Source organism: Lepidochelys kempii, chromosome 5, assembly GCF_965140285.1.
Source record: "Lepidochelys kempii isolate rLepKem1 chromosome 5, rLepKem1.hap1, whole genome shotgun sequence".
In the NCBI taxonomy this organism is placed as follows: domain Eukaryota; kingdom Metazoa; phylum Chordata; order Testudines; family Cheloniidae; genus Lepidochelys; species Lepidochelys kempii.
The window spans coordinates 108226266-108298354 of record NC_136384.1 but is presented as its reverse complement, the minus strand read 5'-3'; the positions used below and the strand labels follow the sequence as shown (position 1 = coordinate 108298354).

Sequence of the window (72089 nt, the reverse complement as noted above, 5' to 3'; positions counted from 1 at the left end):
CATCAATCTCTCCTGTTGAGTGTGTTCTACTGTGCATAAATAATGAAAATAATCATTGGGCCAGAGAGAGAGAACAAGAATGACTGTAGCTTCTTGCTTAGGGCACACAGCTAGAAGTGGCAAATCCTAGTTTGAATCCCTTCTCCCCTATGATTTGGACTGGGGACCTGAACCATGATCTTTCACATTCCAGGCAAGTATTTTAACTACAAGGCTAAAATTTTGAGGACATCCCCCCTGCCCCCAGCTTCTTGCTAAAACAGCATAGGCACCTAATTCCAAGAGAACGATTTCAGATGAGAATCCCACACACAGGGAGGAACCTCCATCCATCCCAGACTTAGACACTCATCCAGTTAGAAATGGAAACTGCTTTATGGCAAGGCAGAATGATGGTACAGCCTCCAGATTAAGTAAGGGAAGAGAGGATTAAATTCTTAGCAATGAGTGAACTGGGCCTGAGAAGCAAATTGATGGTCTCTATTTTTCACCTCAACAATAGAATTGCACAAAACATTGTCGAGTTTTGTGGTGAAACTATGCTTGATGACCCAAGGCCAACATACCTGTCATTCTTGACTTCACATTGACCTTTTGTGACCACCTCAAGAAAGTAGCCTCTAAAGTGAAGACTCATGTCAACATTGTTCAATAGTTAGTGGGAATAAGTTGGGGATCAACTGTCCCGGTGCTACGACCATCTGCCTTGGCCCTGGTGTACTCAGTTACAGAGTACTGTGCACAAGTGTGGACAAGAAGCTCCCATAGCCAGCACATGGGTAGGCAGCTGAATCAGACCATATGAATCATCATGGGAACTTTAAAATCAGTACCTCTATAGTGTCTTTCTGTATTAGTAAACATCGAACCTTCAGCAATCCATCAAGATATAGCCACAGCACGAGAACTTAAATGCACCAAGGACTAACCAGAACATTCCATCTGGAAGGTTATGGACCACATACCCCAACAATACCTGACATTGAGAAAACCACTATGGACCACACGTGACCACCCCACGTCCCTGGATCTGGCCAGGGAATGGCAAAGTGTCTGGATCTCATCTACCGTTCCAAACAAGCACATTCTTTCTGACCCAACAAGCCACTCTCCTGGTTTCGACCTCCCACACAGACCTTGGGCCACACTGGAAGATGTGGCTACTTGACGCACAAGTGGAAAATCAAAGAATCCCCTTTGTGCAACTGTGGTGAGAACAGCCAAACCATCAAACATGATAACTCAGTGCCCCAAGTATGGATTCAAAGATGAATTGGATGATATCCACAACATCACAGAGGAGGCCTGGAAATGGCTTATAGACCTACAACTGCATCTCTAGAATGTTGACATACACACAAGACAGGGAGACCTATCTCCATGGGAGGAGTGAGGCGTAGCACACATCCCTTAGCTTGACACCTGCCATTGGCCAGTTTAGGTGAGGAGCAACCTAATGTGCTGTCCTTTGTGAATCCATCTCATAGGTGCCTATCTCTCCTCCTTCAATGGGTAGGGAGCCCAGGTACTGAACTCAGGTTTTGTGAATCCTGGTGATTTTCTAGGTACCTAAAATATTGTCGTGGTGATACTGAGTATTGCCACTCCTAAGTTCCTTTGTGAATCTAGTGCTATATGCCTTTAGCCTCTGTTTAAGGGCTGGATGGAAATGCCTTGCTAGGACTGTCTCTGGGAATGCAATATGTGTATTTAGGAGTGGGTAGCAAACTAGTTAAATTCACTCTGGAGTAAGAGATGAAGAGAGACGGCATGGGAAGTGAGATCATTAATGCACAGAATGATCACAATAATAGCACATACAGCTGTGCCAGTCTAGAGTAGTGTATGATTCCATTTATTGCATGATTCATAATGAACACATGATTTACTAGTAAAGTCATTCAAGTTTCTTCTGGTCAAGCTTGGCTGGACAGAGGACACAATTGGCTTACAAAGCCAGAAAGTCTTGATTCACTACTCACTGGCACCATAAAAGGCAGTCAGCATGCCTGAAAATGTTGCATCACGTGAAAGTGAGGAACGCGAAAGGGTATATTTTTAGTTACAGTTACAGCACAGGAATCAAACTGCACATTCTCATTTTTTTGCTATCCCAGCCGTGTGGGTGTGATGCTTATTTCACGCTAGTATCACATTCAGAAAAATGCTAAGGAAGAGGATACATTCTGCTGAAAGATAGCCCTAGCTCCACAATACATCAAAGTGCTTGTAGTCGTCAACACTGAAGAATATTAGGATCAATGTGTTTTAGATTTCAAAATAAAACCCAGTTTGGCTACATTGCTATTTGTAGTTATCTTCAAGGCATGTCATTTGCTGTTCTCAAAAAGATAGCCCAGAGTTAGTTGATGGTTCCCTTTACATGTAGTAGTTATTGAGGGCCAAGTCCTCTGGTTTATGCAAAGACCATGGAAAGTTCTGAGTATAGCAGAACAGTCATGACTCCTCTTTGCATGGAAGGTCAGGGTTCAGAGAAGTTGTACATGGGGGCTCTGGACTAGGTGCCACAGGCCAAGCTTTGGCAGTAGTATGGGAGGTATGAGCTAGCAGAGGGGAATGGCATGGCAAATGGGATCAATAATTTCATGGAACTACCTGGTGGCGATAGAGAGATGTGGGGATGGTAATGAGCGGGACACAGAGACCACATAAGACTCAAACTACAGTGTCTCCTCTGCCATGCTGCAGCCTGCGGCCGGGGCAGGCTTTGCCCCCTACCATCCATGACAAAGCACCCATGTTGCAAAATGCAGTTTTACTTGGTCTTTGCTTTGGGGACAGTATTTGTCCCTTAACAATGCAGAGCTGTTTAGACTTATCAAAATCCGTATGTTTGTGCGTTGAGCCAATCGTGTCTTGTTATAGGTTTTAATGGGGAAATAATTTATACAGTTATCTTTGTTCCTTTTAGATTTAATTTCAGGAACCTGAACACAACTACACAGGCAAGAAACATCTTTGAAGATCTGACCTGAAAAAGAGTAGCATTTATCTCCTTATACATCTATGTTACACCATAATTCCACAGGGCAAAGCTTAAAGAATGCTTTCATATTAACTAACAGCAGAGCTTAAAACACTTCAGAAGGTAGTTGTATATCCTTTTTCAAACGTCTTCCTAAATCTAAAAATAACCCCCATATTTTATTCACTTGCATTATAAATGCAAATGAATGAAGGGAGCTGCTGTTTTTTCTTTATGAGAGTGGGTCAGGTTCATCCTTGGTTAACTCCAGTGAATTCAGCCACCAGAGAGCAACATAGCTACATACACTAGAGCAGGTGTGGTGCTCGGTCCAGTCAAGGGCAGAAATACACATATGAGCAATGACCAGTACATTGCAATAGTCTTTTGAGAAGCAGGATTTCATTCAAAGATTTGTGTTACAGGTTTTCCCTACATTAACAGCAGCATGTTATGTGGACAGTACAACCAAGGATTTTCAATTTGCTAGCAGGAAAAGAGTTTTGTTTTCAAACATGGGAAAGCAATGCTCGCACCTAACATAGGCTACTAGTTCTTAAACCAGCCCTGAAGAGTGTGCTGATAATAAACTTGTATGAAAGTCAAAGACACAGGTGGGCATCATTGGCACTGTCCTTTACTGAGTGTAGGACAGACTAACACCACCAGCAGGCTCTCCAAAATTCAAGGCACAAAACTTCTGGGATCCCCTGACAGGGAGAATACATTCACGGCTACAACTCTTGAGAGGATATAGTGCTTCTCTCCATGGACCTCCATTTCTGCTGCCTGGGGGAGGAAAGGGAAGTGTCTGTATGTGTGGAGGTCATGATGTTGCTCTGCTTTTTGTCCTGCTGTTGAAAGGTTTGACTTGCTCTTACAGAAAGTGGTGCCTTGCAACCCTCTCACCTCTTTCCCCTTGCCCACCAGCTAAATCTTCAATAGCTTTTGTTCATTCAGCAAAGGGTACAAAGTAGAATGTTTACTCACTACAGTAGCAGAATTGCACAGGCAGGCCTAACCATGTCACAGTTGAGGTATACACACATCCCACCTCTTTACTGATGTAAAGTGTTGACATCTATCTTGTGGTACTGTGAGAGTGGTGTTGAAGGCTGTTCCTATTCATTATGGAAGCTGAACTGTGTTATCAGAGCTGCCAGGTGTGGAAGGCTCATTTATTAAGGACAGCTTTGATATTTTTGAAAGGAATACAAAAAGAAAATGTTTAATTATTGCCAGAAATGCCTCCCCTCCCCAGCATAATTATTTTTAGTGCTGAGAAGAACGGAAATACCTTCGCATTTTAAATATCTCTACGTCCTTCAGGCCATTAAAATGGATTTTAATTAGAAAATATTACAGATGGAACAAGACTGTGGAATGGATCATCCTTTAAAAAAACAAACTACAACCCCAAAAACAAATGCATGCACTAACAAATTTATAAGCCAGGGTGCAGGAGAATCACTAGGCACTCCAGTAGGTTTTCTCACTAATTGAGGAAAGTACAGCATTTGAATTTGGCAGAGGTAATGTGTGTTTTTAGCCTAGTTGCACAACATTTTACAAAGCAGTAAAGTTAGATTAGTATGGATAAATAAAATAAGGGCACAATCCAGAGCCCATAAAAGTCAATAGAAATATGCTCAATAACAAAGGATGCTCAATTTGGTCCTAAATGTGGATCTAATTCTGAATATTATTACTCTGTAAACACAAATAGCAAAAACAATATCACTGTTTGGACACCTCCCATGAAACTAATGCCTGTCAGCCACAGGCTACACTAAGGGCTGTAGCTTCTGAGGAATAATGTTAAGCTAGGGTTTGGCCCTAATCCTCAAGCCTCCCTGGGTGGTCCCAACCCTAACCACCTCAATCCTAATCTTTGCCCAAGGCCCTCTGCAAACATCACCCCAAATTGTAGCCTGGGGCCTTCTGCTGGTGCAAACCCTACCCCTGGGTAAGAAAGCTAAAGTTATACCTATATTGAAAAAAGGGCATATCACCTCGCTAATGTCAGGCCTGTCAGCCTGACATCGATCCTGAGCAAAATAATGGAACAGCTGGTACAGGACTTGACTAATAAAGAATTAAAGGAGGATAATGTAAATGATACCTATCAACATGTGTTTATGGAAACTAGAGCCTGTCAAAGGATCTTTTTGTTGATATTCCAAATTTGATAAAGGCAATAGTGTTGATTAAAACAAGAGAAAAGATATTATCAATCACCAAATAACAGGAATTTTAAAGGAGGTATCATCTGAACCTAAACTTTTTGACAATATCCCCCTACTTGAGAACCCCAGAGAAGTCCCTCTATGGATTCTGGAAGGCATTTGACTTGGTTCCACTCAACCGTTTGATTAAAAGTATACAAAATTAACATGGCATACCTTAAATGGATTAAAAATTAGTTGGCTAACTGACAAAAATGTAATTATAAATTGGGAACAGTCACTGAAATGCAATAGCTCTAATTGGGTCCCGCAGGGTTTGGTTCTGGCTCGGTTATTGAACATTTTTATCAATGAGCTGGAATAAAACAAAATCACTATTGATAAAGTTCACAGATGACAAAGATTGGGATAGTGTAAATAATGAAGAGGACAGGCTACTGATACAGAGCGATCTGGATCACTCAATAAGTTGGATGCAAACAAAAAATACGTGGTTTTAATACTGCTAAATGTAAATATATATACCTAGGGAAAAATGTAGACCACAGTTACAGGACGGGATACTTTATCCTGGGAAAGTGATTCGCAAAAAGACTTGTGGTCATGGTGGATAAACAGCTGAACATGAACTCCCCAGTGCAATGCTGTGGCCAAAAGGGCTAATGCTATCACTGGATATATATAGAGGAATATCAAATAGGAGTAGAGAAATTATATTACCTCTGCATTTGGAAATTGTTCTCTTTAACCTCTGAGGATAGGACAAGAAGCAATGGGCTTAAATTGCGGCAAGGAAGGTGTAGGCTGGATATTAGGAAAAGCTTCCTAACTGTCAAGGGAGTTAAGCACAGGAACAGAATCCCTAAGGAAGATGTGGAATCTCAGTCACTGGTGTTTTTTAAGAACTGGTTAGACAAACACCTGCCAAGAATGGTCTAGTCATTATTTAGTCCTGCTTTGAGTGCAGGAGACTGGACTAATGACCTATTGAGGTCCCTACCAGTCCTATACTTCTATGATAATGTGTTACATACCTCAGGCACATGTGTAACCCATTATCCAGTATATGTCCCTTTTGACCAGTATAGTCCTGTTCTTTCAGATGTTTTTAGTGTCCTGGGAACTTCCTTCAAAACACCTGGAAAAAAATCTGTTTTTCATGTCATTATTCAAAACTTTTTTTTTTGTTGGTAGTAACTACAAATGGTTCTGTGGAAGGAAGGACTAGCACACACCCTTATAGCGGAGTATGGCATAGCAGGCTCTTTTACTCTAGTACCCCCAGCTCTCAGTTACTCTTGTCCTGCAGTGCGGTGCCTCTTTATGCCTGTCAGCCCGCCGGCCAGGTCATGTTTTAGTTCTACCTCTTCCAGGGTAAGAATTACAACCAAAAATCCCTATTCTTACATTCAGTCTTTGGCCATCAACTCTGGGTTCTGTGGTCCTTACACTCCTTTGCTCTTGGCTTTCAGTTATCCCTGTCCCCTTCTGAGAAGCCTCACACGACCTTCCTCGGTACCTAGTAGTGGAACTCCAGCCCTCTCACTGCACTAGGTTCCACTCCAGTCCAGGGGTACAGTAACCGACAGCCAAGGTCTCCTCCCTCAGACGCCTGGCTGCCAGCTCCCTAGACTTCTTCCTACTAGAGCCTTTTTTCAAACCTCACCCACCCCACACATTTTCCCAGGTTCCTGTAATAAGCAACACTACACAGAGCTTCTCCCTAGAGCTCCACTGCCTGCTTTCGGATGTTCAGTCATCATAACTCTCTCTATACTAACTCCTACCAGTTCCTTCACTCCCTACTACTAAGAGAGTAACTAATAAATTTTTCCTTCTCTCCCTAGAGCTCTCTCTGCTCCACACTTCCTGCACCATCTATTCATCTCCATCTGCACTTAATATTTAATTAGGCCTGGATCACCCTCCAGGTGCAACAGTTATTGGACTCTCAAGGACCAGACCACATTAACCCTGTCAGAGCCAGGAGGGGGTGCAGACCTCATCACAGTTTGTTTAAAATGTACTGCTACACTGAATAGAATCTGTTCTGTATTAACCAGGAACAAATAGTGCTGATGCTGCAGTGGAATGAATATATTTCGTGTGATGAACCATGTTTGGAGCGACGAGAAACAAGGAATGAGTGTAGACTCTATCAAAGCTGTTCTTTTGCTCAAGGTGAACATAACTGTACTTAGTGTTTCATGAGAATTTCATTCAGGGCAATAAATTATTGGGAAAAAGCCCCCACTCAGACTGACTCTGTTCTGTTGAGTCAGAACCTAGCAACAATGACTTTTTTAAAAACATGCACCCTTGTCTGTCCTATGACTATTTTGTGGCTCTTAAGAAAGTGACACTGTATTTGAAAATATGTTCATCTTAGAAGGACAAAATCTTCCTCTCAAAAAAAGGTGAAGGTTCAGAAGCAGATTTAATGTGGATTCAAAATATATTAACTTACGCATAGAGACTCATTCAAATATCTGCATCTGTGGAGGGAAAGATGCTCAGTACAGTAGCTCCTCCTTCTGCCTCCCCCTAGTTCCACTCCCCCCCAAATGCATCCCTACAATGAATCCATAGAGGGACTTCTATAGGGTTCTCAAGAAGGGGGATGCTGTCAAAAAGTTTAGGTTCAGATGATGCCTCCTTTAAAACTCCTGTTATTTGGTGATAATATCTTTTCTCTTGTTTTCTTGGCCATGCTACCTGTACCTGGGAAATTAAGACAGCAACAAAGCAATAACATATCTTTACATAGGACCTGAAGTATTTGTGCTCTGCTTCTGTGGAGGCAGCACAAATTAGTTGAGAAAACAAATCTCTTAATGTTTGCCAGTGTTTCCCCTGCTTAACTCCCCTGACAGTCAGGAAAATATGGCTGCAGAAAAAAAATTGTAAGCCTAAAAGGGGGTTTCAAACACTGGCATTTACAAAATGCAATAAGTACATAAAATAAATACACACAACAAGTGTTGTAAAATAGTATAATCCTGTGCATTGGGTGCTTGTTCAGATTGAGGAGTAATGCTCTGAAATATTGCCATCATGTGGCAGTTGGGGTTATGACACCTATCTGAACAGGCATCAGAATAATAAAGGACTTGAGTCTTCATGGTCCATTGGTATCACAAGGAGTTAAGGGCACTCAGACCCTCTCATGAGAGCTCAGTCCCTTACAGAATGAAGGCCCAAAAGCAGATGCAGACTTAGAATGATGTGGATGTCATCTTGAGTTCTCTGGACTTTCTTCAGCAGTTATAGATCAAAGAGGACTCACATCACCTTGCCCTCTTGTTTTCATAGCTTTTCCTTGAGATTTTAGAAAAGGGAGGGAAGAGGTCATTAAATCTTCCCTCTGCGTGTGAGCATTTATTTTATATTTGAAAACCTTTCAGAAAAACAGCAATATTCTTTCTCTGCAGGCGGGGATGCTGTCAAGACATTGAATGTATAGGGCTCGGACAATTAAAGCAGGTTTGCCATGGTAGGGATATCTTGGAGAGAAACTCTTTTATGAAATACTACCTCCTAAAAGAAACAAAACAAATGAATATTGAGATATGGAGGAGTGGGTAGTTTGAATCAGAGAGCCAGCAAAACATGGAATTGCGTAAGGGCCACATTACAGCTGGGTAACATCTGGTATTTCCCAAATTTTCTGCAAAAGAAAAAAAAATAATTTGGAGGTTTCCATCTTTCCCATTTTTGCTTCGCTTCCCCCTTTTCCTTTTCTAACCTCCACTAACAAAAATTAAGTTTTAATTTTTTAATGCAAATTAGAAAAATTCTGTGAAATGAAAATTTTCATGGAAAATGTTTGTTATGATGAAAGACCATTTTTGTCAGAAAAAAAGTTTTATAAAAACTTTCCACAAAGTATAGGTGAAATTCACCCATGCGGAGGGCATGCATGAAGCCCTTGCACTCAATATGTAAGGCCTTTTCAAATTATTTTTGAGTACTCAAGTGGAGATAAGTCTTTGTGCTTTCCTTCTGCATAGGGGTGAATTTTCCCCTGAGTGAAGAACTAGTAATAATTAACTTAATGATTTTACCTCCTTTTCTGGATTGTAGGGGATCTGTAAGCATATCCTTATTTCTCAGAATTTATTTATTATTCAAATTTATTTGGCTAATATTCTTTATCAGAGTTTTCAGTGTGTAGACTGGTCACATGTATTTTAAATTCAAGCAGTGTTTCATGCTTCTGGTTGATCAGATCAGTTACGTGGCATTGCTCCTATGTTCCCTTATCTGGCAAGATTATGGCCAGGTGCTACATGCATACTTAAACGTGTCTTCTCTTCTTACACCCCTATGGAGGGCTCCAGCCAAGACTCCATAAAAGTCATTGCACTCCCCCAAAGACAGCTTGTGGTTGTGCCCTCACACCTGCTACTCTTTCCGAAAGGGTTTGGGAAGAAGTTGTACCATGGTCCTATCTCCTCTCACCACTGGCTAGCACAGCTTACTGGCCTCAGAAAGGACCATGTGCTTTGCTTTCTTAAGTAGTATCTGTGGTCCACAGGAGCTCTGGGATGCAGAATGTAGCCAGGAAAGCACAGCTCAGCCCATAGAAACCGGACTTCCTTGTAGTCATTCCATATAGCCAGTGGTGTAACTGAGAACAAATTTTGGACCTACCTTTACATATGTTCATAAGTGACTTCACTCCTTAACATTCATTTTAATTCAGTCTCAACTTTCATGACTGATATGACATGGGCTTAAACCTTCTACTACTGCACTGGCATCTAGAGAGTAAAAGCCACAGTGAACATTTATACCTACTGATTTCCTCTCTATTTTTTCATAGTGGTTCTCAGTCATTAACATTTTCTTCCAGAAGGACATCTTAATGTCCATGAAAATGTAAATGAATAAAGCTAAGAAAGCAAATAAATCCCCATGAAAGTAAATATTTGTAGAACGAGTTAAAGAGATAGCTCTGCAACACTCATTGGATTGATGATAAGATGTGTGAATAAAAATCTTTATTCAGAAAATATGAATGAATCAAACATGGTTAAGTCTGTTTTCTGAATTTCTTCTTGTAATTTTAGCCTGCAGTTAGCATCTACTCTACAGATGATCGTATCCACAGCGGCAACGGCTGGGGCTGGAGTCTCTCGCTCTTCCCCTCAATTAAATCCAATTAATCCATGCTAAGGAGTGAGACGGGATGCTAGTTTCGTAAATCGTGAAGGTCCCCCTTCTTCGGCAGCAAGGCGAGCACCGCTCGCCTGCACGACAGAGGGAGGACCCCGCTCTGCAAGGACTCAGCCCAGACAGTGACTAGGTCTGGGCCGAGGATGTCCCAGAACGCGCAGTAAAACTCCACGGTCAGCCCGTCCATGCCTGGAGATTTATTGGTGGGCATGCGACGGAGGGCTTCCGAGAACTCGGCCAGGTGAGAGGCAGCTCTAGTCGGTCTCGGTCGCCCACGCTGACCGTGGGGAGTTCCTCCCAGAGCACCTCACAAGCGTCAGGATCGGTTGGGTCCGGGGAGAAAGCCTTGTGTAGAAGTCACGGGCCCTCCCACACATCTCCTCCGGATCCGTGAGGGGGGTGCTGTCTTCCACAAGAAGGCAGGTGACGTGTTTCTTGGCCCCCCTCGTTTTCTCCAGGGCATAGAAGAAGCGGGAGCCGCGGTCCATCTCCCGAAGGAGGCAGATGCGGGACCGAACGAAGGCACCTCGGGCCTGGTGGTCCTCGAGGGCCCGGAGCTCCTCCCACTTCTCCCGGCACACTCCTCAGAGGGACAGGTCCTCGGGGTTGGCGGCCAGGCACCTCTCCATCTCTAAGACCTCCCGTTCCAACTGCTCTTTCGCTGCATTTCTCCGTCGGCTGGTGCCCCGAGTGTAGTCACGGCAGAAGAGCTTGGCGCGCACCTTCCTGAGATCTCACCATCGCCGCACCGAGGGAAAGGCACGCCACTGCTCTCGCCAGGCCAGCCAAAACTCCCGGAAGGACGTCAGAAAGCTCTCGTCCTCCAACAGGCTGTTGTTAAAGTGCCAATAGGCCGGCCCCGGCCCCGGCTCTCTGCACGGAGGGAGACCGTTATGGTGACTAAATGATGGTCGGAGAATGGGGCCGGCCGAATGGCGGAGGAGTGGGCCTGTGAAAAATGGAAACGGGATAAGTAAATACGGTCCAACCGAGAGTGGTGTGACCGATGGGCCTCCACCCAGACAAAAGTGAACGTGGAATCTGGGTGATGGTCATGCCAGACGTCCACTAGGGAGTGATGTTCGACTATTCCTCGGAGAATGTTCACGGCGGCCGGGCCCGGCTCGGCCCCTGAGCGGTCCTGTTCTTCGAGGGTGGTGTTAAAGTTCCCTCCCAGGACCAGGCACTCATGCGAATCTAGGGTGCCGAGAACGTCAGACACCCGCTGATAGAATTGTGGCAGCTTTGGGCTCGTTTGCAGGGCATAGATGTTAACAAGGTTGACCACGAGCCCCTCCATATGGACTCGAAGGTGCAGCAGGTGGCCTGGCACGGCCTCAGTGACCCCTAGCACCTCGGGCCATAGGTTGGGGGAGAACAGGGTCGCCACTCCAGCTTGCCAAGTCGTGAAGTGGCTAAAGTATACCCCGTCCCCCCACTCCAGCCGCCACCTGTCCTTGGCGGTCGGGACCATATGGGTCTCCTGCAGGAAAACTACAGAGTACCTCCCTTCCCGAAGGTAAGAGAGCACCTGGGACCTGCGGAGAGCCATCCTACAGCCCCTGGTATTCAGGGTTGCAATAATAAGAGGCGTCATGCGGAGGGCTGGGGAGGTGGGGGTTTCTTGTTGGTGGGGGTGTTCGTGGCCCCCAGCGGGTTGCGCAGCAACCCGTGACCCATCCCGTGGATGAGTAGATCATTTTGGAAGCCGCAGGCCCGCTCGTAGGCCGCAGCACCGCGCTTTCCTTGCCCCCTGCCCTCCTGTATAAGGGCCCTTGTGGCCTGGAGGATTTGGTCAAAGTCCCCCCATAGCTGAAGAGCCAGCTGTACCCTATTGCGGGTGCCATGGGTATGTTCTAGGAACTTCCGTAGTGCATGCCGCAGCTCATGGGGGGGTGGGGTTATGATTTCCGGGGTATTCCCTGGTGGGGCACTTAATGCAGCCTCGTGATCCGCTAAGGCGGGTAGACAGGGTGCGGACCACCGACGGGGCGTCTGACAGGCTGGGGTTATTAAATCCATTTCACGCCTTGGGGTGGAAGAGGATGGCAGGGAAAAAATTGCAACTCCTAATGGGTCGCGACTAGAAAGTGAAAAGACTGCTCCCTGGGGGGAATCTGCAAAAGGCGGGAAAGAAATAACCCCAGGGGCGGCATTAGCATTGCAGGAGGAGGGGAATTGGGCAGGGACAGGGGTGGGGGCGGGGGCAGAGGTAAGGCTCTGGACTTCATGAGGCGAGCAGCTAAAAGAAGGTGCCTCCTGAGCAGAGTCGAGGGTTAAGGGGTAAGGGAGGGGGCTCCCAGTGACGCTAGGCGCTGGCTCCGTGGTGGTCTTGGTGGCCATGGCATCAGGTGGTGGACCACCTTCTGTGGTGTGCTCGCCCGGGAAGGCAATTAGCGGGAGGGAGCATGGGGAAAGGGCATGGGGTGAGGCTACGCAGATCGAGGCCAGCCAGCAGTAGATCATCTTCTCCCTGGGTGACCGGGGTCAAATCTAGGGCCTCAATCTATGCATACACGGAGGAGAGGCCAAATCCTGCTATGCCGGGGGACTCTCCTCTAGGGCCCACCTCAATGGTCGCCTCGGGGTTCGCGGGGGGTTCGGGTGGTATCTGGGCAGAAGGGGCGTCCTCAGGAGTCTCGGAGGGGAGGGTCTCCCATGGAGGGGGGATTCTGCCCTCCAATGCCAGTCCATCTTCCCCTCCCGACACCAGCGGATGGATCTCACTCATGGCCGTAGCGGAAGGCTCGATATCAGTGCCTCCCTTCCTAGTCTTCCGGGGGACTTCCGCATCGGATGGTTGCAGCGGAACTCGAGTCTTCCGCTTGCCTCGCTTCCCCTGGACTAGGGTCCAGCCATCCATAGCGTCGTCTGGGGGTTGGTTAGCAGGGGTCGTGTCGGGAGGCGGAGGCGATGGTTCAGAGGTTCGGGGGGGTAACGGTAAGGCAGCATGAGGGGCGGGGGGTTCTCCTTGGGGCGGGCCCTCTCCTATACCCGGTAATATCTTTGCCACACCCTCCTCCATAGGCTCTACCAGATTGGTAATAGCAAGGGTGGGACTCCCTTTTTCGCCTGGGCGTTGTAGGGACGGTATCTCTTGGGCCCGGACGGGAGCAGCGGTGGATCAAGTAGGAGGAGGGTTGGTTTCAGGTGCCGGGTGGCCAGGGGCGTCGGCAACAATGGGGCCGATGTCCTGCTGGGTCTCGGGGGTCTTGAGTGCCCCTCCCCCCTGGGCCAAAGGGCAGTCTCTGCGGACATGCCCCACTGAAGGGCAGAGGTAGCACCGGGCCTCTCCGGTGGAGTAAAAGACCCGATAGCGGGCTCCTTGGTAGGGGACTAGGAAGGACCCCTCGAGCGCCTCTCCATCACGCACTGCTGCCAGCGGTAGAAGCTGCACTTGCCGGTGGAACGAAAGGACGTGACGGAGGGTTGGGGTCCTTGCAGCCCAACGGGAGAGGGCTGATGACAGAGACAAGTTTCCCCAGGGTGGAGAGAGCGGGTAACAGGGCAACATTGGGTAAAAAGGGAGGAACGGAGGTGAGGACGAGGCGAACGCACAGGTCTTCTAGCGGCTTTAGGGGGACAAACACCCCCCCCACACCACCAGGCCCTTCTCCACCGCCTCCTGAGCAGCAGCCTCTGAAGCTAAGAAAAAAACGACCTTCCCATACATTTTGGAGGCCGCCACAATAGCCGTGGGTCCTACCACCTTCGCCAACGCCTGCACATATGTCTCCACGTGGGGTGAGGCAGGCACCAGGAGGCAACGGACACTGTGCCTCCTGGTCAAGGTGGGGAAAGGGCCCCGGCCGCTGGTGATGGTAGCGGAGGCGGGGGGGGGGGGGGGCGAGATGATGAGGTGGCAGGCAGGGGGGAGCCCATCACCGCCCGGGCACACGTCCTGGGGGCCGGGGGAGGGACATTCGCAGAGCTGGTGGAGGGAAACGCAGGGAGGGGCGCCACGGTTGATGACGGGGCCACAGCTGTGGGGGCAGCCCCTGCCAGGGAGGGCCTAGTGCTTTCAGCGGGGCCCTTTCCTTTCTTCCCGCCTTGGCCTTTCTGGCCAGCTGGGGGGGGTTTCCTAGAATCTGGGGGGGGGATGGGTGCAGCAGCAGCAATCACCCCGGTGCCTCCTGCTGCCGGTGCCCCAGCGGGGGGGGTGGCAAATATTTTGACAATAGTGGTAGGGGTGAGCCTTGGGGGTCGGGCGGGGGGGAGGTGGGGGAGGGACAGCCAATATTGTTAGAGGGGCCTCGCCCCTCTCATTCCCCACCATTGTGAGCAGGGAGAGACGGGGAGACACCGGAAGGAGGAGTGGGAAGCAAATTAACCGCTCCTTCCTGCTGGGCTGCAGGCAGGGTGGGGGGGGAAATGCCAAATGGGTTGGACTGGGAGGGGGGGAATAACAGAAATCGGGGTCCGGTGATAGGGGCAAGCTGTGGGATAAGCAGTCCGAGGGAGGTGTGTGTAGACCCACGCACGTTTGTCCAAAGAGTCTCGTTTGGTTGGCTGTTAAGTCCGGTCCGAAAGGCAAAGTTCAAAGCAAACATCTGGATCCGAAGGCAGATGGCAGGTTGCCAGCAGGGACGGACGGCGGGGGGGCCGTGTCAGTTGTACTAATGGTGGGGGCGGTTAGGGGCACCGATGGATCGGGGGCAGCTCCGTGCCACACCCCCTGTGCCACCACAGACACAATTAAAACACAGTCAAACTCCCCCCCACAAGAGTATAATTCAAAAAATTACTCAGTCTTATGGCCCCCTTCACAATGATTTGTAGTTTCCCTTGGTGATTTCTTCTCCGGCTTGTTGGCTGTGTACCAAGGCTTCCGGCGGGCTGAGATAAGAAAGGAATTCCAAACAGACAGCAAAACGGCTGGGTCTGGGGGTTTCCACTCCCCCCTCCGGATTACAAAATCAGCAATCTTCCCCCCCTGCTCCGGGGGGTTCAGCTGAGGCAAATAGCTGCGCCCGAAAGCAGGTGGCGGGGTGGGGGGTGGGCGGGCGGGTGCTGGCGGCAAGCCGGAGGCCGACCAGCACGTAAATGGCAAGAAAAAAAATAACAAAAAATCAAAACAAAGCAAAAAAGCGTCTGTCCCAGTTGTGGGGGGGGGGGGTAAACTAAGGCAGGGTCCAAAAGTATGAAAAATCCAGGCCAGGGGACTTTAGGAAAGAATAGAAAGCAGATAGCTGAAGAGCAAGCAAAGGACGTTCCGTTTCCCAACAGGGAAGGTTTCAGAACAATCAGGAACCTTTTGGAGACAATTAAGACAGACAGGCTGATTAGAATGCCTGCAGCCAATCAAGAAGCTGCTAGAATCAATTAAGGCAGGCTAATCAGGGCACCTGGATTTAAAAAGGAGCTCACTTCAGTTTGTGGTGTGCATGTAAGGAGCTGGGAGCAAGAGGTACTAGGAGCTGAGAATGAGAAAGCGGACTGTTGGAAGACTGAGGAGTAGAAGCATTATCAGACACCAGCAGGAAGGTCCTTTGGTGAGGATAAAGAAGGTGTTGGGAGGAGGCTACGGGGAAGTAGCCCAGGGAGTTGTAGCTGTCGCACAGCTGTTCCAGGAGGCACTCTAGACAGCTGCATTCCACAGGGTCCTGGGCTGGAACCCGGAGTAGAGGGCGGGCCTGGGTTTCCCCAAACCTCCCAACTCCTGGTCAGACACAGGAGGAGTTGACCTGGCTGTGGGTTCACGAAAATGGCCAAAGTGAGGGCTGCCGTGAAGCTCCAAGGTGAGCAAATCCGCCAATAAGTGCAAGACCCACCGAAGTAAAGGAGGAACTTTGTCACACCCTATTCAATTAATTTTCTTTACATTGGTGGACTGGTGATTACAGATGAAACAGGGACTAAAAGGAATATTTACTGAACATTTTAAAAATATTTATTACTGTTTTAAGGAATTCTAGTTTTAATAAAGAAAGAACATATGAAGCAGAAAAAACAATTTATCGTACAAACAGTGCCCCCAGAAAGTAAAGAGAGTCACTGTACAATAGGAATTGGAAATCCAGCAATGCAAATTAAAAAGCCCTTTTCCTCTTCTCAGAATGAAAAATTTATATTCCCTCTATTTGAAAGTTGAAAAAACTTCAGTAGATAATTAAAGAGGAAATAAACTGCACACCACCTGAATACCTTCAGTGATTCATTGTGTTACAAGAAAACAAGCTGAAATGTGCTCAAAAATGCCATCTTGTACATCTTGATGGTACAAAGTGGTTGCATAATATACCACAACATCTTGTAGCAAGGTGAGGGTTGGGAAATTAGTGAAAGTCTATCAAGATAAGCACACGCTTGGTATTTCAGAGGTGATATACTGGTCCTGGAGTGTGATGAAAGAGGAGATTGGAGTTGAAGCAAATATATCAAAACAATTGACACTTTTTGTCCTTTACTTTAGGGCAGATCAGTTATTGGAATTTATAAAATACAGCAGAAGGAATAGATTCTATTGGATGTAGGTAAAAAAAACCCACCTCTTCAAACCACAGACTGGCCTGGGGTTGGTATACTATCATAATCATCTGAATACCGGTCATACTGGTCAGTGAGAAGAGGCTGATGCAATTCATCCTTGTTTTTCCTAGCATGCACAATACATGTAGCACCAGCAAAAATAATTGCAACCAGAACCAATGCAGTCACTATTGCAATAGTTATGATCTCTGTGACCTGCAGAGCCCGGCCTAGTGGAAAGGAAGCAGGAAGAGAGAGAGAGAAAAAAGTTAAGCCTCAAGAGATACAGCTGAAAATTAGACCAAATCTCAATATCCATCATTATTTAACAAAATGCTTTTGGTCAGGTCCGCTTCAGTGCCTGTCATTATAGACTTAAGATGGGCCCGAGCTACAAAGACATTTTTCTTGCAATCTGATTTATATAGGCAGACTCATGAGCCCATGCAGAACCAACTGACCTTACTGGAATTCCATACAGGCAGAAAGGTTTACTTGTGTGTGGATCAGGGCTAAAGTTTGACTCTAGATCAGAACTTCTCCAAAGCTTGGGGATGTCCAAATTTAGATGCTTGGTTCAGGCCCATCTCTGGTTATGATTAATTACATGCACAGGGTATAATAGTATGGTACAATGGTCCAAATATGAGTCCTTTAAAAGCCAGCTTTGGACAGGTAAACAACCTTTTGGATCAGTGTCAAATTAAAATTTCTGAAATTTGAAACCAACTTTGCTAAATGACCCACATACACCCAGACATACACAAAATGAAGAGAGGACGACATAATGAAGCTTTTAACTACTTACTTGGCCATTGAACATCATAACTGTAGCCCAGATTTTCTGGAGCAGGAACAAACATGTCATTATTGGTAACTGGGGGCCAGAAAGGCACCATGTTATACTGCCGATTATGTCCAATAGGGGCATTCTCCAGTGGGTATATTGAAATATCTAAATTGGAAAACAAGGTTTCATTTTAATAAAGAAATAAAAATGAAAGTGATTGAAATTCTATTCAGGGCATTCTGAGAACACTTGTCTAAAACAGGCGGAAAGGAAAATATATTGAAGGCACGCTTCCTTTATTTCACAGTGGCACCAGAGATCAAAAAGGTATGTTTCAAGTGACTGAAGAACTGCATGAAACAAAGTATTATTCAAATGTACATTTTCAGAAGTGACTAGTGATTTTAGGGCCCAACTTTAGACAGGGTCTGATTTTGAGAAGGTGGCTGCTCAGCTCTGGCTTTAAAATCAGACCCTTTAAAATATCTCAAGTTGGTACCCCAAGTTGCTAATCTCTTTGGAAAATGTAGGCCTATGTTTACAGAACTAATGATTGATTTCTTCCTGTGTACAAGAAGAGAGATGTGCATATAGATGGATCTCTGGGGCCATGATCTGGTCCTTTTACTACAGTAATGAAAAGTTCTGTTATGCCATTTGATGTTACTATGAACGTTGAATGTTACTGTACAAGTTTGAAAGGCTAGCTGTTATAGCACAGTAACTGCAAAATCTTGCGCTGAATTTAAGTGGCTGGGGCTTTGAATTTGTCACTTGCTGCAATAGGATAGCAGTGCGTGATTGACCTAGTCAAATTAAAAAAGGGTCAGTTGGAGTCAGTTTTTATAATTGGAGCAGGTTTTATTTTTCTCATTAGAGATGTCATGGGAAATGCTACAAGATCTTGTGGTAAATTATGTAACCACTCTGTACCATCAAGATGTAGAATAGCTTCCCTCAAAATATGTATGGAAAATTCTTTCTCCCTTCTTGGGAAGCAGCACAAAAAAGGCTCTGTTGTGTGGTTGCAACAGATCCCTGTGTAAGGAGTTGTGGAGGGCTGCATTGCCCCAAGTGAAGCACAATTTCCAATTTTGTGTAGACAAGGGTGAATGCACTCTGCACTGACCATTCGGGTGGCACAGATTTGTCTCTTGGTGCACTGGCCCCAGTCTTGTCTACTTTATTCTTACCCTTTCTGGCTCATTTGCTCCCTGAAGGGAGCAGGAGCAGCGGTTGTAAATTGGCCCTTGCGTGAATCATGAAGGGTGGATGGGTTGTCTTTGCATGTCTTTCTTGAACATCCATGAAACAGCAGATCACAATGTAACTCCAAATGAGTAGCAGGGGTGTGCACTGAGGTATTCTTTGGGCAGACAAGAAGAAATTCTCCCTCCCAGGCCACAGAGTGATTGTGGAACCCTGAGGCTTCAATAGATTACGTGATTCATCTGCCTGAATTTTCTGAGATACAATGTATTTGCAAAGGTTTCTTTCCTGACCTGTGCCTGACTTACACCAACCACATTCTTTCACACACATAAAGGGTGGAGGCTCAATGTGTGGTAGGATTCCCTCCTTAATGAGCAGCTTTTACTAAAAAGATCCCAATGTTGTTGAAAGTGATTGACATTTATTCCACCTTCACATCTGAATTGCGGAGGGTACTCACTGTCCACCAAGAGCCAGCTGAGCTATTCTGAATCGGTAGCAACTTTGCTAAGATCAGAAAATAACAAATGCATCTCACCAGGATTATGTCTCCTCAGCCATTCATCAAAAACAGCGTCAGTAAACGTGTGCAAGAAGACAAAAATAGGGTCGTTGGGAGATAAATGAGTTTGTCCCCCTGTTCCATTCAAAAACAGATGAGCCAAATTATGAAGGCTCCGAACTGCCGGATCATACTTCCCTGAAGGATCGCTGTATCCTGTGTATACAAATAAAGAGGAACACAGTGAAAATCCTAGTGAAAAGCTTGTTCAGAAGCAGCAATCTAGGCTGGATGCTATTTTCTCTATTGATTTGCTCCTTCTCTACCTATTGATATTTTAAATAGGTGGCTGCTACACCCCCAAAAGTATGTCATTTTCAGATCAAAATAATCTTCGCAAAAGAATGCTGTGAGTATGGAATGAGCTTGCTTCTGTGTCTCATGGGAGCAAAGTGGAATCTAGCACAACAGTGGCAAAAATAAAACATTTTCTAGCATGCCACTGAAACGATAGTTTTCAGCTCTAAATGGCTCCGGACATAATTGAAACCATCAATGCAGCCACTATCTGATACAAGTGTGACGATGCTACCATGTATTCTAATGGGCCAGCTGTTACTTCAGCTTTCCACATGTCTTTTACACATTGACTGCCAACACACTGACTTTGGAAAACTACCTTCTGGAGTAGTAGTCTCAGATTTCCCAGTGTAGATACCCTAGCACCATTAGCACTTAACATCTGAAAAATGTCATGTCAGAGGGTTTAAAATAAATCATAATGAAAATTCTTCCAACTTATAAATCTGGGGCAAATTTTTCAAACTTGGATGTATAAAAATCTGTCTTCAAATCCATCAGGTACTAGATATTGGTGGCCAGTTTTTCCAGAGATGCTGAGCATCCACAGCTCTCAATCACTTCACATGTTCACCCAGATTCCAATGATGCATTCTTCAAGATAAACACAATGAGCCAGATCCTCAGCTATTGTAAAATGGCATAGCTTCACTGGAGTTAATGGAGCTAAAATGATTCATCCCAGCTGAGGATCTGGCCCATTATTTGGAAGTTAACTGTTCGGTAACCTATCATGGTTACTAGCCTTGTCTGAAATTAATTCTTTGGCATTTTACAAAGAAGAAGAGTTAAGTTGAGCAGAGACTGAAGCACATGGGGCCAATTTTCAGATGTACATGCCCAAATTCTTTTTTGTTTCATGCAATTTAGGTGCTTATGATTGAAAATTTCACTCTGAATTTGATTTATAGAGTTAAGATAGAAAGTGGTTTATATGGCCCAGTTGGGGTAACGATTGATAGAGCTCTGCAAATCTGTGGATATCCACTTTATATCCACAGATATCCACATCCACGGATGTAGGTGCGTATACAGATAACTGCAGACCATGTTTGTTGATCAGATGTGGATACAAATTTTGTATTCGTGCAGATCTCTAATGATTGATCTGTTCACTTGTTTATCCTGTGCATCAAGTTTGTTTGTTTACATTTATGGGAGATACTGCTGCCTGCTTCTTATTTACAATGTCCCCTGAAAGTGAGAACAGGCATTTGCATGGGACTTTTGTAGCTGGCATTGCAAGGTATTTATATGCCAGATAGGCTAAACATTCGTATGCCCCTTCATGCTTTGGCCACCATTCCAGAGGACATGCTTCCATGCTGATGATGCTTGTTAAAAATTAATGCTTTAATTCAATTTGTGACTGAACCCCTTGGAGGAAAATTGTATGTCTCCTGCTCCATGATTTTACTAGCATTCTGCCATATATTTTGTGTTATGGTCATCTCAGATGACAACCCAGCATATGTTGTTTGATTTAAGAACACTTTCACTGCAGATTTGACAAAACAGAAAGAAGGCTCCAATATCAGATTTCTAAAGATAGCTAAAGCACTTGACACAAGGTTTAAGAAACTGAAGTTCCTTCCAAAATCTGAGAGGTATGAGTTGTGTCGCTTGATTTAAGAAGTCTTAAAAGAACAACATTACAATGCAGAAACCACAGAACTCGAACCACCAAAAAAGAAAATCAACCTTTTGCTGGTTGCATCTGACTCAGATAATGAAAATGAACATGTGTTGGTTCACACTGTTTTGGATGGTTATCTAGCACAACCCATCATCAGCATGGACACATGTCCTATGGAATGGTGGTTGAAGCATGAAGGGACATATTAATCTTTAATGCATCTGACATGTAAATATCTTGCGATGCCGGCACCAACAGTGTCATGAGAATGCCTGTTCTCACTTTTAGGTGAAATTGGAAACAAGAAAGTGGGCAGCATTATCTCCTGGAAATGTAAACAAATTTATTTGTCTGACTGACCAACTGATCAAGAAGTAGGACTGAGTGGACTTGTAGGCTCTAAAGTTTTACATTGTTTTATTTCTGAATGTAGTTATTCTTTTGTACATAATTCTACACTTGTAAGTTCAACTTTCATGATAGAGATTGTATTACATACTTGTTTCAGGTGAATTGAAAAATATTATTTCTTTTTTATAGCACAAATATTTGTAATAAAAATAAATATAAAGTGAGCACTGTACACTTTGTGTTCTATGTTGTAATTGAAATCAATATATTTGAAAATGTAGGAAACATGCAAAAATATTTAAATAAATGGTATTCAACTATTGTTTAACAGTGTGATTAATCATGTGATTAATCACAATTATTTTTTTAATCGCGTGATTAATCACAGTTAATGTTTTTGATTGTTTGACAACCCTAGTACTTTCTCAGGTCTCACGCTACCCTGATTTCCACCCAGGCCCACTGGGAACGCTGGGAGTCTTCTGGGGCAAAATGCCTCCTGGAGTTTCCAAGGAATGAAACCTGTAGCAACTGTGTCAACCTTGAAGAGGGAGCTATTACAATCAGTGGGACCTGGACCCTGGATCATGACCCTGGATCCTCCCCACTGATTGACCAGCTTATATCACAAAGGCCAGCACCATCAGCAGCTCCACAAAGCTTTTGTGCCTCCTGTGCAAGGACTCTCTTTGTATCTGTGCAGGGGCTCAAAGGAAAGGTGAGGCTCCCCTGCACACACATACGGGTGTCAGACAGAGTCTGGTATTCTTCAGGGATCAGCCCCAAAGTTGTAACAGTTATTCACTACACTAAGCTAACAAAAGTAAAACAATTTAAATGGCCCATGTCCCATCACAGAGCCAATACTGCTGTTTAACACTGCAGGGAAAACTGGTGAGTGTAATGGGCTAGTCCCCTCACCCGTTTTGTTTTGGTTCCAGGCACTTTTAGTTGTGGTACTTGCCTTCTACTGTATTACGGAAACTGTCTGTTGAATTGGAATAGAAAGGAGGAGTGTCAAACAAACCAACTTCTAAACAAAGAGCAACATCCTGTGGTTCTGGGAGACGCTGAACCAGGGGCCGGGCAACATTTCCAGCAGGATTCCTTCGAATTGGACCACCTTCTGTGCCTGGGGGTTTGGGAGAAGAAAGAAAGGCATGATGAAGCAACATTCTGACAGAACAGTGGGCCAGATCCTTGGGATGGGCTAAACTTGACTTGATTCAGGATCCAATTTGGGGAGAGGGCAAAGACTATTCAAAGCCATCGATGTGCCCCCTAGGCCTGTGGGAAGTCGAGGGCCAGTGTATGTTAGAGTATTCAGTGTTGCTGTCACCTATACAAGCTGCAATGGCTCTTTAGGGCTGGGGATAGCTGGAGTGTAACACATTTTGTTCACACCCTCTTCCTGCTCCTGAAATCCCCCTTGCTTCATCAGGTCTGAGAGTTGGTTGGGAATCTTCAGCAGCCTCATAGAGTAGATTTCTGATTCCTTTGAACAAAGGGGCTGGGGCTGGGCCAGGAGTCAAGGATCTTGCTCAGTGTGCTTGTAAACCGCTCAGTGTGCTTGTAAACCACTCAGTGTGGTGCTCTGTCCCCCTCTAGTGGTAGCTGGACCACAAAGGCTACAGTCTTGGCTAAGCAAATGCCTTTCTTTTTAATCTCAGGCATTAGAAGCTCATGTATTAAAATCCAGGGATCTGAGGTTCTGTCCCTGCTATTGCGTACCCACCCTTGGGTACGGTTTGTTATGTGTTCTCCCCTTTAAACGTAGGTGTTATGAGCGTGGTTATCTGAGTGAGTTGGAAGATATCCAAAGCTAAGGAATGACTAGGTGGACACGACCACATTCAGGCACCAAAGGTAACAAAATGTATAAAACAGTATTAATTGTTCTTCCAGGAAGGATATACTTGTGGCTAACACATAAGAAAGGGAGTAAGAGTTTAGAATGAATTCTTCTGTTTCCCCTGGTCTGAACAAGCTTCCAAAGCAACTGCTTAACCCCTTTGTGCCTCAGTTTGCTTGTCTGTGAAACTGGGAGACAAACCCTTTCCTACCTCAGAAGGGTGTTGAGAGACTTCATTCATTAATGTTTGCAAAACACTCTGTCATCCTCTGATGGAAAGTGCATTTGAAAGCAAAGGATTGTGATTATTTACTATTATAGGACCGTTCACTCAAAAAAATCTGTCAGCAGACAAACTTACTGTTACAAATGGTTCCCAAGTTATCATAGTCTTCTAGGTTTTCACAGAGCACACGCCACTGGGAGAAGATGGAATTCTGACTTATAAGAGAGATGTCAAAATTGCTTCGAGCGCCCATCAAGTCATCTGTGCAAATATCGCAGGTGTTTCCACCAGTAGCAAAATTCCAATAGGGAAGTGCAAAAGAGGGATCCTGTAGCATCTCCTAACCAAGAGAACACTATGTTAATGTGTGCCTTCACTGGAACAATGTAATATTCATAATGAGAGGGATTTTCCAAAATGAGTTACGAGCAGTGGCATCAGTGACTCTCAATGAGACTTGTGATCCAAACTGATATAGGTACTTTGGGGAATCTCATCCTACATGTCCCCATTAACAAAATCAAAGTGCTATGTTTGATCAATTTAAAAAAAACGCAGCCCCCCAACAGTCGTGTCCAAAAAATGTTTACCTGCTGTTGTTACAGGTAACCCCCTAGGATTACCATAACTGAAAGAGAATAAAGACAAATATTTCCCTTAATTTCTCAGTTTATGAACTTTGGGCCTTTGACAGCACTCAGAGTCAAATTGTTACATTGAGTCACTGAATTTTCTCATTAATAGCACTGCATATGTTATCTAATTTGATCCGTAACTTGATGCTTTCCTGAAGTATTTTAGAAAGCAGCCCGATTATCTGTACTAAGAACCATAAGACATTACTGCTGTCCTATTTTTTCCAAATAATTCTATTTTAATATTAAATATACTTAAGGCTAATCAAACATGATAGCACTGGCTTTTGACAAGCAAAGCAAACATAAAAGCAAATTACCTTCAGTGAACTACAGGACTACAGAGTAGTGGGAAAGACGATAAGAGGTTTGCTCTTTCGGTGTTTGGGATTCAGTTCCATTTCTGATTAGAGATGGGCAACTGTGAAATTCACTAGGACACAATGACCATCAAATTAACTTCACTAATGATGTACTTTACTAACCTATACTAGATTAGTCTATTAACCCATTAAGGGCTAGGATTTTTCAAGGATTCCATATGCAGGAATCTTATTGACTTCAGGGGAATTTCTGGTTTCAAAGTGGGTTTAGCCTTTCTGGGGGTTTAACTTATTTTAATTTATTCTATCTTCCCCTTTACCTTTATTTTTTAAAAATAGGTGGTCTTTACTAATGAGATGTTCTATTCCACTTCAGGTAGGAATTGCCAGTAGACAGTCATTACCTAACTAGTAATGACCTCCAAGTTAGTCATTAATGCTTAGTTTGTGGATTGATAGTTAAATTACTTCAAACACCTGTCTATTTTGGCAACATTTCTCTCTCTCCTTAAATTAAGATATTTAATTTATCACATGTATTATAAATCCCTCTTACTGATACATAACACATAGGATTGGAGGATTGGAATGTACACAAGGAATGTTGAAGCTTTTAGTCTATTTCCTTCTGTCCTTCCATTCTGATGAACCCAAGAACATTATGTGAAGGCTTCAGAGATCTGCAATTAACTACACAAGACAGAATTACCTACAGCTAATCGACCAAATATTTTGCTAGAAATCAAAGACAAAATATAAATCACATACTGTCATGTGCATTCATTTAATCGTCTGTGAACTGCTCACAGAAAACTCAATTTGATTATTTCCCCCCTAGATTTTAAGAAATTATGTTTTTTCCACATGTGTATTTTTTTCACTCAGGAATTTTAATAAGACAGGCAACCATAAATTAAAAACCTGAAAAGAACTGGGGGGTGAAACATCTACGTACTCCTTATATTCTTAATGTGATTCTGTATATCTATGGTGCTCATATTCTGTTCCATGGACAAACAGTGAACCATGGATTTTCTTCCTCATATTGAAACATTTTGAGAATTAAGCACTGGGGAACTGAGTCACTGGGATGAGCGTTTGTCCATAAGCAGATCTTTCTTGCGCTTATGAAGTGGTCCACAGAATGAGGAAGATGGAGAACCACCGATTTATGTAATAGGATCTCCTGATTTGCTCTTTTCTCTAGCTGTTTGAGCTAATCACATGCCTAGGATTTGATTCTGATCTCACACTACAAATCCATTGATTTTGTTGGAATTATTCCTGCTTTCGACTAGTGTGAGTCAAGAATCAGCCCCCACAATTTAGAAGTATCATTAACAATTGTGTTTATTGCATAAATTACAGAATTTAAAAGGAAATATATAGGGAATACTGCTGTTTTTTAAAGGAAGCTTTGAGAGAAATTTTATAGTTGTTAGACTGCTATAGTTGAAATAGTGTTTCTACTTTTTATATGCTCCTAGCAACCTAAAAACACCCTCAAATGATGTAATATGTCTGATAATACTGGAATTGAAATTGAGTAATGGAAACCATCTAGAAAGATCTGCAATGTATCTCTCTGCACTGGAATGTGGGGGGAAGTCAGTCTGCTCTTTAACTGGGCAGCATGGAACATGAACAAAAACAATTTCAATATTAGTGCAAACTTCACCTGCATGTCTCTCTCCAGCTGCAGTAGATGATACCTATGCCAAGTGAGAAATGCTGGTCCTTCATGAGAGAAATCCACTCCTCCAAAACTTTGCTGCCCTGCACCAAGGAAAGTCTTTCTGACAGAGTAATAATGGGACCACACAAAGTAGTTATAAATGGACACATTTTCAAATTGTGGTGTGTTGCCATCAGGTCCCAGTATCTCCTCATGTCTCCTGGTGGCTATGACAATATCAGGATGTATTGTAGTCTTGGCTTGGTGTAGGGCATTGACAAAATTATTCCTTTCCTCCGCACTCAGGTCCAGAAGGTTCCTCCTGACTTTAAGGGATTAAACAGAAGTCAGTTATAAAGGTAGTGAATACCCACATCTCATTTTCACAAGTTCAGAGTCTATTAGCCTTACTCATAAGTACCTCCTTTTTCCTCAAGCAGCCCGGTTGTTTTCATTGGGGCCACTGTGGAGGTAGGGTGCTACTCAACATGAGTAAGGGCAGGAGAATCTGACCCATGACTAGGATGAATGGACATGGTGGAAAAAGAATTTAGTGCTTTTGGAAGAGTTATCGCATACTTACTTATTAATTATTATTAATTATTATTATTATTATTATTATTATTTGTTTTTAGATTTGATAGCAGCTAGATATTTAAGGGTGAGTTCTTTGTCAGACACACTTCAAAGGTAAATCCAGTACACATTTTTTCATGGTATCACTTTAACATAAATAAGAGAGTGCTATATACCGGCCTTTACATTATAAAGTTTTGCCTCCTCATGTTGTATTATAACATTTTTAAAAGCCCATCATTTTGATTGAATCTGTGAGGCAGAACGAGGGAGCTTGAGAAGCAAAAGCCTGGATTATATCGCTGCTGAGAAGAATTTCACTATCTACTAGTGGGACAGAGTTCAAGTTACCTCTTGAGTCAGAGATAAAAGTTCCTCTATTTTCCAGCAAGCAGCCACCCATTTTAGTTATCACAACTATCCTGAATTCTAAAACAACTACATTTCTATACACAGTCAGTTGTGGACACAGTGGATGAAATCCTGTGCCCACTGAAGTCAATGGGAGTTTTCTCTTAGTCTTCAGTGGACTTCTGCCAGTAACTTCATATACAGAAAAGTGTGCTTTTGATTCTTATGAGTTTAACTGAAAACCTAAACATTTACACACACATCTCTATATATAAAATACCACACATACACACTAACACAGAGAAATAGGCTCTTTAGAAATGTTTAGACGTGGTACTGTATTTAGTTACATACATTACATTATTTGCACTTCAAAATGTTTGATCCAACAAACTATAATAGCTATTTTGGAGCCAACAAAAATATATAATTCAAAATATATTATTCTATCAACCCATAGTTTAAAATTATTTGTGGTATCGATGATGGATATGCAAACTATAACCAATAACTGTTTTAAAACTGATCATACAGCAGTTAATTTTACAATTCTAAACTCATGTTTATTTCATCAGGGCTGTGTGGGTCTGTTAAAAGTTTCTTTTTCTGTTACTTGTCCCTTTCAGTAGTTGGTACAGGGCTAGAGCCAGATCAGCTGGCAAAAGCTGATATAACTCCCTTGTCTTCAGCAAGCCCTGATTAATGAGCATTAACTTTTGCTTTCCCGTTGCCTGTTCAGGCATAGAGTTTGAATAAGATTTTTGGGTCTCTTGTCCTTTAGTTAAGCTTGCTTTCAGGAATTCAACTGCAAAGATTTTTAATTTATAATCCTTATTTTAACCTTTGTTTTGGAGTGTACAGAGCACTTAACGTTACTTTCATGGTGAAAATAAAGAGAGTGGATTTTTTTTTGCAGTAGCCACTGCTCACTTATATTACAGATCTATCACATCTCACCCACTCTAGATAGAGTCCTTCATGGTGCCTAGGTAGAAACGCTTGTTTATGGTTTCCTCACACATATATATTTTTACAGAATCCAACAATTTAAACATTAAAAAAATCCCATGACTAATAATTTTAAACCCTAAAAGTATTTACATAGTTCAGAAAGTTAAATAAGAGAAAATATTACTAAATTCTCTCTCCATTCTTACTCACCTATGCATTTCAAACCGACTGTTATTGACTATCAATATATTTAGGGCCTGATTGTCAGAAGTGCTGAGCACCTGCTTCTTCCTTTGGGGTTTGTGGGTGTTCAGCACTTCTGAAAATCCAAGGCATTATTGGCTCAATTGACAGCCCAGTTTAACAGTCCTGTTGCAATATAGATTTCTAAATAGGGTGTCAGGGATAGTTTACTCTGTAAAGGCGATAGGAAGCCAAATACACTTTACACTTAGCATTGGTGACCAGCAGTGTCTCTTCTCTATTTTTGATGCCCTTACCTGTGCGGATCTGCTGGTTACAGGCAGCTCCACTCCAGCCAGGTCGGCAAGACCCACAGTCATAACCGGAGAAGTTACCATTGCAGCTGCAGGTTCGATTGAAGAAGCGTAAGGGCCACTGCTCACGGTCATCTTGGCCATCATGCATGTACTGTGGGCCATGGGGCCGTGAGTCTGCTATCACTGGTACACACTGACCCCTTCCTGAAGATGAACCACAGCGATCCGTACCAGGCCCGAACTCCGGAGACAAATCCGGACAACACTCGCCACTTCTCAAGGAATCAACCGTAGCACATTGGCGCGGGAACTGAGCTCTAGCTTGGCTGAGCAGGGTAAGGAGTGGTGGCAAGAAGAAGCACAGCAGTATGGAGTGCTGCATAATAATAATCCAGGAGAGGTGGCAAGAAGAAGCCAGCAGCCAGCACACTCTGTTCTCTTCTGTCTTGTAAAGCACAAGCTACACTGAAGAAAAGAGAGAGAGGGAGGAGATAAGGTGATACAAAACTCCACACTGTCCCCTCAGTCTCAGATCCTCCACTCACAGACTTGAAGGTGCTTCCCAAACCATAATTCTCATTGCATTCCTTCCAGACAGATATTCTTTCACTGTCACTAAATAATGTTAGGGACTAGCATCTTCAATCCAAGTATTTCTATGGTCTTTGATTTACCTTCACCTTTTCTGAATTAATCTGATCTACCTCTCTTGTTCTGTATTTAGTATTTCCCTGCTCTTACTGTCTGCTCCATTGAAAAGTCTGTGATTAATAAGCTACGAAACCCACGGCCTCTGCCTTGTACCTTTCTCTGAACTCCTCTTTGCTGAGCTTCTGTTTTGTCTCAATGTGTTCTACAGTTGCTCTTACCCTGAACTAAACAGTGGTAACTTCTTTCCTGTTTCTATCTGCTTTTTAATCCTGGCTCTGCCAACAGAGTTTGGCTTGGCCTTTCCCGCTCTCTTGTTCTAATCTGTTTCTACTTCAGTGAGTTTCCCCAGGCTTTAAGTATTTCAACAGCATATGATTTCTTTCATGCGGATATCCTTGTGATTTTACATGGTTTAGCAAAGGTCAGAGGCAAGTAATTGAAATCAAAACAGAGCACTAGTAGAGGCTTTTATTTTTAATAAAGGTTCTTTGAAAACAGACTATTCTTTAGACAAAGAAAATGAGAAAGCTTATGTTTAATGGTATTCCTTTAAATGCTAAGAATGACATTTTAAAGGGCAGGCCACAACAAAGGACACAGACATGTTACTTACACAGCAAAAGGCTGTCATTTCACACAATGAATAGCAAGCAAATAGTCCATGTTCAGCTAATCGTTAAACCTGCTGAGCCACCATGGTCCCACTGTAGGGAAGACAGAGCCACTTTTTCTAGGTAATACTCCTCTCCCTGTGAAATCCAATCACTGTCATTCAATGCAGCACCAAGGTCTCATCCTCAGGTTAGGTTCAGTCAAGTAGCAAGAAGTGACCCATAACTCATCCTAGCATGTCTCTGATTGTTGATGGATAGAGAACTCTCATAGCTCAACTTTATGCAATTTTGAGCAATCAGTCATGGTGTATCTCATTTGTTGAAAATTAGTTTTATGCTAAAGTTGCTTCAAGATCACTCCTGCCAGCATGGGACATATCCTGAGATCCTTCCATAATATTTACTCAGTCCTTCTCAGGTAAATTTCCCTTTGACCAAAACTGACTTTACTCAGTCATCCCCTCTCTTCCGAATCCCCTCCTCACCCACCCCTGTTGTCAGGAAGAGGACAGCCTGCGGCAAGATGGGAAGTTCTGACAGGAAATGGCATCAAGATAACATGTAACATTTTCTGGGAAACAATTCAAAGGTGAAAAGAAAAGGAGTACTTGTGGCACCTTAGAGACTAACCAATTTATTTGAGCATGAGCTTTCGTGAGCTACAGCTCACTTCATCGGATGCATGCCGTGGAAACTGCAGCAGACTTTATTTATACACAGAGAATATGAAACAATACCTCCTCCCACCCCACTGTCCTGCTGGTAATAGTTTATCTAAAGTGATCATCAGGTGGGCCATTTCCAGCACAAATCCAGGTTTTCTCACCCTCCACCCCCCCACACAAATTCACTCTCCTGCTGGTGATAGCCCATCCAAAGTGACAACTCTTTACACAATGTGCATGATAATAAATAAATAAATATTTGTGTCTGGGGGGGTGGAGGGTGAGAAAACCTGGATTTGTGCTGGAAATGGCCCACCTGATGATCACTTTAGATAAGCTATTACCAGCAGGACAGTGGGGTGGGAGGAGGTATTTTTTCATATTCTCTGGGTATAAATAAAGTCTGCTGCAGTTTCCACGGCATGCATCCGATGAAGTGAGCTGTAGCTCACGAAAGCTCATGCTCAAATAAATTGGTTAGTCTCTAAGGTGCCACAAGTACTCCTTTTCTTTTTGCGAATACAGACTAACACGGCTGTTACTCTGAATTCAAAGGTGGTGTACCTGGTAGATAGCAGAAATTGCTGCCCCATCCCTTCTTCCCTTCTGTGCATATGCAAGCCTCAGGATGAGAGCTCATTTACTGAAACTATTGTTCCTATCACTGCCAGGTAAGTGTGGATATTCCCAATAAGCCTTAAGCCTATGAGTCATATGACCCAGTCAAGACCCATGAGCTCTTACTCAATTAACTGTGACCCTCAAGTGCTCCTCTGCATTCTGCCATTTGCAGCAGACCAGTGCCAATTACTAACATTACAAGGGCTTCCATTATGTTCTCTCCTTTTCCATCTTGCTCACTCCCTATCTTCTCCCTTCTAATCTATCTGCTTTTTTTTAAATCAATCCTGCAACCCTAACTCCTGAAATCCTAAATCTTGCTCCCTCAAAACAGTGCACAGAAGTACTACTTTATGTATTTTGGCTGAAGGTGTCTTCCCCTATGCTGGCAGGCACAGGGTAGAACTTTTCTACAGCCGCTCCACGTGTGGATTTTGGTCAGCGGATTTATGTGCATTTCATATTCCCAAATCTCCCCTCTGCAGACCTGATACAGAGATTGTAGCAGAGCTGCATTCTGTGGTACACCCAAAACACACACAGTTACCTTTCATAAACATAAATTGGTTAGTCTCTAAGGTGCCACAAGTCCTCCTTTTCTTTTTGCGTATACAGACCAACACGGCTGCTACTCTGAAATCTCTGGTACTGTTGCTCTTGGATCCTCCTACTGCCCTTCTGGGTTTGGAGGATTTGGCCCTAGAGATTATACTAACGCACTACATTTGAGTTTCACATGTAGTTTTACTAGAACAATTTTTATATTGTAACATCATTCAAGTGTAGGAATACACTTGCGGCATGCACGTGTGCGTGTATTTTCACATATGGATTTTGGGTCTCAATTCAAAAGTAGCTGACTCACTGATTAAATCGATCTTCCTCTTTTACAGGCGTATTGTCATTGGGTTCATCATTGATTGTTTCTCCTGTTTCGCTGTCTTCGCTGCTCTCGGTTGCAATAGTGGGGAAAAAGAGTAGAGGAGGTGATCCAAGTTGTTTAGCTGGAGTTTTATGTGTGGTCCTTAATGAACACGTTAATCAAATTTTTCCTCATAAAGTTAACATACAAAGTGTCACCCATATTCAAACCCTGGACATATTTTTTTTTATCATTTTCTTCATTAATCAGAACCCCATGGGTAAGTTGCTGGGAGCATGAGCATCCTAGGCTGATTCAGAGGCTGCTAGTGTGTTAGATAAGAAAGGAGGAGGAAGAGGTGGAATGGCGCATGACTTCGTCCTGTGGTTACATGGCAATTCACCCCAGAAAAAAAGTAGATGGCATTGGTGTTGCCTTGCCACCCTATCTTAGGGTTTCTGCTGGTAAGAGGGCAACACTGGTTTATGCCAGTCCAGATTGGTATAGAAACCTTCTGGTCGCATGCCTATTGCTCTTGTATGGCTGTGATGCATCCTCCCAAACCGCCAGCTATGGTGCCTTTAGAGCCAGTGCTGCTCATTCTTTGGTATATAGAGTTTCTGGCTTGGGGCATCTGGTATGAAGTTTGGGCAATTTGGGGCCCTTTTTCTTTTTATGCTTTTTATTTTTCTTTTAAAAGCATTTTAAAGGAAATCTTGGTGATTATGAAGTTTAAAAAACACTAAGCTAGAATAATGTCTCTGATTGTAACAACTTCAGTTTTGGTCAAATATTTGGATGTAAATAACTTGAAAATGGTTTCCTTCAGTATTAAAAGTACAGTACGTATTACTGGAGGCCAAGGAGCTTTACTTTCAGGAAGTAGTATAATATTCTTACAAAGGTTGAACAAACTATGTCTCATATGTCTGGAGAGGCCAAGGTGGCAGCAAGGGTGCCATTCAGTATGTTCCCCAGTACCTTTTTGGTTTAAAAACACGTGGTTGGTTCTGCATATTTTTATTTTTTTTAATTGTTGCTTACCTGCTTTCTTGCCTGCCTGGAACTGAAAGTGATGAAATATCATGAGCAAGGCTGTGTCCCCAAGAAATCAAGCCTATTTTTTTCAGACTAAATATATATACAGGAGGATGGAAAAAACTTCTGGGTGTTTGTGAAATGAACCAAACTTCAGACCCATTTGATAATCTCCTGTTACCAAAGCTTACCATGATTAATGACCCATCTGTTCCTGAAGCAATGCAAGGCCATTTCCAGAAACAGCATTGCTTTTGAGTTTCAAATGGAGCACAGTTTCCTGAAATGCTGACACAGGGATTTAAGGCACAGACAAGCCAGTGACAGCCATAAGAGTTTTCAAATGACTTTAATGTGTCATATGCATTTACAAATATGTTTCAGGCTCCCATCTTGACAGCCCCAATATTTTAAAAGCTCATCACGCTCTTTTATTCTCTCAGTTTCCACGTTTTTCTTTAGCTACTTTTGAAGGCATTTCACATGAACTGTGGAAGTCAAGAAAAAAAATGTGACACCTCTGGCTATTCACAACACAGAAGGAGTTTTTTGCATGCAACACAATGGCTAGTATTCATCGATGCCAGTACTTGACAGCATAATTATATAATCTCCTGTCACATGCTTCTACGCCATTAGGGAAATACGCTTGTCACTGAGGTCATGGATCCTGTGATTTTGTTGTTGTTGTCTTATTTTATAAAAATTTGCACTTCTTCCCTGATGTGAAGCTATTTGCCAGAGGAGTGCTGCTTCTGCTTCACTTTTCTTCATCTCTGCCTTTTTTCTGTTTGTTTACGTCCATATTTCTTTTTCTGATTCTTTTGACCTCATTCCTCCTTCTGCTTGTACTTTTAGTACTCCATCTTCATATTCTAAAGTCATTTTCTGCGTTCCTCAAGATCATAAGACCTTTCTTTTGAACCCAGGTTGTTTCTCCACGTTCTCTCTGAAAGGCTCCAGAAACTCTTCTTTCTGCTTCCAAACCATATTGGGTGTGTGTTTAACTGGCCATTCTGAATCTTTATCCCATCTTTCACTCCTGTAGATCTGGGACCTAAGGTCCCTCCTTCCCTAAACAGGGCCTGATTCTCATCTCATTAACACCATAGTTAAGAGTGACAGCTGAAATAAGAGTTACAGGACCAGATCCTCAGCTCATGTCCACTGAAATCAATGGACCTATACCAATTTACATCAGCTGAGGATTTAGCCCGTGGTGTATAAAACCAATATAAATTAGATCATTAAGGGGTTGTGATGGAAAACCTGCATACTGAGCATAGACAGAGGAGGCAAAAAGAGCCTCTCCTGTTTACAAGCAAGCAGCTTGATAACACCCCACACAGATGCCAGAGCTGCCAATCTTGGAGGCAGGCACCCATAGCTGCAAACAATAGAGAAAACAAGACCTGCTATACAGGAGAAAGTACAGAGATGGAAGAGGGGGTAGAAAGGCCTGAGATAGCAAAGTGGTGAGAGCCCTTGCACCAGTCAGCCTCCATGATATTACTTCATACACCTTGTCTTTTTAATATCCTGGGACCAGCATGGCTACAACAACTCTGCATCCAAGAAAACAGCAAGCCCTAAAATTGAACTGCTGATAGATTTAATTGGAAGTGAAGGTCCAGGAACTGACCTGTGAGCAAACAAAGTAGGGCCAGTCAGGAGAAGCAGAGACCCCTTGCAAGACCGTATCAGGAGACAGTGACTCTGTTGGAGCCCCTTGTTAACTTGGTTGTGCCTCTTCAGCAGCTTTTCCCTCCCAACCTCTTTCTCTCAGCTCCAGGATCATCCTCCACTACCAGCCTAAACCTTGCTGTTCTTCTTCTTGTCAGCAACATGTACCTGTGCTAACATACCGCACCATGCCACTGCCACCCATTCATAAACAGTCAGTTCTTGAAGAATCAGGATGCAGCTACAGAGTGTGAAATTCCATCATATAATATCACTGCTCAATGACATAAACTTGATGTGCCTAGAATTTGGGAATTGAAGCTAGGATTTTCAAAGAGCCCTAAGAGAGTTGGGTATCCAATTCCCTTTGACTTTCAGTGGATACTTGGCTCCTGACTCCTTTGAAAATCCCTGCCTCCCAGAAACCTTTGCACAAGCTTCAGTTCTTAGAAGTCAGTTTATAATCTATATAATCTGAATGGAGATGTAATTCACAAAGCTATTAATTTAGAATATGAGAACATCCATCCCAGAACACATGAAAAGGCATATAATTGTAAGGATATATTCCCATGTCTTTCTTGTTGCTGTAAAGATCGTCATTAGGAAAGAGATCTTTATTAGCTCTACTTGTGCTGAGTAGTTAGTGAAACAAATTTGTCCCTGCAGGTAGATCATCTTTTTAGACTTTACTAATTCTAGTGGGCAGGGGCTTAATTATACATATGTATCCCTATTTACTTTACACTGCTGTGTATGTTTAACTTCGTTGGCATTTCTTGTTCACTTTATTTGGTACATTGATTTTGCAAACCAAGGCAGTGAACAAGAAATACAGAACTGTGTGCATCTCCTTTCACTGTAAAATGTGCAAGCATATGTAGAAAGTGCATACAAAGTATATAGTTTACTTCATTTTTCTTTTTCTAGCACATACTAAGCAATACATAGTTAAAACAACAGTCTTTAGGACTAGAAAGACAACTGCAGAGATTGCTTTTGAAACATGGACAGCTGGTGTAAACACTGGAGTCTCATTAGCAGACTCTGTGAATGTAGAAACACTCCAAGTAGTTATAACAAGTGATGAAATGGCATAGAAATAAAAACACTGACTTTAATAAGAGTTACAGAACTAAAACCCTGTTCCTCGCTTTGAAAATATAACACATGGAGAAGTCACTGTCAGAAACCAGTTACTCAGTTCAGCACACATAATGGTGTTGACACATGGTGTTTCAGACCTTATCAATGTTAAATACCCCAAACACAAAGCTGTGTACTCACAACTGGGCTATAAAAGTCTCATTTCTCCATAGTGCACACATCCAAACCCCATGCTCTTGGCAAACCTACTTCCTACTAAATTGGTGGGTGCAGCTGCACCCTTTCCACTATTGTGAGCCATAAAATATTTACAAAAATAAAAGGAGGACTTGTGGCACCTTAGAGACTAACAAATTTATTTGAGCATAAGCTTTTGTGAGCTACAGCTCACTTCATCAGATGCATTCAGTGGAAAATACAGTGGGGAGATTTATATACACAGAGAACATGAAACAATGGGTGTTACCATATACACTATAAGGAGAAAAGGAGTACTTGTGGCACCTTAGAGACTAACAAATTTATTGGTTCCTTCCCCACTCTGAACTCTAAGGTACAGATGTGGGGACCTGCATGAAAGGCTCCCTAAGCTTATTCTTACCAACTTAGGTTAAAACTTCCCCAAGGTACAAACTTTTACCTTTTGTCCTTGGACCTTATGCTGGCACCACCAAGCGTGTTAAACAAAGAACAGGGAAAGAGCCCACTTGGAGAGTGATCAGGTAAGGTGAGCTACTACCAGCAGGAGAGCGGAGGGTGGGGGGGTGGGAGGGGGCAGGGAAACCTTTTGTAGTGATAATCAAGGTGGGCCATTTCCAGCAGTTGACAAGAATGTCTGAGGAACAGCAGGGGGTGGGGGGGAATAAACATGGGGAAATAGTTTTACTTTGTGTAATGACACATCCACTCGCAGTCTTTATTCAAGCCTAAGTTAATTGTATCCAGTTTGCAAATTAATTCCAATTCAGCAGTCTCTCGTTGGAGTCTGTTTTTGAAGTTTTTTTGTTGAAGAATTGCCACTTTTAGGCTGTAATCGAGTGACCAAAGAGATACAGTGTGACCCATTGTTACCTGTTCTCTGTGTATATAAATCTCCCCACTGTATTTTCTACTGAATACATCCGATGAAGTGAGCTGTAGCTCAAGAAAGCTTATGCTCAAATAAATGTTTGAGTCTCTAAGATGCCACAAGTCCTCCTTTTCTTTTTGCGGATACAGACTAACACGGCTGCTACTCTGAAACCTGTCATAAAATATCTAATTTGCTTTCACTTTAAAGTGAGGGGGCCAGTCTCAGATAATGCAAATTGGCAAAGATCCATTGACTTCAATAAGAGATGGAGTTAATGGTCCCACTGGAGCTATGGTGCTTTACACCTTATGAAGATCTGGGTTATTAAAATCTAGCTTAATCTTTTGAGTTGTTCTGATTTAAACAATAGGTTCATTTATTCTGCTGAAAAAAGTAATATATAAAAATAGCTTCTTTTCCAGAAATTTCAATAATTTCCAACTTTATTCTTTATTATGTATTATTATACATCATCATTGTTTTTTCCCTTTTATTCTGGGGGGGAAGGCTAAATAAAGAACTCCAACTCTCAGGGATACCATACAGAATCAGAAATACCAATCCCAAGTATAAGAACAAAAAGGTTCTTCTGTCCACAATTCTTTTTCTCAATTTCTAGTTTGAATCTTTTTTTTTTAAGGTTTTTATATTGCTTGGAGAGGTTCACACAGCGCCATGTTTACCCCTCTTCTTTTGTTGGTATTCTCACTTAGTAGCTGCTGGCTCCATAAGGCTTCAGTGGGACAACATAGATATGGTACTATTAAACATGAATAAGAGGATCTGAATCTGGCCTAGTGTAAATTTAAACTAGCACTGGTCAGTCACTTCTGTATTAAATGAAATCTCCTTCCACACATACAGCAGCATTGATTGTTGGCTTTTTCCCATCAAACTGATTTTAAACTGTTACCTCATAAAGGGCCTGCTTTCTGCCTACACTGAAGGCAATGACAAAACTCCTGTTAACTTCAGTGGGAGCAGAAATGCCTCCTCAAATAATAAAAAACTAAGAAAAAGATAAAAATGTCTTACTTTTGTATACTCCAGTAGAAGAGGTACTAAATTAAATGGACTTCAGTTTTTAAACTATAGCTAATTAATAATCTGATTTTATTTTGTTTACAGCACTGAACTAACAGAAGTCAACTGCAAAGGATGCAAATATAACAGTACAAAACAAGCAATTTTTCAGTTAATCTTTATACTAAGTGTCTGATACTGCTTCCATTGAAAGCATTGGGAGTTTTGGTCTCTTGTATTTAAATTTGTATAATATTGATGATGTCTTGTCAGTAAATAATTACCTGAAGTTTCTCATGTTTCTGAAGAATTATTATTATCAGACCATTCAAACTGTATGTTATGAGGTTTAGTATGATCTAGAGAAAACATTGTTCCCAGGACAACTTCTGCAAAATTAAGTGCAGGAACTTTGGTTAAAGAGTTCACCTTCTTGGCAGATAAACTTGTTTAAATGATTGCAGTCTTTATTACTTTCACCAGGTGCTGTGTTAGTGCCTTGAGATAGAGCTGGATCTTCAGAATGATGCAATATGGGTGACAAATGGTTGTTTACTGAGGCCTGAGTGAGACCTAGAAGAATGTAGCAAATAGGTGTAAATTAAAATTAAGTGGCTCTTGTCTAGAAGTTTGAAATGGCTCCAAAATAACAGATGTCACCATTGCCTCTGGATGCTATTTGCACACTGTGAGAGAGCAGTGTTTTACACTAATGCTTAACTTACATAAGCACAAACATTGGCGAGAGCTTCCACAACATAAAAAGGTGACTTTTCTTATGAACTGACAGAAAGTTTCAGACAATGTGCATGGAGTCAAAAATTTCAATTGTAAGTGACCGTTGATGGAATGTTTCAGAGTAGCAGCCATGTTAGTCTGTATCCGCAAAAAGAAATGGAGTACTTGTGGTACCTTAGAGACTAACAAATTTATTTGAGCATGTCAAGGTTCCTTCCCCACTCTGAACTCTAGGGTACAGATGTGGGGACCTGCATGAAAACCTCATAAGCTTACTTTTACCAGCTTAGGTTAAAACTTCCCCAAGGTACAAACTATTTTACCCTTTGCCCTTGGACTTCCACTGCCACCACCAAATGTTTATCTGGGTTTATTTGTATTAGGAAAGCGTTGTTTGGAAACGTTTTTCCCCCCGAAAATCCTCCCAACCCTTGCACCACACTTCCTGGGGAAGGTTCGGTAAAAATCCTCACCATTTTGCATAGGCGACCACAGACCCAAACCCTTGGATCTTAAGAACAATGAAAAAAGCATTCAGGTCCTACAAGAAGAATTTTAATAGAAGTAAAAAGAATCACCTCTGTAAAATCAGGATGGTAATACCTTACAGGGTAATTAGATTCAAAACATAGAGAATACTTCTAGGCAAAACCTTAAGTTACAAAAAGACACACAGACAGGAATATCCATTCTATTCAGCACAACTTAATTTCTCAGCCATTTAAAGAAATCATAATCTAATGCATATCTAGCTAGGTTACTTACTAAGTTCTAAGACTCCATTCCTGTTCTGTCCCTGGCAAAAGCATCACACAGACAGAGACAGACCCTTTGTTTTTCTCCCTCCCCCCAGCTTTTGAAAGTATCTTGTCTCCTCATTGGTCATTTTGGTCAGGTGCCAGAGATGTTATCCTAGCTTCTTAACCCTTTACAGGTGAAAGGATTTTTCCTCTGGCCAGGAGTGATTTTAAAGGTGTTTACCCTTCCCTTTATATTTATGACAGAGCATTTGGAATGTGACTTCATTTGCAGCACATGACAAAGGAAGCCAAAACTGCCATAGACCAACTAGACACACTTATAGTAAATCTGGCTCTTTGTTGTGTGCATGTACGGCAGGGGAGAGAAGGTGAACGGCACTTCTCCAGGACACGGCAAAGACAGCAGGGCAGCATACACTTCTCACACTTTCTGGAGTGCTGAGAGGAAGGGCTTGGCTAACTCACCACATGCTCATTGGTCTGAAAGCAGCAATTCACATGGACACAAGGGACCCTGCACATGTGGGGTGGAACAACAGGGAATACAGGAAACTCCTATTAGAAGATGCATCACAGAGCACAACGTGCCATACTCTAACCTACAGTGTCCTAGGGATCCTACTTTCAGCAAATTTCTTTGCACTCCACCCACAACGAGGCATATATCAAAAGGCCAGACTTTTTATATAGGTTTGTGTGTGTATTAGTGCCTTTTGGGTTTGATCCTGCACTACTGAAATCAGCTTTCCCAATTTGTTTTGAGGTGTTGCTATTAAGCTATTCATTCTTATAAAGGTACAGTGTTTCAAACTCTAATTGAAGTCAGGGGGAATTGTTGTGCTCAGCAACTCTGAAAATTTCACCAGTCTGTCATCACATAGAGGTTAGATACCATGTTTAAAACCCTGGAGCATACCTAGAGAAATTACCTTCCAAATGATATCTGGTGTGTATCCATATCTTCAACTCATATATTAGTAATATTCTAACAAATCTACAAACAAAAAAAGTCTGTTTCCCTTATAAAACTAATAATAATATCCTAGTGTCATATTTAAAACTAAAGGTATTAAATCAAACAAAGTAAGCATATATATTTCAGTTTTTCCACTTACTGAATTTTCCAGTTGCTGGCTATGTGTTTTTACTATTTGGCCATCTTTAAAAACAATATATATATATATATATATATATATATATATATATATATATATATATATATATATATATATATATATATATATATATATAATTCTCCTACCATTCAGTTCACTGTGGGTTTTATAATTTACTTTGATAGGAGCAGGATAAGCCATGAGAAGCTACTTTTATTTAATTCATTTAAATGTTATTTAATTAATAGTAGTTAACAAAATTTTCAGAACTAAGTGTTTTTGATTCTCTTTAATTTTGAAGTTCCTTGGAACTTTTCATTACTTCTTGAAAAAAGTCAGTGAACTTGGATGCATTTCTTATTTCATTTTAAAGTTTATTTTTCCTCATTATATACACTTTGCTTAAGTAAACGCCTTTGCTGTCTGCCATGGGATTGCCAATTGATTTTGAACATGTAATATATTGGTTTTCTTTCAGGATTGTGCTGAGATCAGCCATCCTCCACAGGAAAATATACATGCTGAAATTCAAATGTATAATCAGTCTTCATGCAACAACCTAGGAAATATGTACTGGTGAAGTAGTGATGGCAAACAGAGAAGAGAAAATGTTCACATGCAACACAAAATAGTTGGTCCCCAATCAAAATTAAAAATTATCCTTTATGTTCCAAAATATTAACAATAGTAATAAATTTGAATCACCTTAAAGGTACAAAGAAAATGGATCATGTCTTACTGTCCTAAAGATATCAGCATCTATAAGAGAATAAGTAAATGGTATTTCCTCATGTGCATGACTAGAGAGAACTACACACCAAATTAAAGAAAATATGGTCAATGACCAAGATATTCTTACCCATTGACTATAATATACTATGAACAAACTGTACTATTAAAAGAATATTTAATAGAGTGAGGGCTTAAGGGTTCATTGACCTTCTGCTCACGCTTTGTACAGAGGTGAATTTCACCCATTGTGGATTTGAAAGAATGAGATAACAGAAAACTAGATATGTGTTTGTTTCCTTGTTTGTTCTGCTATCAAGTCTTATCCTGTATAGGAATTATTGACATGGAAAGTGTAGTGCAGTTAGATGTTGTTTAACTTGTTTCTTTAAAAGGAAACATAAATAACTCATTTTACCAAAATGTCCGTGTAATCTTGCCACTTTTTCAGGGTGTCACAGAAACAAAAAATGAAAGTTCTCATTGAGAAGGACAGACAGGTAAAACAAGCTGTAAATAAATCATTTATCCAAGCTTTCAAATTTTTCACCCAGTCAGTTTCTTTTAAAGAGCAAAATAAAAACCCTGATCTTGCATATCCTTCCAATTAATGTCTGTCATGGCAAAATACAGTACTTAGAGAAAGAAAAGCCTTACTTAAGCACAAAAATGACAGCAATATCAGTTGTCTTTTGGCTGATATTCACACAGGAGAAAGTTCTCCTTAACTTCTATGACTATAGAATTCCCTAAATACAATGAAGCCAATGCAGTTCTGCTGCAAGTGAGGTGAACAGCATTTAAGGCCTAGGGGGTTAGTCCTCAGCTCATGTGCAACAGCTGAGCATCTGGTCTAGTTTTTTTATTCCAAAAGTGATAAAAGAGCAAAAATTGTTTCATTAACCTAAACTGTTTGCTAAAACAGCACTATGGATTGGATTAGCAGAAGGACCTCTGCAAGGCTCTGGGCACAATGTTTTACATGGGCACATAATAGCCACATCTGATCTTCTAAAGAAACACAGCTAGAAACTGTACAACCAAAACATCATGTAGGATCTCAGCAAGTAGCTTAGAGAGGTAAAACATATGGGGGCTGTCCTTTACCAGTCCCAACACTAGAACTTGTTTCTATACTTAGTCTGAAAGAGACACAGGGTACATCTACACCCAAGCTGTACATGTAATTTCCAGATCAGGTAGATACACATGCACTAGCTTTGATTGAGCTAGCACACTAAAAATAGAGTAGCCATAGCAGCATGATGGGCTAGCTTGTCTTGCCACACAGGCCACTGCAGCTAAATTGCTATTTTTAGCACATTAGCTCGAACCAAGATAGTGCATGCATGTCTATCCAAACTGGAAATTATACCTCCAGCTCAAGCATAGACATACCCTAAATCTGTCAACCTTCTATGCATATTGCTAAGAGCATCTATGTCTTCAGGTTTTTACTGCTTTCTTGCCTTTTTTTTTTTCTTCTTCTTCTTCCTGGAAGTGGCTTGAGGGGGAATCACACATATTACAGAGGAAGAGAGAGACACAGAAAATTAATTGACTTGTTCAAGTTCACATAGCTGGTCAGTACCAGAGGAAAGAATAGGAACCAGATCTCCTGACTCCTGTTCTAGCCTCATTGAATAGACGCTGTTGTCCATTATTTGACTATTAAAAAACATTTATGTAAGTCAACCCAGAAGCAAATTCCTTTGGACAATTCTTAGTTTTGTTCTGAGTCATATGCAACATATTAACCATTAAAAAGGATCCAATTGAAAAGTGGTGACCCTTTGGGCCTTATCTCCTAATTCTAATGCAAACAAAACACGCATTGACTTCATTGCATAGCATTAAAGTAAGGCAGAAGCAAAAATGAGACAATTTCAATGGATTTATTATATCATTTACAAAAAAAATTTAAGGTTGTCTTTTCACCATTTCTAACTCCTCAGGCAGGGACATTAAGACTTAGGCCTTGTCTACAAGGACAAGTTTCTGCGCAGTAAAGCAGCTTTCTGCATTGTAACTCCCGAGGTTCACACACTGCCAAGCCACTTAGTGTGCAGAAACTGTACAGTTGCAGCACTGTAAAAAAACCACCCCGATGAGAGTCGTACAGCTTTCTGCACCAGGGGTACAGCGTCGCGGTGCCAGTGTAGACACCCTGGCCAATTACAGCGCTGCAATTGGCCTCTGGGAGGTGTCCCACCCACAATGCCTCTCTGGTCATTGGTTTGAACTCTATTGCCCTGCCCTCAGGTGACCACCGCCATCCTGATCCCGTAAATTCCCTTGGAATTTTGAAAGTCCACCTTCCTGTTTGCTTGGTGAAGCGTGAGTGGTCTCAGTGCATCTTTTCAGGTGTCATGCATGCTCCATGCACCAGGCAATCCCCTGCTTGGAGCAATGCCGAGCTGCTCGACCTCATCAGCATTTGGAGAGAGGAGGCTGTCCAGTCCCAGCTGTGCTCCAGCCATAGGAATAATGATACCTATGGTCAGATTTCATGATGCATGACAGAAAGGGGCCATGACTGGGACACACTGCAGTGCAGGGCCAAAGTGAAGGAGCTGCAGAACACCTACCACAAGGTGCAGGAGGCAAACCGCTGTGCTGGTGCTGCGCCCACGAGCTGTCAGCTCTACAAAGAGCTAGACACAATACTTGGTGGTGACCCCACCTCCACTGCAAAGGCCACTGTGGATACTTCGTGGCTCTCATGCCAGTCGAAAGTGGACAGAGCCAGGAGGAGGAAATCTTGGATGAGGATGGGGAGGGGGACCCAGAGGCAGAGGATGACTTGGAGGTCAGAGATGCATACAGCCAGGATCTCTTTTCTACCCCAGCGGAGGCTAGCCAGTCACAGCTGTCGGATCTCGGTGAAGTGCAAACAGGAGAGGAAGCCCCTGGTAAGTTGCTTTGATTTTGGGAATCGCTGAAGCAAGTTGTTGGGGGCAGGAGTGTTGCAGAAAACAGGCTTGTGTCTGTATGATGCACGTACCACCACATGCCTAGTCTCAGCAGCAGAACAGGGCGTTGATTAACTGCCTCACTTCGCAGGAATCTGCCTGAGATCTCCAGGAAACTCTCATGGAGTTACTGGTCAATTTGCTGTCACAGGTTCTTTGGCAGAGCTACTTTGTTTCTTGCCCCATTAAGGGTAACTTTCCTGTGCCACTCTGCCATCACTGGGGAGTGGGGACCATTGCTGCACACTGGTGAGCCGCATAAAGGCCTGGGTGGAAGACGCAGTCTTGGAGAAGACCCTCCCTTGATTCCCTGATCACCCTCAGCAGCGAGATATCTTCCATGATGAACACAGCCTGTGGAAAATGTGGGGACAGGAATGACCATCAGGTCCCTGCTATAGTGCTGACTCTCCCCAGGAGTCATGTGCCCAGTGTACAACAGAGTCCGGGAACACTGATTTCCCCTGCCCCTGTGGCTACTCACCATTTTGGGGTCTTGTGGCTCATGTGGGCTTGCCTGGGGTCAGCCAGTTAGTGACAGGTATGGGAATAGTGGCTGTGTTTTAAATCACTGAATCAGTGGTCTGTGTGTTGCAAACAATATTCCTTCCATAAAATGTTGCGTTTTGGCTTCACAGAGATGACCTTGGGAGCCCAGCCTCCCTCTTTGTTATCGCCAGCTGAATGGCTGCACAGAATTAGAAAATGGCCACGAAGAACTAAGAAGGACTTTCTGCGTGAGGTGATGGTGCGCTCCACGGCCGAAAAACAGGAATTGAAGGAGTGGCGGGACATCAAGAAGAGATGACCAGAAGGAGAATGCGATGCGCCAGAATGAAGCCATGGAGCGACTCTTAAACGTTATGGAGCACCAAGTGGACCAGGCACTACTAGCATTGCAAACTGAGCAGCTCCGCACTCCCCCTCCCCTGCAGCCACTGTGACAAAACTCTTTCCCTTGTGCCCCCCCCCAAGACACCGCCAACACACGCTTATCAACCTCCTGGCACCAGTCTGTACCCGTTGCATTCCACTCCTGCCTCATCACAGTGCAGCCCTGCGGACTGCCAGTACCCACTGCGCTCGGCTTTCCTCATCCAAAAGTTCTGCAGCCACTGCTCGTCATCCCAGATGTGCATGACAATGTGATCCCATCACTCAGTGCTTGTTTCCTGAGCCCCCAAGTGGCATTCCACTGTAGTCAGCACCTCCATCAATGCCAGAAGCAATCTCGTGTCATAGCTACTAAGCGTGATGAGATCAGTGTTGCACTCCTCTTGCCTTTGAAGGAATAATTTAGTTTATTATTATTATTATTTAGGGTTTTTTTATTATTATTAATAAAATAGTTTAAGGAATAATTCTACTGTCTCTCATGATGTGTTGGTCAGAGAGAGCAGCATGCTGATCAACAGTTCGGGATCCATTCCTGCAAACTGAAGAGGCGGGACGTGCAGTACACAAACCATTGAGAGATGGTGCCAAATGCAGATGGAAGCACAGGATTGCTGGGATGCAAAGCAATGCATCACGGGGCATTGGGACAGGACCCAGGATGTCCCGCGACCCCCTCCGCCTTCCTACAACTCTTAGTGGCAGAAGAAGAAGAGATGCTCTGAGGGATTGCGGCCCAGAGGCCCAGAGTGCACCGTTCCGAATACCGCTGCAAGTGCTGCAAGTGTGAACACACTATTGCACAGGCAGCTGACAGGGTGAACACACAACAGCGGTTTCCCTTCAGCGCTCTCTGAGGGGTGCTGTAACTGCCAGTGCTCTAACTCTGCCAGTGTAAAGATACCCTTATTCTGATTTCACCAACACCAGGTTTACACTGGTATAATCCCAGTGAAGTTATTCCTGATTTACTAGTGTGAGATCAGAATCAGACCTCTTGTCTGCAAAATATGTTTGCAAACTGCCATGTGCAAAATAAATAAATAGTGATGTACTGGTGCTCCTAGGCTGGGAAATCACCACTGTATTTAAATGCATGCTTTACAGTATTTAATATAATTTACCTTATAGTTAAATTTCTTCCACATACAATGTAAGGCCCCAATCCTGTAAAATATTCCATGTGGATAGACTTCTGCATCCTTGCAAAGCCCTACTGAAGTCAACGGGGCTCTACACAGATATTGTTCTGCCTAGGTTCAGGGATTACCTGCATCGAGTCAGTTGGAGTATCAGGGCTTTTTACTCTAAACTTGGCAGGGAACTTGTGTCTTTGTGTCTTTGTAAGATCTATAAAGCAGCTAGTTTACTTTAGCAACTGAAATGTGCTATCATAACTTTTTTATCAAAACTTATCTGAAACTGAGCTAGAAATCTCATCTCAAAGCTTATGTTTAGGAGAGTTCTTGTTCTTATTGGGTCTAGAATATCAGAGAATGGCCTGATTTGCAACACTACATTTTGTTACTTCAAATTTCATTCATGGCCAAATCCAGAAAATGCAGATGTGCGTGAAAATGAAAATAACACCCAAAAGTTAATACATTTCTTTGAATATCAAAGAGGTTCATATTAGGTTCATTTTAAGATTTTGATAAATATTTGGGTCAGTTCTTATTTTATTTGTAACTGCTCCTTTTCTCCCACTTTAGTACCTTTATTTCTGCAGTATCTTTACTGAAATCCATCTTACAGTATCAGCAGTTATGGAAGTCCCTGCTGAGACAGCTGTTGGTGTCAGGATCTATCAAATTCCAGTTCTACCCTGGTATTAGATATGTTTCAAAACATATTGCTGTGTACATCATCCTAGAAATCCCACAGTATTCAAGATCTGAACAGAGTGCCCATCTATAACCCAATGAACCTTTCAGAATTTAAAACAATCTGATGGAATCTCAGCAATACTTACTGAGGGTAGGGGAAGTGGTCTAAAGAATGGATTGGAGAGAGGGTGGGGATGCCTCCTGGCATTCTTGGGGGACAGAATAGTTAAATTAGGGGTCAGGAAAGGAAGGATGGGACTGGGGAAAGAAAAAAGTCTGGCTGAGCTGGGAGGAAGAGGGGAGAAGTATAGAAGGCACGGAAGGGAAAAAGAAAGTTCAGCTGTTTGGATAAGGATCTCACCTTTTCAGGGTTTATCTGAACAAAATCTCTACACCTTTTAAGGATCACCCATCACTTAATATAAAGCATATCTTTCCAGGCAAAACATTTGCCTGGCATGTGTAATCAATTGGGTAAAGTGTGTTCTCACTTTCAGATGTATTATTTTGGGCCACTGGTACCCAAAGCAAAAAAGCAGAAATATTCATTCCTGGAATGGCTGTGGTGTGGGTGATAAGTACTTTTTGAAAGCCAACAGCTTGTTATAGTAATCCATATCCCCTAATCCATGAAGGTTTATTTTAAAGGACTTTGCAAAATTAGTGGGCCAGATTCATCAGTGTGCTCTGGGTCCTTTGCACTGCTCTAGCAATGTAAGGCCTCCATAAACCTTATGTAACTGGCTGTTTAAACTTGATTTATTGTTGCATTGTGCCACTGGAGCACACTGGTGAATCTGGCCCAATATCTTCTTTATCCTGAAAAATAATTGATAAAGGCAATTCTTGCTCCAACCATGATTAATCTCATATTATCTTTGTATGAAAAAATACTGGATTGTGCTTCACTCTCAACACGTAGCTACAGGAATGATGTTTATATATGGGGAAGTAAAGGAAATTCTAGATCTGTTTCTGTTCTTAGTCACAAACACATGACTTGAAAGCTGGAAACTGGAGAAGTAAGAGACAAAAACAGCTGGTTGGAGGAAGTTTGATATAGATAATAGATTCTAGGAATGTTGATTGAGATGCAGTAAATGCTACATAACGACTAAGAGATTTTTAATTTCAGGAAGGTTAGCCTCATCGAAATCTACTGCGGACATTTAAAGTAAATGCTGGGACTATGCCTGGGCAGAGTGGGCTATACTGCTGCACTCCTTTACTGGTGAAATGGCCACTGAGGGGATATCACTGCTGGTGCAATTTAGAGAGCCTTGAGGCTACACTAATTTGTGCTGGAGGCCAAATTGGCGCTCAGCTAGGAGTCAGAAAGATGACACAACACCACTTTTCCTTCCCTCTCCTGTCCATAACATTCTGTGCCAAGTGTAGCTTAGCTAGACCCAAAGATCTGGTTCAATGTATGGAAAAAACATCTGACTATCAAATCAAAATCAATATACCCAATTAATCTACAATCATCCTTGGAGTAGACGTTCGGCAGAAGCAAGCACACAATTGCAATATACCCATTCCCTGTAGATAAGGAGCAGGGAATAGTGGGGGAAACGGTGTGGAGCCTGACTATTATATTGCCTATTACAGTCAGGCTCTGGATGCTTCAATTGTTTCCATCCAAAAGAAGAGAGAGAACTTCATTTTTTTAATTTCAGGGAATCAATTAGACTTGGCTTTCTCAACCATCAAACCAGGATAATGTTTGTTTATTCTCTAAATACACTGTACAAAATCTATATTAATTAAATTAGCGTACTATAAAATAGTAATAATATAATTTGATAATCTAAAATAACTAGTAAATGCTTATCTTTTTTTCTTTACAGCCTTAAGAATATGTAGCACTTTAGCTTGATTTGGAAAAAACAAAGGGAACTTTGTTTTTTTTCTGTAAGTATTTCAGGGCTCTTTTTTCTTAAATATTTAAGACGGCTTTAGAATTCAAACTGCTGTTTCCCCACCCTGCACTCCTGGCCCTCTGTATGAATACTACCATCACTTGCTTTTATGTAGTGATCACTGGCAGCAAGTGAGATGTACTCACTGTAAAAATCAGATGTTTGAATTCTTTCTAGTCATGTGATGGGTAGATTAGGAGATCAGAATTCCTGTAGGTATTAAAATAACTAAGAGCAGGCTGTGACACCAGTCATGAGTTTACCTCATGGAGGAGTTTACATACAGTACAGAAAATAGGAAAAATGTGAAGTATTCTTTTGTCACTGAAAATAAATGCAATAAAGCCACAAATTTATTTTGATGACAAAGCGGCTTGAAATCAAAACATTATTGCATTTCTTATGATAAGATCTCACATTATTTTCATAAGTGAGTTTATTCAACTAAGCAGCAGCTACTAATATAATAACTGGGGAACTGAAAACATTGATTCTGAGCCATCAAACTCCCTGTTGCTACATTAAGCTTACAGGCTGCTTATTATTTGAGACTGCTTTAATTGGCATTTCAATCTATAAAGTGTGCTATTTTGTTTTCCCTAAAGGACACTGATGGTCTGGTTTTCAGAGATGCTGAAGGTAATGGTCTAATAAATATGTATTGCATAGAAAGGCTAGAAAGTAGCCTTTATTTTAAAAAAAAGAGATAAGTCTGAACCAAACTAATGGATGCAAATACTCCCAAACTGGAAAGACTCAGATCTGGATCTCATTTGGAATGGTGCTTCTCTGGTCTGTGTTTACAATGTGGTCTGGAAATAAATATTCTGTTTATAAGATGTCAAACATGTGACTGTTACAATCAGTTTATAAATATACTCATTCTTCACAGAAACAAGAAAAAAAAGATTTTACTTGGTAGTTCCAGTGTACAATTTTTAATGCAACATTATACAAAGAGGCAATACTGATCAATTAAAAATGTTTGGTTTTCAAAGAGCTGCCATTGAATATATATATATTATTCTGCAGAAGCAAAAATTGGGCCAATGTGGTGGATTAGCATCAATACCATGATCTTACTACAGAGGATTTTCTGTACATCAAGACCATGAGTTCAATAGGAAACATTGATCATACTACTTAAGCACATAATCCCTCCCAGAAGCAAAAAGATGGATTTCTTGTTAAGAATACAAGAAGAAAAAATACTTTTAATTTCTGATCCTCAGATGAGGTAAAACAGTATAACTCCATTTAATTCAATGAAGTTATGCAGTTTTACACTAGCTAAGAGTCTGGTCCCAGGAGTCTTATACTTCATTTATACACAGATGTACTGTACTGGGAAGGACTTTAGCATGAGAATTTCATGGCATTTAGAAATAGGCAATTTGTTGACAACTGAATTTCAATGTGATTTAGGCACCTAAGCAGTGATGTCACTCTTAAAAATGGGATTTATGCTTCTAAATCACTTAGGATTAAATTTGTGGAAGATATTTAGGTGCCTAACTCCCACTGAAACCATTTTTTAAAAAAATCTGTCCCTTAGGCACTTTAGAAAATATTACCTCACAGACTTAACTGTCCTTCCTGACTAGGGATGTTTTCCTGAGTGAGGACCCCCATTTCTTCCAGTGACCTGAAAAAAATGTAAAAACAATTAAATTTTTATTTTTCATTTCCCAGCATATTTTGAGCTCAACTCTGTATCTCTAACTTAATGTGTAGCATGTGTAATTCAATGCAGACCATCTGATGATGATGTGTGTTTTGTATGACATTTTTACAAACAATTTCTAAAATGTCCATATTACCTACCAGTGTAGAATCACCCCCTGGCTCCTCATTGTCTGAACTTGTTTAGAGAGAGTTTCATCCTTTTATTGTTCTCAGAAGCCATTTTATAATTTCGGCATGTCTTCATGTCCTGTGCTTGTGAGCCATTTATGTCCCTCTAGGCAATTTTCTGGCACAGAATAATGTAGGTCAGTCACATTCTCACTGAGATGCCAAACAACATATTTATTTTGGCTTCACTGCTGTACAAACAATTTTTTTTAATGAAACAGGTCTCTAATTAAAAAGCAAAGTAAAATGTAAACACGAAAGACCAAACAGGAAGAAAAGATTTTCACTTTCAGTTCAAAACTTTGGTAATGTAATAGCCATATACTGCAGTCCTTACAGAGTACAGTGCCTTATCCACATTGACTTAAGGGAAGTTTTTACCCCAAGCAAGAAATTGAATAAAGCCGTCAGGATTTGGACATATATGATTAACAGTCTGTTCACTGATGGTGGATCAGTAGTAAATGAGGACTTAATTAGCTCTAATGGGAGGAACGGTTATTGAAGATGCATTGTATTTACACTTGCTTCTCACACAAACATCATTTCACCTGCTTCCACGGGGCCTCTTCTGGTACATCTCCACGATAGCTGGAAGTGCACTTCCCATCACAGGTAGACAGATGCGCTAGCTCTGCTCAAGCTAGCACAGTAAAAATAGCAGTGTAGCCATAGCAGCATGGGAAGTGGCTTGGGCTAGCCACCTTAGTACATATCAGACAGGTAGCCCAAGCTGCCACAACTACACGGCTATTTCTAGCTTGCTAGCTTGAGCAGAAATAGCATCTGTTTGTCTTCCTGTCCTGAGAAGCACATTCTCAGTTGCAATTAAGACATACCCTTACACATGTATTACCCTTATACATGTACTGACCTCCCTCCCTGAGGACATCTGTTAGACTATCTCCTCCAGTACATTACCCACTTCATATCTCTATTCAATTCTTAAGATATCTTAGAGAAACCAGAAAAGCTATTATGTCTATGTTGAGCAGCAGCTGTAAACTGGTTTTTGCTTTATTTGTAATAATATAATAATAATAATTAATAAAATACATTAAATATATGGTAGAGCTAGTTGAAGTTTTTATTATTTTTCACATGGAAAATTTAAACAAGAAATTGAAAAACTTTCGTGCAAGGTGCTATTTATAGTTTGTGTGTCTCACCTCCATTTTGCTTTCTGGGACTGGTCTTCCTAGTTGTACTACAGCTCCCATGATGCACCATGGCTTCCCCTATTACTGAGAAACTGAAATGCATCATGGGAGTCAATGGCCATGATGCATCATAGGAGATCATAGAGGAACTTACCTATAAAGAGAATGGGGACATGAGGCACCTTACTACAATTTCCATGAGACATTTTCAAATAGAAATGTTTCAGTTTTTGGTAAAAAATAAATAGATCAGTTTTGGTCAATAAATCAGTTTTCAGCCAAAGAACAAATAATCAATAAACTGAGCATGTGAACATCAAAATATCAAAGTTTTTTGTGGAAGGCAGATATTTTCTGGGAAAAAAAAATTACTCAAAAACTTTATTTTCTGTTGAAAAACAGTTTTGACAGAAAATGTTCCTGCTAGCCCTACTTACATATGACAGGCCATACTGCACCTCTAAGAGCTACTACCTACTGCAGCTCCACCCCATCACACTCCTTAACCAGGGGTTGGTGGAGGGGTCATCAGAGGACAGCCTGCAGCAATCTTCTGCCATTTCTACACTGAGGAAATTTATACTGCAATATAAATAATAAAAACAAAATGGGCTTCATCATATGAAAGCTAAGTTCCCAGACCTTTTCCAACCAGATAGACAGGGACGGGAGAAGTGAAAGTTAAATGGTAGAAGCCATCAGATTTTTTTAACCTACATTTACCACAACTTAAGTGGAAAAAATGTCAGGTACTATATCCGCTGAATAGAAAAGATAGATTGTGCTTTCATCGTACAAGGAATGTTTAAGAAGTGCTTCTTTTCAAATGAAAATATGATGTTATATATTTATATATATATCAAAAATTGCACTGGCTACAGGAGTCCCATATGACTACTTCATTGGGTAGCGATTAGGGGAGGAACTGTGCACTGAAGCCCCACACCCTGCTGCCCCAACACACCCTTTTCCCCACCCAACATGTCTCCTATACTAGGAGGATCCTTCACTTCCATTTCAAAGTGTCTTCACAGCTGGTTTATGCTGCTTGAGTGACTGGAAAAGGGACCAATAATCTGGTCCTTAGTCTCAGATTTCTGTGATATATATTTCAAAAATCTAGTTTCACTATTTATATCTCATATATGGCAATCAGCACTATGCATTTCATTAAAATAAATCACTGAGCTCTTAGGAGAAAAGAAAAATCCATATCATGCACTTCTGATATGATCATAAGGGTTAATCATTGCTGTTAAAATAATAATAACAATAAACTCAGGAAAGAAGTCTTGCAACAGTGTTCTCCCTCCCCGAATAGAATTTGTTATGTGCTGTTCACTCGCTCTCTCTACCCAAACCTAAAGGTTATCTTGAGTCTCAGACTTTGGATTTGATCTATACCAAAAGAGTGAGGTATTTTGCTCTGGAGTTTTGGTTCAATACAATGTAGAGATAGGGGACAGCTACAAAGTTCAAATCTAGATTTCAAATTTTTCCAAAAGTCATAGGTGTATGGATCTGATATAGGATAGATCTCAACATGCAGGCAGTATGGGGAATTATCAATTAGTAAGTGTACTTTTCATGGAGTTCTGCAGGATTAGTTTAGGCCCAATGCTATCCAACATGTTCAAAAATGATCTGAAAAAAAAATCATTTCTGATAACAAAGATGGCACAAAGATTGGTGAAGTGATAATCAACAAAAAGGGTAGGTCACTGATACAGAGCAAACTGGTTCATTTGGTAATCTGGGAGCAATTGGACAATGTATATTTTAATATAGCCAAATGTAGAGTCAACATCTAGGAATAAAGAATGTAGGTCACACTTACAGGACAGGGGATCTGTATTCTGTAAAGCTGTCAGTCTGAAGAGGACTTCTGGGTCATTGAAGAAAACCAATTCAACAAGAGCACCGAGTGTTATACTGTGGTAAGAAGGGCTAACATGATATTTGAATATAATAACAGAGGAATATCAAGATGGAGTAGAGAGGTCATGTCTCTGTATATGATATTGGTGAGACCATAAATGGACTACTATGTCCAGTTCTGGTGTCCACATTTCAAAAAGGATATTTAAAAAATTGGAAAAAAATTATGAGAAAAGCTATGAGAATGATTTGTGATCTGGAAAAGAAAATATGGCTTACAATGAGAAATCAATTCTATTTTAAAATGCCTTTGAATATTTCAAATTTTGCTTTTTTCCTCAATGGAATGAAAAAAAACTTTGACATGAAAAATGGAAATATGTCAAAACATCAGTTTTCAGACCAAGAAGGTCGGGCTTTTGATTTGGATCTCTCTCTCCGGGCATAGAAGTTACCAGAGAGCACCTGGATCCAAGAAACCTTCCTTGTCAAAAACTTTGTTGAAACAGATATATTTCTGCAAAACATTTCAACTTTGGTGAAACAGCATGTTACAATGAAAACAAATTTCCCTAAAAGTTTCTGAGCAACTCTAGACAGAGGGGCACAGCAACTCTGAAAATCAGGCCCCAAAAGTGCAATGATTTATTATTTGTTTTCTATATACTGTACTGCATGTGAAAAAATCTTAATTAAAACAATGAAATTTATCCAAATAATTCCTGTGTGCTGAACGAAAAATGTACTGATGAATGTCTGTAGCACTAAGGATACATAGGTTTCTGTCTTTTTACAAAAAAATATTTTTCCACTTTAGGAAGCCTTATTCATGGCTAAAATATTTCCAATGGAACAGGGAAAAAAATTTAACAAGTCTCCCAAATTAATTATGGGGGGAAAGGAAAAGACATAGGAAATTTTAACAATTGGATGCTAGTAGAGCATAAAGCACAATAGAAGGTCTCTCATGACTACTGAACATCTGATTTTGTTGGTTAACCATCAAGTGATGTACAGCAATACAATATACTATGTGAAAGTAAATCATGAGCTATAAGTGGATGAAAGCAATATTGTGTTTGGGTCATATGACATGAAAGTCATCAGCTTAAACTTTTGAACATCCTGTTTTCTGAGCTTGGAAAAAATTTAAAAAATAAAAACCAAAGATAGCCTACAGCTGATAATATCTCTAGAGTATGGGCTCCATGTCTGGCATATGCAGAAGCAAAATTATGGTCAACTAATTTCTTTGTCTACCAGAAAAATCCCATGACTCAGCGTCTTAGGATAACTTGTCAGCAAACTGTATCAGGGGATAGGGAATAACTTTTTAGGAGTCTTTTTTTTATTTGAGGTTTAGTTGATATGAAAAACATTTGTTTTAAATTGTATAATGCGTCCAGGGCAGGGGATAGGTATAACTGTAATAATAATTGAAATAAGTTACATTTTTATTAACCATGTGTGGAAAAATCACCAGACTGCTGGCAACTGGAAATAATGATTTTGACTTATTCACTAACCTGAATATGTGATGGATTTTTGACAGCCTTTGGTAAAAATGAAGCTCTCAAACACACTCCCACACAAAGTCTGTGCTTTTTAAATAGGGTTATCTTACTAATGTTATGTAGATAAACTTCCATCACAGAATAAAGTGATTTATTCACAGTTCACTAATTTGTTCACTTTTCATTTCATACCTAAAGACCTGCAGTCTCTCCACAGTTCTCAAAAGAAAAAAATAACAGTAAGAGTGCTGTAGTGAGGTTTTCTATATTACCAAGACTACACTAATTTTAGAACATGTATTCTATGATGTATTATCTCGTCCTAAATAATTAAAACTAAATTAATTTACCAGCAAAATGAACAACATAGTTTGTTCCAGAAGAAGAGGATAGTACCTGTGTGTGTGTGTGTGTGTGTGTGTGTGTGTGTGTGTAAAATGGTGCAATTAAGGAAGAGGACATTGCTGATACTGAGGAGATTCCTACTCTTTTCTTGTAACCAAGATGAGGTACTGTCAGGGAGTGAGGGGTCAAAAGAAGAGATTCTGGAGCAAACTGATACATGAAAAAGAAAAACAACAACAACAACAACAACAAAAAACAGGCCCAGATGGTATATGGGCATTCACAATCAAACAGGGTTTGGTGTTGACCTATGAGGAAGAATCCTGTCCAACTTCTTGAAATAGGGACAGATAATTGGAATGCTGCCAGAGGTTTTATTTGCACCCTTTGCTTTTCTACAAAGGGCAAGTTTCCTTGCCTTTGCTGTGGCACTGAGCAGCGTACCTGGAGTGACCCCCTCAGTCATTTGCTCAGAAATGTGTGTATTTACTTATCACAGTGGCTGATGTTAAAGCATGCCTGCAACATCTTTTCTCCCCAGGTGGTGAGAAGTCTGTGACTTCTACATGGTTCCATTCAGATGCACAAGGCATGACTGCTATAACAGTGATATAATGCTGATATATGCAACTTCAGATATTCCCAATAGTAAATGGGAGAGATCCTGGCTGCAGGCCAGCTTAAAATGAGGAGGACACATCCAGTCAAGATGACCTCAGAACACTAGAGGACACATGGGTAGACAAATAGGTCAGTCTTGGTGTGATGCAATGTAGCATGGGATAGCGGTTGGATTACTGTCAAGTCATTGCAAAATATAGATGCATCCACACCACTTATTCTGCATTAACTCACTCCAAAATTAACTTAATCCACTTTCAAAGTGGATTGTCCAATGTGCAATAACTGGCCATTTAATTCAACTCAATTTTTTAAAAATTGGTGTCATGTTAGCTAACCATCAGTTATTTGGTATAGAAGCTGATTTAATCAATAGGTCACATAACACAGTTAGCAGTTTTGTAATTTTATATTTGAGTTCCTTCAGAACTTTTGGGTGAATATCTTCTGGTTGTGGCACTTATTAGTTCTTAATTTATCAATTTGTTCCAAAATCTTCTTTATGGACATCTCAGTCTGGGACAGTTCCTAAGACTTGTTGCCTTTAAAAAAAGTGGCTCAGGGGTAGGAATCTCCCTCCCATCCTCTGCAGTGATTATCACTGCAAAGAATTCAATTAGCTTTTCTGCAATGGTCTTGTGTTCCTTAATTCATTTAGTTTCTCTTCAATGGCCTTGTCTCTCTTAATTAGAGGGATACACTGAACAGGCATAAGTCGGGGCAGGGCTTAGAGGGAGGCATGGACCAGGCACGAGCCAGGGGAGTGGCTTAGAGGGGGACATGGAAAAGGCACGAGCCAAGGGCAGGGCTTAGAAAGAAGCAGGAACATGAATGAGCTGGGGGTGGGTCTCAAAGGCAGGTGGCAGTAGCTGAGGGTGGGAAGCTCTGAGGCAGGGGATGAGAGATGGCAGCTGAGGTGGGGGATGAGAGAAATACTTGGTTCAGGCTAAGGCAGGAAGCGTTGAGGCACGGGGTGAGAGACAGGGGTTCAGGCTGAGGTGGGAAACACTGTGATAGGGGTGAGAGATGGAACGCTAAGGCTGAGGCAGGAAGCTCTGAAGGACAGCTGAGAGATGGGGGTAAGGTGGGCAGTGACAGAGATACCTGGCTCAGGCTGAAGCGGGAAGCACTGAGGCAGGGGGTGAGGTACAAGAGGTTCAGGCTGAGTCAGGAAGCATTGAAGTTGGGGGTGAGAGATGGGGGGGACACAAGCTGAGAAGGGGAATGTAAAAGAGCTTGGAGGGATTGTGGCGAGGTGACGGCGGAGAGACCGGGAGGCTCAGGCTGAGGCTGGAAGCGCTGAGGTGGGGTTGAGACAAAGGGGCTGAGGTGGGGTGTGTGAAAAGAATACCTGGCCCAGGTGGAGGTGGGAAGTGCAGAGGTAGGGGTGTGAGAGAGAAGAGGACTAAGACTGCTGAGGTAAGCGTGAAGGCATGGGGAGAGTTACGGGCTCAGACTGAGGAGGGAAACGATGAGCTGGAGGGTGAGAGAAGGGGGCTGAGGTTTGGGGTAAGAGATTTAGCGGGCTTAGGCTGTGACTGGCTCAGGTTGAGGCAGGAAGCACAGAGGCAGGTGGTGGAAGACGAGGGTTCAGGCTGAGGTGGGAAGTGATGAGGTGTGCGGGTAGGAGATGGGGGTTCAGGCTGAGGGGGGGAAGTGCTGAGATAAGGGGGTGAGAGATGGGGGTTCAGGCTGACGGGGGAAGCACAGAAGCAGGGGATGACAGAGAGCCAGCTCAGACAGTTGGGAAGGGATGAGGCAGCGGGTGAGGGAAGGTGGCTGAGATGGAGAATGAGATAGAGGTCCAGGTCATGCTGAGGCAGGAAGTGCTGAGTCAGGGGGTGAGAGAGAGACTGGGCTATGGCTGAGGCGGGAAGTGCTTAGGCTGGGAGAGTGGAAGAGAGATGGGGATCTGGCTGAGGTGGGGCTCGGGTTGGGGGACTTTGGCAGAGGTGGGGTGCGCTGAGGTAGGGGGTAGCTATGGGTAAGGTAGAGGGGTGAGAACTGTCTTGGAGTGAGAGTTCCAGGTTTGCTGAAAACCCAGGAGATACAATGCTGGTTCTCTGGTTTATTCTCAGTTTGTGTTGGAGACATGAACTCAGCTCAGTTATGTCTTAAGGCTCCCTTAACTCACATACACACTCTCTCTCTCTGCTCCAGGAACTTCCAAAACAAATGGACAAGAAGAAGGAAGCATCTAAGAAATGGGGAGCACATCAGAGAAAAACAAGTCACTGAAGATGGAGGAGAAGGAATGGGACTCTGGACAGAGTGAGCACCTATAATTAGGGCTTCAGTCATGTAGCTGTACTCTGTGGGAATATTGAAACTTTTAATATATTAAGCAGTGTGATCTCCCTGTAACGAGGGTTAAGGTTGTGCTCTTTTAGCCTCTGGGCATTATGCTCCTTCTACTGGCCAGTGAGAGTGACTACCCTGTAATTATGGTGCATGTCACTGTCATGCAGCTTATGTGGGATATTGAGCTCTTTGGAACCCTGAGCAGCGTGACTTTCCTGTAATTCAGGGTAAGGTCTCTGCCCTCTTGCCCTTTTGGCATTATGCCCTGTTGGCAACTTAGTCAGCGTGACAACCCTGTAATGAGGATTCATGTCACAAGCCTCTCTCTTTTGTATGGGATAGATTGAGGCCTTTGATACCTTGAGCTGTGTGGCCTCCCTGTAATTCAGGGTAAGGTCTCTGCCTTGCAGCTGACTAAAGAGAGTGACTACCCTGTAATGAGGGTGCATGTCGCTTACTCCTCACATGTGAGGAAGACTGAGCTCTTTGATACCTTGAGCAGCGTGACCGCCCTGTAATGAGAATTCAGGTCGGCCCTTTTGGCCTCTTGACATTATGCTCTTGTAGCTGTCTAGCAAGAGTGACTACCCTGTAATTAGGGTGCAAGTCACCTTCCCACAACTTATGGGGGATATTGAGCTCTTTGGAACCCTGAGCCATCTGACCTGTGATGAGGGCTCAGGTCTCTGTTGGCAGTCTAATCAGCATGACAAATCTGTAATTAATGTGCATGTCCAGTGCCTCTCTGTTTAGGGCACATACTGAGACCTTTGCTACCTTGACCAGTGTGACCTCCCTGGTACAAGGGTTTGAGTCTTTGCCCTTTTGCCTCTTGCCATGTTGCTACTTTAGCCAGCTGGTCAGATTGAGTACCCTGTAAGTAGGGTTCAAGTTTCACCAGTGACTGTACCTGCCCTGCCCCAGGTGCTAGCTCCGCAGCTCCCATTGGCCATGATTCCCGGCCAATGGGAACTGTGGAGGAGGCACCTGCAGGCGGAGGCAGCGTACAGAGCTGCCTAGCCGCACCTCTGCCTAGGAGCAGCAGGGATAGGTTGCCGCTTGCAGGGAGCTACCCTAAGTGAGCACCACCCGGCACCCCAACTCCCTGCCCTAAGCCCCCTCCCACACCCAAACTCCCTCCCAGAGCCTGCACCCCACACTCTCTCCTGCACTCCAAACCCCTTCTGGCTGTTCCTCCATCTAGGAGCAGCAGGGACCTGTCACCACTTCTGGGGAGCCACGTGGAGCCAGGTAGGGAGCCTGCCAGCCCCATGCCAACTGCACTTTTAAACCGGACTTTCTATGAAGATTAGAAATGCTGGTTTATGGAGCATTCTGGTTGGTACAAGGCTGTTTTTACTGTATGTGGTGTGCTTTGAAGGTGAATTATACAGTAGTCTCACACAGTGAATAAAATGATGAATTAAATATAATTTATTAATATATCGTTTTACAAAATCTTAAACATTCCTTATATTCTTTGTAATAAACATTGTTTAAAATAATATTTTTCTTCTCTTCAGGTTTACCCCTTGTACAGGAACATGGTATTTAAGAGTATTGGAAGGATGAATTAAACCATGTGTCTAGCGTCTGTCAAATGTTCATTGTTAAAAGTCAATATTTTTTAAAAAACTGAAGCTCAGTTACTTGTGGCATATTAAAAGCCAATTTCTCATTAACCACGATGCTGATGACAGAACAACTGTTTCCTGCTATGACCTTTCACGGTTTCTATAGCTACTTTTTGTCTCATGATAGCACTGATATGTTATCTTAGAAAAGATGCATGTATGGGCATCTCAAGAAAAAATCGTTTAGTAATCAGCCTATAAAGCATGCTTTGTGCATCAGATGTTCTATTAGAAAAGTCAGACATATCTTTTTGTTTTCATTTATGAAGCATAATCTTATTCCTTCATGGTCATTTTGATGTCATTGCTTGAGGATTTGGCTTTATGTTTACAAGAAGTCATTTTCACTTGTGTCTGTTGGCTACATTAAGGTGTTAAAAGTTGAAGAACCATTTGGATCTCGTGTAAAAGAATGGAGATTCATGGTGGCACTCTGAAGAGGCCATCTGAAAAACCTGTGACCAGAGGGCTTGTTATTAACTCTTCTCCTTTCTCAGCCGTTAAGAACCCACTTTTGATACCAGAAAGTGCGATAGCTATAATGACACAAGGAACTTAATTAAGTTTCTACCTATCTTGAGATGATGACCAGTTAGAGACTATCAGCAAAACTGGAGAACTTGCATCAAAATGTAATTTGATCTTGATAAGGTACAAGATATTTTAAATGTTTCTTTACCTCTGTGACTACCTGGTTTTATCTAAAACAGAAAATGTGTTCTGCCTATGTGACATTAAGTCACCCAAGTAGATAATATGTGATGGGAGCACTGAGCCTTGGGATGGCTCTGGGGGATCAGATTGTTGCTTTAGTGGGTGTGCATGAAAACTCTGTGGGCATGGGGGAGGCAGTTATACCTTGTGTAAAATTAATTTGGCTAATATGATTTTATGGAGGTTAAACTATACGGAAGGAATGTGCATTTTCCCAGGACGTGTGCAGTGTATATTGGAGAAGGAGTAAAAGAAATGCAAATAAAACATGGTACTTAATTAAAATCCTAATAGGGCTCCAAAAGGAGCCACAATAGGTTGTGCTTTCTTTTTCAGATCGCTGTGTTTTGGAGCAGGAGATGAAAGTGGAAAGTAATCAGAACTCTGGTGGAAGTAAAATGTTTCCCTTTTAAGACAGTGTCTGAGCTGCTAACAGCTTTGGATCCAGAAGCAAGCTAGTAAGCCTCTGTGTAAATGCAAATTACCTAGCTGATGGGCACAAAGGAGCTGCAAATAATGAATACATCCGGTCAGCAAACAAGCTACTAGAAGTCTCAGATTATGGCCCTTCAGGAAAGGGAGGTGAAAAAAACAAGTCAAGCCTGAAAATAAGGGGGACAGGTTAACCTTAAGGGGTGGGTGTGTGAAATGGGAACAGGGAATGGGGGTAAGAAAATTGGAATCATGTTTTGCTAAAGGGGGAGATGGGAACAGGGAATGGGGGTAAGAAAATTGGAATCATGTTTTGCTAAAGGGGGAAATGGGAACAGGGAATGGGAGTAAGAAAGTTGGAATCATGTTTGGCTAAGGGTAGGAATGGGAACAGGGACACAGGCGTAAGGCTCTGTGGTGTCAGAGCTGGGAAGGAGGATACTAAGGAAGAAAACTGGAATCATCGAATTGCTTGCACCTTTGGACTTCGGGTATTGTTGCTCTCTGTTCATGCGAGAAGGACCAGGGAAGTAAGTGGGTGAAGGAATAAGCCCCCTAACAATATGTACTTTTGGTTTTATTAATGAGTTTCTCATTAGATACTGTGGAATAGATTTTAATCCATAATGTAGAGGCCTTAAATACAGTGCTGCACAATCATAAGTTGATATTTTTGATAACTAACTATTTTCTACTGGGAGTGCAAAATTGTTATTGAAGAGAAGGCATGAATTTGTAGCCTGCTAAAATAATACTTTCTTGAAAGGAATTTTGAGGTTGAAAGACTTGTCTACACTTACTCTTGATAACAACCTACTTAATATTTTTAAAGTTCCTTTAAAAAAGTAAACACAAGGAAACAAAAAGCAAAGGTTCCCCGAAACTAGCAGTTTGGTATGCCCGTACTTCTCACCTTTCAAGAACCTGCTCTGCCTTTACTGTCACACCAACCAAACTAAACCACACATTCAATTTAAACTTTGCACCCATTTTGTTAGAGTATTTTTGATAGTTGTGCAATTGATTTAGGTGATATTGGTGTTTCTGTGGTTTATTGAATAGGCTAGATGAAGGCTCAGGGATGATGTTGTGGAAGTTTTATGTAGGCATTTCTGTCAGATGTTAGCTCTCAACGTTGTTGGTGTAGAAGTGCAGTATTTTGGAATTGTTGTTTAAGGTATGATATGAAAATAGGTAGATTAATTATGAATTGTTGAATGTTGTGGTGAGTAATGAATTGAAATTGAGTTTCTCTTTTTTCTTGAAATATGATAATTCATTTCTCTTGTGTCAGAAGATTTTTGTTCTACTGAAACATAGTTATGTGCTGTAATGTCACTTTTTATTTATTATCCTTGCCCTATGATTTATTCAAAATTAGGCAAGTTGGAAAACAAATAATCTACTCTTAGGTGATCATTCACCAGCTGTAAGAAAAGCAGGTATACAAGTATAAGTAAAGGGAGAAGATGAAGGAAGCTATACCTATATAGATGGGGTTAAGATTAACCACTATGCTAAATGGTAATTGCTGGAGAATGTGGATAAAAAAAATTAAAAACAGAAAATCTATGGCAAAACTTGGTCACAAAATGACTTTGATCAGCATGCTGCAGCAAGAGTTTCAAACAGACACTCTTGCCACTGAAGTTGAATCAATTTGAACCTCAAAATTTATTGGCACTAAGTAGGTCTAGTCTCTGCAGTTCAGTTTTATAGCCTGCAGATCTTGGGTAATGGCGTGTCCTAGTTACCACACTGACTGGCTCTCTTAAAAAACTAGGATGAATGGAACTACACGTGCAACATTTCCCTCAAGGCTTTGGTGACCTTCTCTTCACTAGGAAGAAGCATGTGCTTCATTTATTAGGTAAATCAATTAACACAAGGTAAAATTTTAGAGAAGACAGGGCTTTTTGCCATCTTGCTGTAAAATCCTAATGTAGACAAGGCACTGTAGCTTTTATCCCAAGATAGCTAATTGAGATACACTCTCCTGGGGCTAGAGTGTCGACTGTAAAAACACACCTTTTTTTGACAATAAAGATACAGCCTCAGAGCAGGTCTAGAAGGCACCACGATGAAAACATCAGCGATTATCTGAGTGCTGTCTGCACTAGTGCACCCACCATTGGAGAAGTACCTATGAGAATGCAACAGTGGGAGGTTTCCCTAAAAACAGTCTAGTGTAGACAAGGCATAACAGAGACTGACCATGCAACCTGAACCGAGATCTTTATTCATTATGCATAAAATTCACCCTTGTGCAGAAGCTCAGCATAAGGCCTAAATGCCACTATTCTGAGGGCTTATGTGGCACATTAGTGGCATCTAGGCATTCAGCTGGTCCTCTGCACGGGGCTGAAGCTGACTTTCACCTAATCTTACCAGGTTGGGCAAGTTTGCATAATTTTATCCTGTTCTCTTAGATAATATTGTATCTATTTTTTCTCCATTGCAAACAATCTAACATCCTCAACATATTGTATGAATGGGGGAAAGAATAGGTTTTGTTTCCCTTCTTGGGAACAACTGCGTAACTTTAATTCAACTGTCTTCAGTATAACTTTCCTTTAAAGATTAACTTTCTTAGAATGTGCAGTTGGTGAGGGGTGAATTATTTAATTCCCATCTCACTGTCTACTTTTTTAGATTTGTTCTCTCTCCTCTCCGTCCCCTGCCATTTTTTAAACTAGATAGTAGGCTTGTTAATTGATAAAGCATTTGTAAAACCCTTAGCAAATGAATAGCCAAGTGATACATGAATAAAATATCTGAAAATTCTCACTGCTTTTTTGCCAGCTTACACTGTCAGGGAGTAGAGTGTGAAGTCAATGGGTACCATTACCTTTAAATAATGTTGTGCACAATGTCCAGAAAACAAGGTGAGGAAAAGGGATGGCCCTGCACTTGGCCTCACAGGGGCCTTCAGTGGAATTACTTCTGATTTATCCTGGTGGTAACTTCATGTGATGTATTATCCACTATCTTCAGCACAATTTTCATCTCTTCTCCAAGGGCTGGTCTACACATAGTATTTGTAACAATAACTGTATCTGTTTTACTTCCATCAAATCAGCACTTTCCAGCACAAAACTTCCCTCAGAAATAGTTCAGCCACTACTCTACCTTACTGCCTGATGCCCAGCCCCAAGGGGTAGTTTCAGCTGCTAGGGATCAGCCATATGTATCAGCTATCTATCCATGCCCATTTCCCAAACTATCTGCTCCTCATGAGTGGCTCCTATACAACCCATAGTGTTGGCCATGCACCATCTGTTAATGTCCATATACTGGGGCAATCCCCAGCTAAACACTGAAGATGGCTTTCCAGCTGTGTTGAATTAGTGGAGTCAAAAATTCTATTCCTAACTATTTAGCGAGTGTTATGGGCAGAGGAGGGAAGAAGTATAAGTCATTGTGGTTAGCAGCATAGCAGGGAAAACTAAAGCTACAATCACACTATGTCCCCTTCTGAACAGGTGACTGGGAGGTGTGTGTGTGTGGGGGGGGGGGGCGGGGGGAAGAGAGGAGAGAATGGGATGGAGATTGAACCAGGTAGAGGAATGCTGCAGGATAGGTCTCCCCTCAGAGCAGGCGAGGAACCACATTGAGACTCAGAGTCAAATCCGCTTCCTGGGCTGTTCCTGAGTCAGTGCGACAATGCACTTACCCTATATACAGGGCTTATAGCAAAGCAAAAATTTAGATTGAAACTAAAAAAAAAATTCACTACATACTACTTCTCTCCAACTGTAAAATTCCACATAAGACAGGAATTGCATTACTTTTTCAAATTAGTATGGTAGTTGTATTTAATGAAATGCGTAAAAACCAGGAATGATAAATCACTCATTTCGCTAGCTAGTTGTAAAAGATTACAACTTACATTTGAAAAGTGAATGTTACATTTTCAAATTAAAAATCCATAATGTTATAAAATGTCTATGTAGCAGTTCTAAATTACTTAATAAAAAATCCCATATGTTCACTAAAAGAATTGCCTGCAATTTCTCATCACTAGAGGTCTCCACAAGTATTGAAGGAGTTTCTAAGTAAATATTAGTTTCTGTGAATCCAGTGTACTTCAGCACAGTATTGAATTACAGTTTATTTATTTATATGTTCACATGTAGATGTGTGCATTTGTTGTAAAATCCATCTTGGCTTCACTGTTAACAATGGGAGGACTCCCTGGTAAAGATTCTATACAGCTTCTAGAACACAAACTTCTAAAAAGTTTGACAATAATGCTTTCATTTCTCTAGTACCTATTGACATAGGCAGTTTTCACATGTGAACTAATTAAGGCTTACAACATCCCTGTGAGGTAGGTGATAGAGTTTGGCTGACTATCAAAATCAATGCAAAAAAATTTCTAAACAAATCACTAAGTTATAAAGGTTTCAAGATTCATTATGGACAGTGGCTCCAGGAAGTGCAGGGGTTTAGGTGTCGTATTCATAGGGCTTATTTCTCAAAAAAATCAGTGCAAGTTTCAAAAATTTCACTGTACAAATGCAAGTTAATTGCAAATTCTTTTTAGGTCCCTCTGGCTATCTACTATTAATGGTCAGACAGTGATTTTGGACATTCTTTCAATTAGAGTGACATTCATATACACCCATTACTGCATTTCCAGTATAACAAGTCATCTTCACCCACCATGGTACTAGTCCTATTTGTAATTCATATTCATGCAAAGCTCTCATCCCCATCCCCATTTCCTAGCCTATCTCTTGCTTTGTACCTGGCAGTCTAGTTTACTGTCTTGCATCATCAATTAAATTACACGTGTGAATTTAAAATACAACTCTGCCGTATACATTGTTTGTGATTGCTATTTAAAAGAGCTTGAAAGCTCTTGTTTGCTATACATTTGCTTTTGCAAGTTGATGTTCAGGGAGAAATGGGATGCTGAATACTCTATGTACAAATTAGAGCCACAGAGCTGAAATCAAAGAAAGTTATTGAAACACATAACTAGTGCCATGCATGGACAGTAGTGAAGTGGACAATAGACTCTTAGCAGATGTTGCCTTTTGATCTGGCAATTCTTAGTGGCACATAACTGTATTATTGCAAATTCAATTTCCCTGACCTGCACTATTTTGGTATCAAGTTATTTGATTATCTGTGTATATATGGCTTGTGCTTATGGATAGCTAGTATCTTAATTCTTTTCCCATCTTTGGGAAAAGTATGTAGGAGGCAGCATTAGAGGGACACCATCAAATTAGAATCTAGTAGATTACAAAAATTAAAACTATTTTCAAGTACTACAGCTGCCCCTGAGTCCCCCTGTCCATATTTGTATTTTTATTCATTCTCCTGTTTGAGAAAGCATTTTACTCTTTTGCTCTGCTGTGCAAGAGACTCACACACACAAAAAAAGAGTAACTAAGCCATAAAGAGAAAGAGTGAAACACAAAGTGTTTTGCCGATGGTTAAATAATTCTGGTGACCTTTCATTTGAAAAGCTCTAGAACTTCCATGCTTTGGAGTAAAGACTTGAAATTTGGCCTTTTCCCATCCCTGGAAAAATCCACCCACATTTGGCCAATTTTTAAGCCTCTGAAAAAAATGGCAGTTCACACATACTCAAAAGAAACTTTAGTTTTAGCAGCTCAAATCTCCATTGAAACAGAGAGCAGTGATTTCATCTCTCCTGTGCTTTCAATGACCCCCATGCAGCATAGAGGAGCTTTCTGATTTGAAGCTAGAGCAGACAAAAAATAAAACACAACCCCCCCTCACCCCCCCACCCCCCAAAAAATAAAGTAAAATAAACCACATCACAGGCCAGGGGGATAGAAAAGAGTAGATTGTAACAAGGAGTCTGGTGAGACTGGAACTGGGAGCTGTGGGAGAGGGGCAGCTGGGACTGGGAGTGGGTGAAAACAGGGGTTGGACTGAGAGTCAGCTGATTTGGTGGGGGTGGGAGTGGGGGGTAAGGGGTGGGTAGAGCAAGACCAGATGAGGAGCTGGGGAAGAGGGGAGATAGACTATTTGAGTAAAGAGCTGAGGCCTAGGAACCAGTGTGAGGGGAAACAGGGTGGACAGAGAGAGATCTGCCAAGGAATGGGGTGGGGTGGGTGGGGGACTAAGACTGGATGAGGACCTTGGGAAGGGAGACTAGGACTCAGCAATTGGGGTGGAGGAGACAATTCAGACAAAGAGCCAGGAGGGTAGAACTGGGACTGGCTTGGCAAGGAGACTCAGAAACAGGAGTTGGGGCAGGAATGTGGGGTACTGGGATCAGAATCCTGATGAATGGAGACTGGGACAAGGTCAAGCTGGAGGCGATGTGGGTGAGGTGGTGAGCAGAAGAATGTGTCCACGAGAGCATACTCCCCTCCAGAACCTGGAATAGGATTCAAGATTCCTGAGTCTCACCATTTCTCTGCTGTCAGCAAATACCTGTGAAACCCACTGACAAAGTATATTTCATCCTCTGCTAGTGATGTTCACAAAGAGGATGACAACCTACTATTGCAATCAATTACTATTAGCTCAGGCAGCAGAGTTTGTGCGGAGGACCTAATGGTTCCAACCCTGCTGATGAACCACATGGGGATTAATATGATGCTACATTGATATAATATGTTTTTTTCAATTTGTTTTAAAGAACTGGGAAATTATTCACAGAAAAAATACAATAAATAACTTATTAAGGTTGCCAAGTCAAGCACTCAAAGGTTAGGGAATACCACAATTAAGGTTGCCTGTGAATCCATAATTCAGTTCCCTTGTGCATATGCATTATGATAGTCTTTAATTAAATGACCTCATACTATTTTGCCCCCAGGACTCCTGTCTCATTCAGTGCACAGGATGGAGCTGCTCTAGAGATAAATCAGGGTTGTGTAGTTGTCAGTAGGACCCTGCCTCACATGTTGCAAAAGTTGGAAGGTGTGTAGTGAATGAAAGGGGGAATGGTGGGAACAGAAAGAATGGTCTCATGGTATAGGTAGTTGAAAGTTGGTCTGGAAAATTGGATTCTATCCCTGCTTCTGTCACAAGAGTTCCTATGTGATGCTGGGCAAGTGACCTAAACCAAACTTTTCACAGGCGGTCAGTAATTGTGTATTCCTCATTTTTTAGGTACCCAACTTGAGACCCTGGGATCTGATGTGCACAAGTGTTGAATACTCACAGCTGCAAGTGAAGTCAATTGGAGCTGTGCTTTAAACATATAAAGTACTACATAATGTTAAATACCCTGAAACATCAAGTCCTAGTTGTTTCAAATTGGGCATCCAAAATTAGTGGAAGCTTCTGACCTTCATTACTGTGTGCCTCAGCTCCCATCTATAAAATAGTGGTGCCAGCCCTTCATTTCACAGAGATGTTGTGAAGACAAATTAATAAATATTTGTGAAGCACTCAGATATTGTACTGATGAGCACCAGAAAAAAAAAGCTCATGAGGAAATTGTCTTAATAATTTTGTCTTCAGGGAAGGTTTGCATAGTGTGCAGTAAATAAAGTCTAGAGCCACACATTAACAGTGAGGATATAGCCGCTTATTGAATAGCTGTTCATTAAGTGATTAAAATTCATCCTATGCACTGAATGAGGCAGGGATCCAGTGCAAAAAGCAAGCTGGGATCATGTAATTATAGAACACATCATAATGCATTCACACAAGTGGGTCAAATGAAGGTTACACAGACAACCTTAATTCTGGGATTTGCTAATTTTCAAGAGCTTTACTTTGCAACATTAGTCATGTTTTTTTAATGTATGGTTTGTGTGTGCGCTATTTATTACAAAATAAGTGTTATGCCAATGTGACAAGAAAGAAAGTAGGATAACAGAAAGTTATTATTCAATCCGCAGTGGAATTGTTAGAATCTATGGCCATGATCCTGCAAACACTATTATACATATAACGTAATTCATGCGAGTAGTCTGATTGACTTCAAACACATATGTAATTTGTTTTGTAGGGTCATAGTCTAAGCTGTTAATGAGCTGTAACTTATTGTAGTTAGAGTAAACTTTGACAGATTAGTTAGCCAAAAATTGTGGAAGGCAAGCTGAGGAAGAGCAGATGAACAGATTCTGGTTTCTCTGCTGCAGCTACAATAAATTTATGATGGAAGTGAAAATATTCATTAGTTGCATGTTCAATGGTAATTTTAGGGATAAATAACATTCTGTATGATGTGTGTTGATTTAGCTGCATGACTCCCATTACAGTTAATAAGACTCATGCAAAAAAAATAATTCTTCATGTATAGGACTAAATATTTAGCTGTTCATACTGCTGAAATAACAATTCTTCTTCGAGTGCTTGCTCATGTCCAGTTCAATGTAGTTGTGTGCTCACCTGGAACACTACCACCAGAAAGTTTTTCACCCAGTGGTATCTGTCAGGTCAGCTCTGATGGGAGCACTCACTTAAATTGGAATGGACATAAGCAACACATCTCAAAGAACAAGTTATGGAACGTTAGTAACCGTTTTTTATTAATAGCAATCACAGTGGTCAAATATTAACTTGAATTCACGAGTAGGCCCAAGTACATAAGTCATTAAATGTTCTGTGGATGCACCTTTATGATCTACTCCTCTCTTCTGTATTACATATCTTCCTTGAGGTTATCTCTGAAACAGGTTCCTCAGACATTTGCCATCCTTAATACTCCTCTCACTGTCTTGCATTTACACAAATAACTCAGAGTTTCTATGGGACCTGGAAAAATGATTGCTTTACTGATCAGGATTTCCATAGTATTGTATTTTCTGTGTCACTGGAACTAGGTGAGACAGAAACTGTGTCTGATTTGCTCCCTGTTCATTCTTAGTACTTTTTTGACAGGAATTTCACTGCTTTGAGATACTGTAGAACTTTGTTCTCTGATATATTCCATTTATCACTAGTGTGTCTTGGCATTCAATTTTTCTCCATATTTCTTCAGTCCCAGTAAACATTTCCAGGCCTTGATCTTCATTACCACTCTTTTCCTTTTACTTACTAGACACTTAATTTCTTCTCTTAGGGTCACAATCTTACTAGCCTTTCTGGATGTGATACACATTCTCTCTCTCCCCCATAACCTTTAGCACTTATACAGCATTTTGTGGGTCAGATTCTCTGCTGCTCTCAGTGGACACTGCATACTACAAAGTGGAAACTGACACAGCAGAGAGATGGAGTTGTCCAGAAGCTGGTGAAACAGAGCCTGGTCTAACTTACACCAGCTGGCAATAGCCTGTCTGCTAATTGGTCATAACTTGGGTGTTCCAGTTATGCACCTGCCATGTCCCCTGTACGGGGATGAGGATTTCTTCAAAGTGTATTCCTTCCCAAGTGTGATGTTAGTTGTGAATGTTTAGAGAGCCTACTAGGGGGCATAGAGCAAGGAGGTATTAAAACTCTGTGTAAATAAGAAAGAAAGACAGCATTGTGTGCTGGGCCTCTAATCTTCACACTGAGTTTGTAGGATCTGGAGCTCAAATATGCTCTGAAGCTGTCTGCCCTTGTCTCTTTGTGCACTTTACTATCCATGTCTTTCTCCAGCCACAGCTCTTGTAACTTTGTTACACTCTTATTAACTATTCAGATCAGCAAGTCAATTACTTCTGTCACTTGCTTTGTACTCTTGAAGGGTATTTGAACATCCCATCTCTTAAAGGAGCAATGTTCATGTTCCTGACGTCAATGGGACTACTCACGTGCTTGAAGTTAGGCACATGCTTAAGTAACTCACTGACTCAGGTTGTTAGCCCCCAATACCAATGTGTTCTGTGTGAGAGCAATAATAGGACAGGATACATGAAAATCTATTTTCAGTTTGACAGAATTATTAACTCCATTTGAATTCACAGAAATTGGTAGTGCCTGGCAATCCACCAAATTATACAATCCTATTGGAACTCAAGATCTTCCACTTTGTGTTCAAGAAGGAATGCAAATAGAATAAATATAAAATAGCACTTCAGCTATCATGGTGGTTATTTGACACATTATTTTACAAAATCTTCATTTCAAATATATTTGGCACAGTTTTATAAATGTCCAGAAGTTATATGAATTGATAAGCTACCGGTTGATCAAAAATTATTTACTACTTTAAAAAAAATCATGTATGGGACTACTAAGTCTTTTTTAAAAAAGGACTGCAGTTGCCTTTGTTTTGGAAAAAGATGGATCTTTAGCACGTGGAATTGCTTTTGTATCTCACTTTTATAAATCTAGTAAATTGACAAGATAGAATTGCTTCATTTGCATCTCATTTATGAGATTAATGAAAAAACTGAATAATTTCCCATGATACAAAAGAAGTATATCTTGTATCTCATGGAAAGACAGATTGGCAAGTGAGAGGTACATGAGATTGGTAGAGATACTGTGGGGAGACAGGGTATATCAGGCCAGCACTTCTGAATAGTATTAATTTGTTTGAGGCTTGCCCGTAGTTTACATTATATGTATGTATTGTTTTCTTAAATATAAAACAATGAAAAAAACATTTAGCCCTGGTCTACACGATGAGTTTATGTCAAATTTAGTAGTGTTAAATTGAATTAACCCTGCACCCGTCCACACAACAAAGCCATTTTTTTCAACATAAAGC

At 41.7% G+C, this 72089-nt stretch overlaps 1 protein-coding gene across 1 annotated transcript; it reads right to left on the bottom strand.

Annotated features, from left to right (window-relative positions):
• Nucleotides 1-16369: 16369 nt before the first annotated feature.
• On the bottom strand, nucleotides 16370-51005 carry TYRP1 (tyrosinase related protein 1). The gene is made up of 9 exons (XM_073346256.2): nucleotides 50876-51005; nucleotides 50626-50696; nucleotides 28759-29223; nucleotides 26384-26706; nucleotides 23883-24087; nucleotides 22634-22801; nucleotides 19359-19538; nucleotides 17627-17773; nucleotides 16370-17048 (listed from the first exon to the last, which is right to left on the bottom strand). Exons 3-9 carry the CDS (start codon nucleotides 29138-29140, stop codon nucleotides 16843-16845), a joined length of 1611 nt encoding a protein of 536 aa, XP_073202357.1. The 5' UTR covers nucleotides 29141-29223; nucleotides 50626-50696; nucleotides 50876-51005; the 3' UTR covers nucleotides 16370-16842.
• Between the last annotated feature and the right edge of the window lie 21084 nt (nucleotides 51006-72089).

Excerpts from the sequence above, each read along its gene's own strand:
- TYRP1 (XM_073346256.2), bottom strand. The coding sequence starts at position 29,140 with ATGCAGCACTCCATACTGCTGTGCTTCTTCTTGCCACCACTCCTTACC. Across the intron at positions 26,707-28,758 it reads TAACCAGCAGATCCGCACAG|TCAGGAGGAACCTTCTGGAC; the intron begins GTAAGGGCATCA and ends AATCCCTTAAAG. Across the intron at positions 22,802-23,882 it reads CTTGGGAACCATTTGTAACA|GCACAGAAGGTGGTCCAATT; the intron begins GTAAGTTTGTCT and ends CCAAACCCCCAG.